This window comes from Camellia sinensis, chromosome 14 (genome assembly GCF_055761805.1).
Source record: "Camellia sinensis isolate YWXY chromosome 14, ASM5576180v1, whole genome shotgun sequence".
NCBI lineage: Eukaryota > Viridiplantae > Streptophyta > Magnoliopsida > Ericales > Theaceae > Camellia > Camellia sinensis.
Window position 1 is genome coordinate 89,587,890 of NC_138974.1, and position 72,089 is coordinate 89,659,978.

The 72,089-nt window shown below is 39.1% G+C and overlaps 3 protein-coding genes and 1 long non-coding RNA gene across 7 annotated transcripts in view; 2 read left to right on the top strand and 2 right to left on the bottom strand.

The window, feature by feature from the left end:
- The first annotated feature begins 25,452 nt into the window (after positions 1–25,452).
- On the top strand, positions 25,453–34,582 carry LOC114265360 (uncharacterized). 4 transcript variants are annotated; one of them, XR_014350683.1, is made up of 7 exons: positions 25,453–25,637; positions 28,941–30,660; positions 30,746–31,592; positions 31,993–32,199; positions 32,569–32,674; positions 32,768–33,111; positions 34,180–34,582. It is a non-coding gene; the product is annotated as an uncharacterized LOC114265360 (long non-coding RNA). The 4 variants fall into 4 exon arrangements; XR_014350681.1 differs by having other exon boundaries at positions 28,941–30,480; positions 30,586–31,592; XR_014350682.1 differs by having other exon boundaries at positions 28,941–31,592; positions 32,526–32,674.
- A 9,699-nt stretch (positions 34,583–44,281) lies between these two features.
- Positions 44,282–45,202, bottom strand: LOC145807164 (uncharacterized). Its single transcript, XM_082905102.1, has 2 exons — positions 44,815–45,202; positions 44,282–44,682 (listed from the first exon to the last, which is right to left on the bottom strand). The coding sequence occupies exons 1-2, from the start codon at positions 45,200–45,202 to the stop codon at positions 44,282–44,284; spliced, it is 789 nt and encodes a 262-aa protein (XP_082761228.1).
- Positions 45,203–45,867: 665 nt separating this feature from the next.
- On the bottom strand, positions 45,868–46,218 carry LOC145807165 (uncharacterized). The gene has a single exon (XM_082905103.1). The coding sequence runs from the start codon at positions 46,216–46,218 to the stop codon at positions 45,868–45,870; it is 351 nt and encodes a 116-aa protein (XP_082761229.1).
- A 24,085-nt stretch (positions 46,219–70,303) lies between these two features.
- The window catches only part of LOC114265441 (uncharacterized), a 2,441-nt gene continuing 655 nt past the window's right edge, over positions 70,304–72,089 (top strand). The window contains exons 1-2 of the mRNA XM_028206261.2: positions 70,304–71,116; positions 71,712–72,089. The exon at positions 71,712–72,089 is cut by the window's right edge and continues 655 nt beyond it. Coding sequence (XP_028062062.2) covers positions 70,381–71,116; positions 71,712–72,089 — 1,114 coding nt within the window. The 5' untranslated portion in view covers positions 70,304–70,380. The remainder of the gene's footprint in view (positions 71,117–71,711) is intronic.

Consider the following 72,089-nt stretch of genomic DNA (forward strand, 5'->3'; position numbering starts at 1 on the left):
AGCCTTGACAAAGTCACTATAAGATGAGTTAAGAGAGGGGAGGGAAAAAGGGACTGCTAGGTCAGGATAATCTGGTCCAATGGGGAATCCAATGGGAGATAATCCTAAAAGATGGCAAATGTCAAGCACAGTAGGGGCCATCATCCCACATCTGAATTGGAAGAAATTAAAAACATAATTCCAAAAGCACAGAGCAACATGAACTAAAAAGGGGTCCTTTGAAATGGTTAACCTGGATAGCCGAAGGGCGTCGAGGAGGCAGAGTTCTTGAAGGTCCAGGGTCTTACTAGGAACAACTCGATCATACCATTCTTGCCACTCCGGTCTCACCATGGGCCAGCATCAGTGGGAGCGATTTGTCTTTCAGTTACTCCAGTCAAGGCCACCTTCGTAAAGGAGACAATGGTCTTCCAGACGAGGGTATAGAGCTGGAAGCTCAATAGGAATCTCCTTGAATATGGGACCAAGCACATAGTCTTGTTGCACATGCCGATGAGGAATGAAGATGCGTCCGTCAATGGCACTTTTCTCCCCAGCTTTGTACTTTTCACATTCTGCATCAATAAGCCTTTTTAGGGCTACAGATGGGCTCGCACGCTCTACAACTGGCACTTTCAATGAAGAGGAAGCCATTGATAAAATGCTTTCTCAAAGGACGAAGCTGGAAAAGGGAGTAGAAAGAAGTGGGAGGCGATAGAGGCGAAGGGTTTTGTATGTTGAGCGAGCAAGTGATTTCAGAATGTGGAATAAAAGGATTTCAAAAGCCTTTATATCTGAAAGATACATCGCGTAAATTCGTTAAGTACTAAAAGTACGAATACGAAGAATTTCCTTCAATATTGATACTCTTGGAGGGAAAAAACACATATCTCAGATGTTGATACCAGCTTTGAAGTTGAATGTTTGGCTTCGAAGCCAGATTTTGGCGCCAAAAGTCAAATAACAACGGCTTCGAAACTAAGAAGCCAGCTTCGAAGCACATTACATGCTTAAGAATGTAAGAATACTCAAATATTCATTCACTTAGAAGGGGATTAAAGACCTGTTTTGGGCTTCTTAATTAAAACAATGACCTTCGAAGTGAAACTTGTGACCCCGTGAGGATGGAAATTGGTGTTCAAAACATAACACACTAGATTTCGGCGCCAAAAGACCAATAACAACGGCTTCGAAACTAAGAGCCGGCTTCGAAGCGCATTCCATACTCAATGGATACAAGAATGCTCAAGTATTCGTTTACTTCAAAAGGACTAAAGACCTATTTTAGGTTTCTCAATGACAGTGATGTTCTTCGAAGTAAAGTTAGAAATTCCTTGGGAAGGGAAATTGGCATTCGAAACATCGAAACCCATAGTTGGTTTATATATATATATATATATATTCAGAAAAGTTGACTTTTTGAACTAAAACAGTGCAGCCCTCAAAAGGAGCTCCCGTATTTTTGAAAATATGGACTGTTGTTCAAAACGAAAAAATCAATTTAGAACTGATTAATCTGCATTCCCTAAATTGGAAAAGTTCATGGTCGTGTTGTTAGTATTCATTTTAAACGATCGAATCCAGGTTCGAAGGAAAAGATTGTTCAATTCGAAGCTCTGAAATTGCTTTTAAAGACAAATAAAGACAAGATCAAACCATATCAAACAAAGAGAAGTCTTGTATTAAAGCAAAAGCAGTTACATCGAATGGCCCTATTTGGGCACAAACTCAAGCTCATAAAAATAAGGAATGGAATAAATAACAAGATCATGAATTTAGTCCAGCTATAATCAATGAATTTATGTTCTTTCTTTATTCTGTCCTCTATGTCTTCTAAAATTGGCTTCATGAGTTGATGAGCTCTCACTTCGTAAAAGAGTTCTTCAGCCTTTATTTCGAAAGCTGTTTCTCTCAATCCTTGTTCCAATTCGTCTATCTCTAAGTCATCCCAGTACGCAGAATCTTTGTTCTTAAAATCATCGAATTCTTCAATGAAGTTTTCTGCTTCGTACTGGGCGTGAATTCGAAGGGACGAAAATGGTCTAAAGATCGTGTAGTGGCCATAAAGGTCCGATGCCAGTGGAGAAGCAACGGAAGCTGGTCCAAAAACATGTAAAGTTCTGCTTGGGCAAGGGGATTGAGAACATGACCCTGAGTCAGAATATCACAAGCCCATCAAAGGTTCTTGAGAGGAACTTCGTCCTCAAGAACATTAAAGGGCAAATGAGCGAAAGCCGCGAGCAGAAGTAGAGCTTGTTTCCGTTTAGCAGGAGTGGGGGAAAGTGGAGGCTTGCAAGGTGGAAAGATCTTGTCTACAGAGAGGGCAAGCCTTAATTTCTCTATCCAACAAGGATTGGGCAGGGGAGAAGGTGTGGATGCTTCTATTTCAGGAGGTGGAACAAGGGTAGAAGGAACAAGGGCATTAATATAATCAAGCCAGTCAGAAGAACAAATCTTCACCTTCTGGGCTAAGACTGATGGATTGTACCCTTGTGCCTCTTCTAGGCGTCGGGTGGCGTGCACTATCTTTGTAGGCATGGAGGATGTATACCATGCCACAAGCAGATTCTCCTCCAAACTGCGTCGATGATCAATGGGCACATAAGGATAGACCACCGAGATTCGTGCATAAGAAGGGAACTCCAAAGGGTCAGTAAATTCGACAAAGTGCTGGTTAATTCGTTCCCTCAAATCACAAGACTCAGGTTTTGACCAACTTGTCCAGCCGGAAGCACCAGAAGAGGAAGAAGTCGTAGCCTTGTCCCATGCGGAGAATTGTAAAGAAGAATTTCCCATGTCCATATTTGCAACTTTCTGAATTAAAGGATTGAGCGCAATTTGTTCGTAGTCCAAGGGTGAGACAGAAGAAGAACCTCCCATGTCCATATTTGTGAGTTTCTAGATCAAAGGATTAAGGGCAATATGTTCGAAGTCCAAGGGTTGATAATTTGCAAAGGCATCCATGACTTGAATATAGAAAGGTAGGTAAAGGTGGGTAAAGGTGGCTAATAAATGCATGGGCGTTCTTTCGAGGAGGAATAGTATCGACATATGACTCTTCGTGTGCTCGATCGTTGGAGGAAAAAATTAATTCGACCATGAAATGTATCAGTCTGTTCGATGCTAAGACGGTGGAAGTGTTCAAAGGATTAAACGAGAGTTTAATACAGATGGTGAGTGACAGTTGCATTTCTGGGAAGATGCAAAACCCATGCACGTTCTAAGACGTAGGAAAAAGACCCTGCTCCACTAATATCACCAAGTCTTGGGTATATTAGTGCGGGGGGTAATGTTGGCTGCATATTTTGTACAAGCCAGTTACAATTTGACGCGTGGCAAAGTAAGGGTAATATGGGGAGACCATTCAAGTCTTCGATCCTGATCGTACACGTGGCAGTTGATATTGGTTGTTATGAGATCTGAGTAGTAGTGAATCAACAAAGAGATGTAAGGTGATGTGGCATCAGTGGTTATTCTTATTTAAATTCAAATTTAGGAGGGAAGCTAAACTGCAAATGATGGCATAATGGAGCTAATCTTTAGGCTACATAATCAGCGATCATGGGGGAGCAGTTCGACGGTTGGAAATACAGTTCGACTGTCATCTTTGAGCAATATAAATAGCAGAGAAGGCCCTGGAAAAAGCCCTCAGACTCAGATCCAAGAAACCAGTCTTACTTTACATATTTCGTTCCAGTTTTTATATTTCCTGTTCTTTACATTCCTGTACTTTAAATTCCTGCACTGTACTTCATTTATAAGAGTAGTTTCAAGTAGATTGTCACTGTAAACCTCTACGAGGCTGAGTTTGGATCATTGTAAGTTTTTCATACTAATGAAATGCTTCAATTGCTCTTTATTTAACTGTTCTTGTGCTTAAATTCTCCTAAATGAAGCTACCAGTAAAAGTCCTCTTCATTGAGGCTGAAAAAACTACAACACAATCGTCTGATAATTGGTTGGCAATCAAAATTCTGTAAGGACTGATTGATCCTTGTTGGCACGCTCATAATTACAAAAATAACCTTCGAAAGCCAAAAAGCCAACAATAACACAGAGTTGCTACAGGGTCTGAAATTTTCAAGCTCGAATTTGCCCCGAATTCACAACGACGTTATTTCGGATTATCTCACCGGTAAGAGAATTTTAATATATCTTACCGGTAAAAGAATTTTATTACATGTTACCGGTAAGAGAATCCAAAACAACGTCATTTTGAGTTTCGAGCTAAATGATTTTGAGCGCTCAAACAATAATCAATATCACTCCAAACTCTTTTTATCAAGGGCACACAAGTTAACAATCAATCCAATAGACATAGCAACTACAGATGAGTTTCACAAGACTGACCTAACACATCAACCTGTCCAAAACCTGAGACAACAGTAGATAAGACACAGAGACAACTGATCAGTTGCACCCATTAAAAGGTAGAATTCTTGCCTCATTTCCGTTCTCAAGATCAATAATCTCTCTCTCCATCTTCACCTCAAAATGACCCACAGAAAAAATCAGGGCAAATTACAAACACCTCCCTCGAGGTTTGATAAAAATACAAATTCCCCCTGAGGTTTGAGAAAATACAAATTGCCCCCTGATGGTCAAATTTTCATAACAAATTAGGAGAAATTAGGGAGGAATCTGTATGAAAATAAAAATCTCAGGAGGCAATTTGTTATGGAAATATAAAGCTCAGGGGGCGGGATGTAAAATCTCAAACCTCAGGGGGAAATCTGTATTTTCACCAAACCTCGAGGGGGTGTTTGTAATTTGCCCAAAAAATAATTAGAAACAAAAGACATTTCTTAGACCCCGTTTGATTAGAGAGTTAGAGAGGGATTGAGATTGGTAGTGAGGTGAGACCCACTAATATTGTGTTTGTTTTGAGAGATGGGGAGGGGATTGATAGTGAGCTCGCGATTAGGATAGGCCTCCCCAAAGGGATTCGGATAGGCCTCCAGGACTTGGTATTAGAAAAATAGTTCGGCGGACTAGAAATTTTTTATTTTTATTTATTTTTTATTTTATTTTTTACATGTCGAGCATTTTTTTTTTTAACATTAATGTTTAATTTTTTGTATTTTTTGTTAAGTAAAAATCATTATTTTATTTGTTTTATTTTTTTCTGGAAATTTTTTATTTTATTTTTATGTTTAAAATTTTTTTTACATGTTGGGCATTTTTTTTTAAAACATTAATGTTTAATGTTTTTGTATTTTTGTATTTTTATTTTATATAAAAATAATTTAACAATTCCTACACTAACAACTATCATCAAAACAAACACAATTTTACTTAATCCCCTCACTAACAATCCCCTCACTATTAATCCTCTCACTATCAATCCCCCACATTCTATCTCTGAAAATAAACGGGAACTTAAGGTCTTCATGCTTGAAAGCCATTCAAATATGAATTCATAGGCCCAAGATAATAAAGAGAAAAGGAAGCTGGGTTTGAGGAATATAGTAGAAAGAATTGGGATTAAAGTAAGAAAGAAAAACAAAGAGTGAAATATGCCATCAAGAAACATAGGCACCAAGCTTTGACATTTATTAAGCTTATTAGAATTGCCATTATTTTCTTTTCTTTATTTTTGGTAAGTAAGAATTTATTGAGAAACATTTAAAACGGGGATGCAACCTATCTAAGAAGTGTTTCTACTTTTTAAATAGGTTGCATTTGTCAGTAAATACAACGTTTAGAGAAACGAGAGTATTCTTGCATTAATTTCAGTTACCAATACAAGGTTGAACAGGGGCGTAGCTATGTGTGGTTCAGTGGGTTAAATTGAACTCACTGAACTTTCACAAAAATATTAGGATTATATAAGGGCGTTTTGGGAAAATGGTGAAATATTAGTTTTTGGTTTTTAACTAAATTTTTTGGCTTTTTTAAAAAAGTCATTTGAGAAGTTGATAAAAAATTATTTTTTAACTTTTTTTGGTTAATATTTGTTTATGATGTCATATCATAATCAAATGACTAAAATACCCCTACTCATTTTAGAAAATAACCACTTTTACCCATGTGACCAAGGTTTTAAAAAGCGACCACAACGGTTACGTAACACCGTCACGTAACGGTTGTGGTGGCTACCGCCACCCGTTACGGCCGCTTTTGCAGCGTGATTGAGATTTACAGATGTGTCGGCCGTAGCAGCTGCTGTAGCGATCGTAACGGTGCCGTAACAGTCGTAACGACTTGTTACCCACCGTTACATAACGGTTCTAAACTGGTTTTTTTCGAAAAAAACACACAAAACAAAGCTGAAAATGGAGGAAGAGGGATAGAGAGAAGTTGGAAGATAAAGAGAGAAGATGGAAGAGCATGAGATAGAGAAAGAAAAGAGGGAAGATGAAGAATATGTTATTGATTTGTTGAAGCTATAAGACCTTTGCTATTCTATTTAGCTGCTATCACTCAACCATTTTGTTTGTGTGTGTCTATCTATATATTGTTTGAAAATAATAATAATAATAAGTGTGGTCATTATCTATTTGGCTTGGTTAAAATATATATATATATATATATATATATATATATATATATTTAGGTTCTTATTTATTCTCTTACTTTTGTCATTGTTTATTTTATATATAATAGTTAGTGATTGATTTTTTGTATAATATAAAGTCATTAATTATTAAAATAAAATGTAAAAAACTCACTTTATAGTGATTTAAAAATATGAAATATATTGTATCATTCTTAAAAATTTACAAAAATCGAACAATATTTATTTTAAACCCAATAAATATGATCATGGGAAAAAAATTATGCGTATCAGTAAGTTTTTTTCAAATTGTGCGAAAAATAAAAAAATTCACGGTTCCAGTGACTGCAACCGTTACGCTACAACCTTTACACCCCGCAACCGCAACCGCGTCACCGCCACCGCCACCGCCACCGCCACCGCCATTGCCACCGTTACGATGACTGCAACTGCTTTTCAGAACTTTGCATGTGACTTATTTAAACAATATGAATGGTATAATTGTAATTTCACAAGTAACTTTTTTTTTCCTTTCCCAAATGAATGGTAAAAAGTCATTTTGGCTTTTTTGGTCAAATGACCAAAACACAGCTTTTTTTCAAAGTTCCCAAATGGCATGTAAATTTTCAAAAGGTTTTTATCAATTGACACCATTAAAATTGTTAAAAGTAAATAAGATGGTGTAAAAAATGATATGTAAACAAAAAAATTATATAAAAAATACATCCAAAATGAAGTATCAATGATGATTTTAAAATTATGAAGGTAATGGTGAGTGTTTTGATTAAAAATAGAAGGGCAATCAGAAGTTACATCATTCTACATAAAACTTTTTGTTTATATATCATTTATTTTTCTGTTTTTTTTTTTTTTTTTAAATAGCAGAATTTAGGTAAGAGTAAACCTTTTTTTTAAGCATGAAATTCTTAAGTGTTCACGATTTGTTCCCCCTCACTTGAAGCTTTATTTTGTCTTTTTTTCTTCTTTCCTCACTCTTGTTGGAATGTGTCTCACATTATTTGGAGTTGCCCACTTGTGCTAGTTACAAGGTGTAAGAGGGGTTAACTTAAGCCCACTAAATTAATTGGGCCCAATTGAAGCTTAATCGGAAAGCCCAAAAAATTGATGAGCTTGGAAAAATTATTGCCAAATGGCCCCAAATGAATTCTATTGAACAAGTACACAAGAAGGCCAACAAATTGGGCCGAGAAAGACCCATCAAACATATATCTCTAAAGAGAGTCCAACAAGCCTATCCGAGGAGGCTCAGATCATATAGGTGTCCGAGGAGATTAACTGTTGTTTTCAGAAGAGATAAAACTCTCGGAGGATATCCATTCTTCGAGGTATTGGCTTAGTCTTGAAAGGGTTCGGAACCACAAACCTAGAGACTTATTTAAGCTCGGACTTGAAAGGGTTCGGATCCACGAAGCTAGAGATCCAAAGCTCTTTGCTTCGAACGGATTTAAATGCAATTTAGAAGCCGCTTCATTAATGAGTCTCAGAACACTTGCGGCTCGGAGCTTTCCAATATCTATGCACCAGAACTATGGGCGTAACGGAGTTCAAACAAAGGACCCGATCTCAAGGACAATGAGTGGAGATAAATTCACTCTTCGGTTAAACTAACCTAGACCCGGGTCGAGGTGACATGATCTAAGGGGTCCTTGAGACTCGGCAATATTTGCAGCAGGGCGTTCTCTTGAACTACCCCTTACCCTTCTACAGTAGGGTGTCCTTTGGGACTACCCCTGACCCCTTGGGATGATTGGCAATCATTGGTTAGGTGTGGCTAAGAAGAAGGGTTTGCCGAGAGGTTGATCTCTTTTTTGGGGTTTTCCTTATCCTTAGAGAGGTCACCTCCTTGGACAAGGTAGTTAGAAAGAATATTCCTAATATGCCTTGCACATGGACTCCATTCTACATCATGAGGTGCCTATAAATAGCACTCACTCCATTCTGCATCATGAGGTCACCTCCTTGGACAAGGTAGTTTGAAAATAATGTAATTTGGTGAATATTTTCAAAACTACCTTTCTAGTTGAAAGTGATAAATCCTATTAAGGAAAATTATACAATAGTTTTGAAGTATCACGTGGTCATACTTGCTCACCAATCACCATTCGTTATGTCCCTTATATTTCTCAATCATCCAATATAATACATCACATACGTACCTTTTTCATCAATCATAATACCAAAGAGTACCACGTATCTATAGTCTGAGACTACTAACTATTTCAAAACTTATTTTTGAGTTATTTATGCATGAACAATCTTACAATTCCGACTTACTCGAATAATATGATGAAAATAATTTATGTAAGTAAGAAAATTGTGTAATTTATTTGTGCATTTAATTACTCTTTGAAATAGTATAATCCAAAATTAAAGGACAAAATAATCCTTCTTGTTTGGGTACTGTGAAATTGTGTGCAACAAATGCGTGCAATACATACTATCCTTAACTCGTTCAAAAAAAAAAAAAAAATGCACACTATCCTTAACGCTCAATGTGTAATTGGGTAATTTTACTTTTATTATTTTATTTTATGAAATGAGTGGTGAGATAAGAATGCATTTAAGAACTTCTAACTTTATAATGTGCTGTTATAATTTGTCTTATGCAGTTTAAGTCATTTCGAAAAGTAGGATTCCTATAATATGTGCAATAATGGATTGTGTTAATAAGTTGTAACTGCAACATTTGCAGATTGGTAATTACCTAGCATTTCTTAGTTGGCTTGAAATTATAATTAGGATTTCATACTTGTCTCAAAACATATATAATTCCAATTATTGAATAGACAGCTACTTATTTATTTCTTAATGATATTCGAGACCAAGACCATTTCCTATTGTTTTGTCTACAATGCTCTTCTTATCCCACTACAATACTCATGAAAGCTTTGTAAAAATATAGGATCTATATATTAGAAATCAAAACACTATGAATATAATTAGCTACTAAAATATAAACTTGGATACATACTGTTTGATTTCGTTATTGTCTTGAGTTTTGTTTTCTTTAGAAGAATATGGTATTCACAATCGGAAAACCTTAACACCAGCTCTTCCCCTCCTTCTCCTAATCTTTATGTTGTCTTTCAATGGGGCTGACAACCCTTTGATCTACATATATATAGATATATGTAAACCCTAATAAGGATAGGAGAGGGGACTGGGTTTAAATAAAATAATTATTGGGCCCTCCCATTAAGGAACCCAAATAACTTAAAACAGGCCTTATATCTCCATATCACATATCCACATATAAAATAATATATATACTAAGATGACCATGGCCCAAGCTTTATGGATCACAATAATAATTTTGGGCTCATACCAGCTAATCTATCTGAATCACGTTCAACCCATTTTTCACAAACCAAACAAAATATAGTCAATGACAGCCTAATTAAGAATAAATTCTTACATTTTCCCACTTAGGCAACATTGACTACTACTTTAAGAAAATATTTTGTTTAAGAAAAAATGACTCTCAGGTTAAACAACTTTAGTGGCCACATAAACATGATTCAGAATAGAAACATCTCAGTACAGAATCCTGTTCAATAAGAAATATTAATATCGAACTGTAGCGGTAATTATACTATTGAACAACATAACACCTTTCACAATTACAAACACTAATATCTCACCAACATGGATTCCTATATGTGATAAAGTGTAGTGTAGAATTTCAGCGTAATTGATCCAAAAATTATATAACATGCTAATTCCACATTCAGTCCTCTGTATGGTCTTGACAAGACCCTGCAAGGAATCTCATTCCTTTCTCCACTTCTAAAAGAAGCCTTTATACCTCTAAACCGAGGTGATTCATGCTTTAAACCAAGCATCAGACTTTATGGATCCATATACACTTCTAAACCGAAGCATAATACACTTCTAAGTTGTAGTATCAATCTTTATATCTCAAAATTTAAATATAACTGTAACAGTTCATAGAAGATGAATACATACATAACAGTTTCCATTTATGTGTACACACATAACTATAAACAAAATGTGAATAAACACATTAAACTTTGTTAACTGAAATATACCATAGATAATATCCATGGGTAAAAAAAATTTCTTTAACCAAGCACATAAAAAACTGTAAAGTACCCATATGCTCAATATATTTAGCAAACTAAAATTTGGCCTAAGCCCTATATTTAGAGGATCAACTAGTATGTATTCTATAACATGTGCTCATAAAGAATATCATCTTTAACAACTCTCTAATTCTGAAGTACTTTAAAATTATGCATTTAACACCATCAGAGTTTTTGTTATTCTTCATAGAGAAAATTAAAACCATATATTATAATACATCTTTATACGTTTGGATATGAAATTAACAATTCCAAGCTCTAAAATAAAATTCTTTAATTACATAACTCAAGTCGAACTCTAAAACATGTTTGTATAGTGAAAAATTATAAGAGATTTTATGGTACTCTTTCATGAAACAAGATCTCATGCAAACATAAAAAATATAACCAGTATAACAGACACTATATATCATCTGAGCAACTTCCAAAGTTGACATTATACAACCAATAATATTAACATGATTAATTCTTCTATAGCCAATTGTATAATCTTTAATTCTCTATAAATATCAGGACATTTTATGTCTTTCAACCCTATGGTCAAGGCTTAAATTAAAATAATAATTGTTTAACAAACTAATTACATATGCACCAAGTTTAATTCAAACTTCATAATTCATTAAACTCTCACAACACTAGCATACAAGACATTCCTCATGAACTTTTTTTCAAAATCATTTTATGAATACTGAATTTTATTTAATTAATCTCGATCATTAAGAAGAGCAACGTAAAGCTTTCAATTCTACATATTAAATTCAGCAAAAATGTGATCTAGGTATGCTCTTTGAGATGAGGCAAATAATCCTCTAAGTTATTTTTCAAGTATTTCAATACCAAACACATAAAATACTTTATCAAGATATTTTATATCAAAAATTTATTAACAATAATATCTTCACATCAAGTATTAATTCGAAATTATTACTAATAAGTAAAATTTCATCGGTATAAAGGATCAAGTAAAAATAAATTACTCCCACTGACCTTGAGATACATGCATAAATTAACAGTATTATCCATAAAGCCAAGCAATAATATTTGGTGAATCTTTAAATATCATTACTCATAAATTCGTTTAAAACCATAGATAAATTTGTTTAACTTACAAATCAAATTTATTTCGTTTGGCGAAGCAAAAGATAAAAATGTCACAATACCATTATAATCATTATAAACCTATATTTATGACATTGGTAAGAACAATACTCTTTTCAAATCACAACCTTTTGCAATAGCATTGTATTTATTTATTTATCTTTAAAAAAAAAATACTCATTAGATTTCAAACTTTTAAAAAGGTATAACATGATCTCATATCTAATTAATAATTTGTACCAATTCATTTACCATATTACAAATCGCCAATATCTTCATCATACGTAACAATCATCTCTCCAATCTCTTGATATTGCTCATTGAGAAAAATGATATAATCGCAAGGATCTTTTAATTGTATGAGAATGTCTAGAATGTTGCACGTGTTATACATGTTCAACTTTTATAATAGACTGAATAGACACTTTAGATTCTACTTGCACTATCACTTTCTCTATGTGAGAATGAACAGACCAATTTATTATAATAGGCACAAGTATATAGGAAGATTTATATATTTAAACTTTTCACCAATCTAATAACTTCACATTTTAAAAGCTTAAAAGATTCTTATGTCAGAACCAAGATAATAGAACCATTGACAATTTACAAAGTAAAAACAAATAGCTATAGGTCTCATTTTGATTTCAAAAATGTATCATAATTTTTTTTTTCTTCTTTACAATCCCAAACTCAAAAGTTATTCTAACTAAATTTTATATTAATTCGCAATTCAAAAGTGTTTTAAAAATATTTTTAACTTAGTACCATATGTAAAATATACACAAGTATACATAGCAATTAAAAATATTTTATCACAAAAATTTGTATAATTTAAACATGTTAACATACACCTCATCATTTTATTGGAGTCCAATTACGACGCTCAAGTACTCAACTTTCTTTCGAAGTTACAAGCATGATATATTTAAATTGATTCCACAATTTTATAAAAATTAATAAGAGGTTATGCACATTAACCAAAATTATCATGTTCACTATAATATCAATCTTTAGTTAATAATTTTAAAATCTTTATCAGTGTGTTTTTCAACATAAATGAGATTAGACAAATGCATAACATCAATACTCATTTATGAAATTAATAAAATAATTTCTCCCACTCACCTTATGATAAATGAAAATCTATTTCAATTATTATTATTTTTATTTTATTTATTACCAAAATTAAAAATAATAACGATGCTTATTTTGTTGACATTAAAGTTGAATTGTATCTCATGGATAATATAAAAATAACATTCTTTAAATAAGATCCATACTAGACTCTAACTTAAATAACTTGACCATAAAATAAAATTTTGATTAACACAAGCATTTTTTTTAAGCAATTTAAAAAACAAATAAGGAGATTCCAAAGGTGGGAACAGCATCATAGCTGACAAAAAATTATAAAGAAATTTTCTTGCTTGAGTTAATAATATGTAAAGAGATTTGCAGAATATTCTTAAAAGGAAAACATAAAACACTGAAAAGAAATAACGATTTGCAAAATTCGAAGGTATTATATAAATCATTGTAGAGTATAATTTAGATTGTCTTGTAACAATCACCTAGTGGATATTCTAAAACTCTGCTTTGTTAAATAGTTAACATTGAATATAATTTCAATCTTTCACACTATATCGAGGTCTTAATATAAATGGTTAAGAAGACACATTCTCGAGTATGTCAACATCTAAATTAGTTAGATTTAAAACTAAGTCAATATCCATTTACGGATTCACAATCAAAACTATTATGGAGTAAATTTGATTTTCATAAAAGTATCTCCCTTCATTGCTTTCAATTCAATATAATATCATTCAATTATATATGGACAATAATAATCTCATAATCACAATTAATATTCTCAAATATTTAAAATGTATCACTCTTAAACTGAATATAGAGAAAGTATGTTTACAGCTCCAACTTTCAATTATACATAGGCAATTAGTATAATCTCACAAGAATATGCTGCAAATAAACTTTGGCAATATTCTCAGATCCGCCAGAATGTATCACTATATAAACACCTTTGGGTTGAATATATAGAATACAATCAACATCTTTAAACTTCAATATAATCTTAATTAATTATACATGGGCAATAATTATAATCTCATAACAATGGGCTGCAAATAAACTTTAACAATCTTGTTAGATGTTTCAGAATGTATCATCATATAAATACCTTTGGGTTAAATATATGAGACACATTCTAACACCTATAAACAAGTCAACTAGCAAGAATGATTTATCAAGAAATTATCTCCTTTGGGTAGATAAATTCTTTCAAAATCAATAAAATTTCCCTTACTAACGGCTCACACTACCTCTAAAATTAATTCACACGATTAACTCCCTTTGGGAAGGTAATTGAGCAAAACAATTTCAGATTGAGTAAAACAATTTCAGAAGAGCTTCCCAGAATCTTTATTAAAAAACTTATAAATCTCAATAGATTAACCACTTTGGTAATATCACCCATATTGATTTAAAAATTCTCTAACTGAGACAATTTTAAAATAAATATTTTTCCATTAAAAATATCACTATTTATTATTTTAATATATTATAATCTTTGAGCCAGTATGTTATCAAATATGCTTCAAATCAATATTCAAAGCAATAAATCTCAACAATGAACAAGATGTATTCCGAAGCAATATTCACGGAACAATTTCAAATCAACACTCACGTTTTTTTTTTTTTTTTTTTAATGATTCTGAAGCAATTTCAACAATGAACAGTATGTACATATAAGTCACCCATCACGAGGCACATTGTTTTTTTATTTTTATTTTGTTTATTTATTTTATTTTATTCTTAAAAAAAAATTATTGAAATAATCTGTCATGATTTTGATTCCAGTATGAACTTGCTCTCATACCACATGTAAAAATATAGGAGCTATACACTAGAAATCAAAACACTATGAATATAATTAACTACTAAAATATAAACTTGGATACATACCGTTTGATTCCGTTATTGTCTTAGTTTTGCTTTCTTTAGAAGAATATGGCATTCACAATCGGAAAACCTTAACACCAGCTCTTCCCCTCCTTTTCCTAATCTTTATGTTGTCTTTCAATGGGACTGACAACCCTTTGATTTACATATATATAGATATATGTAAACCCTAATAAGGATAGGAGAGGGGACTGGGCCTAAATAAAACAATTACTGGGCCCTCCCATTAAGGAACCCAAATAACTTAAAACAGGCCTTACACCTCCATATCACATATCCACATATAAAATAATATATACACTAAGATAACCATGGCCCAAACTTTATGGATCATGATAATAATTTTGGGCTCATACCAGTCAATTTATCTAAATCACGTTCAACCCGTTTTTCGTAAACCAAACAAAATATAGTCAATGACAGCCTAATTAAAAATACATTCTTACAAGCTTTCTATGATGTTAGTAATTAAACTGTGTTTAAATTATAAATTTGTAGAGAAAGAGAAAAATAAAGAGAAAGGAGAAAAAAAAAAAAAAACTACTTCATTTATCTTTTCCATCTACAAATTCAAATCTAAACACGATTAAATTTTTGAAAAAAAAAAAATTATTTTGACCCCCTCAAACTTGTGTTATTTTTTTACTTTTTATTTTTTGGTGAAAAGAAGCTTGCGTTAAAATTTAAAAAGATACAACATTTTGGGGTATAAAACCCCTCGAGCATCATCAATACACGTGAGGATAGAGGAAAAAATTTGAAATTCTTCCTCAAATTAGTTATTTTAGAGACAATATCCACATACTTATTTGCTTCCCCCGTAAAAATTAATGGTTAATAGAGAGGTACCATAAGCGTTCTAGGAGGTGCTTTTTGTAAGCGTCCTAGGAGGTTCTAGGAGGTGCTTTTTGTAAGTAATCTTATCCATCATAAATAAGATTACTAATTTTGAAAAGTTGGTAAAAAGTTAATTTTTTGACTTTTTTAATTTATTTTATCATTTTGTAAATAAATTATATGAGAGGTGATATGACCAAAAATAAATAAAAAGCTAGAAATTAACTTTTTACCAACTTCTTAAAAAGACTCCACGTGGTAGGTTCTTGCATGACAAATTATTGAAACATAGTTGCATCTGTTTCAATTTCCAACCCGATAATTCCCAATGCCAAAAGCAAACTGCAGCTCATATCTAAGAACCCACAACTCTGTTGCTATTCTAGATGCAACACCCATGCGACAGCATAACCCTCCGATCCAACTTCCTAGATGGTCCCTAATGAGGCCACCATCATTGGCCTTACTAGGGTTACCTTTAAAGTAATATTAGGAATATCAAATTTTTTACTAAATAAATGACCAAATGTCTTATATGGATGTAAAATTTACAATATGAGACATTTGGTCATTTATTTAGTAGAAAATTTGAGGTTGAGGATTGCTGTTGTGTCTTATGACATAGTACCCCTACTGTGAGGGCCTATAGAGGTATTTACCAAGTGTATTTTCTGAATCATTCATATTGTAAAGTTTGTCGAGTATATCATGCATATAAAAATCAAATTAATCAGACATCTACAACCCCATGATTATATCCTAATTATTTATAAAAAATTATTAAAATCATGCTAACCGTTTATTTTTTGCAAAACAAATGGGCTATCATTATAAAGTTACAAATGTCCAAATTACTTGATATTTTGTATAGATGATCTACTCGACGAACCTTACAATATAAATGGTTCGAATCACTGAAAAAAACTCGATATATGCCCTTAATGAGCCTCACAGTAGCCTACTATGCCTTTTGACATTGCAAGAACCATAATTCTATTCACCCAAAAAAAAAGAACCATAATTCTAAAAATTTAAGGCGTATAGCATTTTTCTTACTTTTAACAACTCCGTCAATGGTTTGGGTAGTTTCAATTATGACGTTTTGATTGTGACAAATTGTATCTTATACTTCTTATTATTTAATTTCAATTTGATCTATATTCATTAACTCCTTTGAGGACAAAAAATCACATTTAATATTAAAAAAAAAAAAAATCCTTACAATTAACAGGACATCTTAAAGAGGAGTAATTAACCACAAAACCAAATTCATCCTAAAATAAAAGTTTGAGTATTTGAAAATGCTATACAAATAAACCTTTCTTAATAATTCCTTGCAATAACTAATATGGCATACAGTAAATAAATTTTTGTTTTTGCAACCAAACCCAATAATAAATAACATGGTAATAAGTGATTACATTAATTTGCATGTATTTGTGCAAAAAAATACAAAAATTATATATTTTGACTAAAACACAAGTTTTGGCTAAAACTAGGAGATTTTGGGTGGATTTCCAGGCGTCCCAAGGCAATAGTGTCTAAGTTGATGAAAATGTATGACGTCTGAAAAATGTGAGGCTGTGTGAGGTTCAAAGGGATAAAAAAATCTCCTCGTTCTTGTTTTGTCTTAATTAAGAGGATTTAAAATCTCTATGGAGTTTTGAATGTCAAAAGAGTAATGTTAGAGATTTCAAAATTTTTACTAAATGTCTTACATGGGTGTGGAACCCACACAATGTGGGCCTCATGTAGGTCCCACACCCTTGTGAGACATTTGGTAGAACTTTTAATAGAATTTTTGAGGTCTCTAACATTTTTTATGTCAAAAAGACAGGTAAATAAAGGAAAAATGAACACCAAAACACTTTTACAAATTCAACAAATTGAAAATTACAAAAGCATAAGAACAAGTTTGAAAATATGAAATTGAGTTACAAAATGGATGTAAACACAATCTAAGTATCAAAACAATGTCTAAGAACATAGATGTCATGATCTAAGACTAAATCTATGGCAAAAATATGGCAAAAATATCTTTCAAGTCAACGCTAAAGTTGAACTATGGCTAAACTAAGGATAAATAGTACTGATGCTATGCACTATAGATGCTGAAGCCGTTTGAAAATCACAAACAACCTCTTGGAAATCATCAACATCTTATTGAAAATCTCCATAAAATCCTGAAAGCGGGGTGCTAGACTGCCTCTTGGAGTGACACTTGTCCCAACTTCCTCCTTTTACTCAACGAGTGGTTGGTTTGTTCTTCAAAGATAGGGCTGACCAAATCCTCCTGAAAACATAAGCCGTTAGATGGTGGGTGGGAATCTTGGATGATTGCCACCTGCCCTGACTTAGTCAACACACACCTCTTTTACAGGAGCTATAGCACAGTTTTAAAATGAGACTGTTGGATGATTTGGAACCTTCTGGATTGCTACTACCTATTCTCTTGATGCATTATCTCAAAATATATATATATATAAATATATGACTACACCATTTACTGCTTACCATAAATCCCGAATTACCTATTTCAAAACCCTCATTAAACAGCTTACCCATCGTATTCACCGCCTCAAATTCGCTAGACCAACTACCAAATGCGCCCAGTATATCAATTACCAACAGATTCAAGCTCGCCGCAATTTACTTGCTCACAACTACAATTGTTTACATCATCACCAAGATTATTTAGATCTTCTTTCTGGTTGCTAATCACTGTTTATTATTTCACAGATGTCTCGTCCAAGGCCTCCTTCCAAGGCTTTGGTCCCATCTTCCAGTAAACCAAATCATCTTATTGTTCCACCTCCTTTGGAGTCCGTCACCCCTTCCTATTCACTTGATATGATTAACCGTTACCAAACCCTTGGTACTATTCATCGTCCTGATTATTCATCTGCATTGGCTTCTGATCCTTTTGTATCTAGCCAGTCAGTTTCAGTAACTCCATTCCCAGTTAACCCTGTTAAAACATCTAGATCTGAATACACCAATTCACATGTTACTAACCTGTTCTATAAAGAACCCAGTCACCCACGCAATCAAACCATTAATGACATTGCTAAATTCCATTTTGGCTCTGGATGCCATTTCACCTTGTCCCATCCAGAAAAAACCCTAGCCTACTACAAGGATATTCTAATTAATCACCATTCCATTTTGATCAAACCAATTCAGGACCGCACCTATGCCTATAAGGTCTTATACCATTCACTTTATATTCACAACATTGTTTCCATGGCTGAATGGGGCAATCCTAATCAGCTTCGTGATTTACCTGGCCATTCTATTCAATACAATTACCATGATTACGTTGATGCCTGGTTCAAGATTTTCTTGTACCAAAATGAAACCTTTTGTCATTCTTGGTTCATCTCCTTTGATCAGAAATTCAAATCTGAATTACCTACCTGGTTTCTGAGATGGTGGACTCATTATGGCGCCATTTCAGATATCCTCCCTGATGATCTCAGTCGCATAATTCAATATTTTGCCTCTGTTTACCCATTTTCTACTCACCAACAGCAATTTCCCTTATTACTCATATTTATTGCTAAATACAAGATTCCATGGATATTCAAATGGCATTATGGGATTGATGATAATATCATCATCCGCCAACACACAGTTAAATGGTGGGTTAAGTTCAATGTTCCCAGAATTCTTGAAATTGTTCAAGAAGAATTCCCACCTGATCAATGTGCTCCTACTCCTGCTCTTGCTAAAGCCCAGCAGAACCCAACTGCTGAAGTTACTCAAGGAAGTCAGCCTAGTCTTCCTCCAGTCAATCTTGGAAGCCCCTCATCTAGCGGCTCCAAGCCCAAACCATCCAAATCAAAGTCCAAAGCTGTTGCTGCTCAAACAGCCCATTCAAAGCCCAAATCAAAGTCTAAAGTCAAGGCAAAGCCTATTCCACCTCCTGCTCAGCCCAAGGTCCAGAATAAATCCAAGTCATCCAAAGAAGATATGATCCAGTTAGCCCATCAACTTTTGAATCAAGCTAAAGCCCAATCCACCAGTTCCGAAGATGGTTCAGAAGAGATCCATTCTTCTGAAGAATCAACTAATCAGTATTCAGGACCAGAATTCCAAGATGCTCAAGATCCATTTATCTGATCAACATTGGATTCCATATAAATACAAATTAGCTTCAATCAATACTCTTTTGAGAAAAGCTGCCAATTTGTATTAATATTGATTCCATTATTTACATGTTTCACCAAAAGAGATGAATAGTAAAAGTTACTGTTCACTTTTACTGTTCACAGTCACTATTCACTCAATCAACTTTTGCTAAAGACTGCTCAGCTGTGAAATCACTCCACCGAAAGCCACCGACAGCATCTACTTTTCGCATGCTCGGCCAGCTGCTTTCAGAAGTCACATGCTCACACTGTTTTGCTTTTATTTCCTTTATATTGTAATCAAATGTAAGCATTCGGACATTCGAAAATTTTCTTCTCCTTCATTGTTGTAAGAAAAAACAGAGTGTTTTGAGAGCCTTACCAGATTCCCCATTGTACTCAATTAAAGATCCTTGAAGTTCTTCGAATTGTAAGTTATTTTCCTTTATTAAAATGTTTTTAAATAATTTTAAAATCTAATTTATTGTGCTAATTCTTATTTTGATTTCGTAATCCACCTCCTTCATATATTATATGCTGCTTCCGCCTTTTTGGTATCAGAGCCAAGTTATGTCGTATCCTGTTTCTAACTGTTTAGCTACTTCTGTTCAATCGTCTTTGTTGTTTGTTTAATTAATCCTGTTTTCAGTTCATCTTAATCACCCACAAGATCAGTCTGTTCTATCCACCTAGTTTAAGTCACCCACTTCTTCCCAGTCTTGTGTAAGTCCTTCGGTTTAGGCAGAGTCAGACTTTGGGGTTTAAAGATAGGGTATGTATGTATACTAGGTATGTGATAAAATTGACAAGAATAGGGTATGTATTAAGATATCTGTAAAACTGGTTAATTACAACAAAACAATGAATCGATTATTTCGAAGTAACTCATCAGTCAGTTCTAGGTCAACAACTTTGCCCTCTATACCTGATCAAGGGATCGTCATTAATGAAGAAGATGTTGAAATACAAAATAATGATAACATTAATTTAAACTGGAATATACCCAAGTTACCTATTAAGGAAATTTATAAAACCACTTTTGTGCAAAATACTTTTCATATTAACTTACATGTTAAAACAATTGAACAAGTTTATGCTTTATCAAAACCCAGGGAAACCTGTCAATTATTTGATTCTAATTTAATCAAAAGACATTTAAAAAATGGTAAGAATTTTATTCATCTTGGATTAATTCAAGTTGGTGTTAAGCCATTAACTCCACAAGGAAAAGATGCATCGGTTTTATTATGTTTAAGAGATGCTCGTTTTATTGATTTTAATGATAGTTTAATGGGTATGATGGAAACTGGCTTGCACAAAGGACCAGTTCATTTTGATTGTTTTCCTGATTTTACACTTAGTTTAAGAGATCCACATATTTTGAAAGCATTAACCTTAAATATTCAATTAAATGGTTCATTTACAAATATGTTAGCAAAAGTTCATAACATTGCTTTAATATATCGTGTTCATTATAAATGCATGAAAGCAAATTTAAATGTGCAAGCCTTACACAAAAGTCCGAAAGATAAAACTTTGTTAATCCAAAGTAGTAATACTGAATCCCATATTAATGTTCCGCAAATGATTGAATGGAAAAACATTACTCTGCCTGATCAATGGATTACAACTAATGAAAATTACAAACATAATCAACAACAATCTTCAATTTCTGATGTTCAAGATATTCAACAATATAATGATGGTTCTGTTCGAATTAAATTCAATCGGAGTCAATCCTCTAGGCATAGTACATCTAGTGTCCCTTCTGAAATTACCACTGAAGATGAAATATTTAACACTCCGTTATTTAGAAAAAATAGCCAAATCCATCTTGGTCCAACTTCTAAAAATAAATTAAAAGGACTTGATAATTCTACAAATTCTCAAATCAGTAAACCTGTTTATACTACTACTTCACATTTTCATGAAGAAGAAATTGCTTCAAATAATTCCCCAACTCAAACTGATTTCGAAGAATTTATACCACCTGTCAATCCTCAACTAATGACAATCAAAAAAGATTTTACTCCTGATTTAGATAAATTACTTATTGACTTTAGATCCAAAGAAAATAGGACTAAAAGACATGCTTATCGTGCTAAATATGATTCTGCTCAACAATCTCGAATAACTAGAGAATGGTATAATTTTATGGTTCAATATGGTATTGAATTATCTTTCTTTGATTATATGGATCAATATTACAACAAGATTAATACAATCACCAAACATAAGTGGAAAACTTCTCCTAATACTTCTGTGAGCTCTAATCATCCTCCATTAGAAAATATAATTATTGATCACCAAGGTTCTGAAGTCCCAGCCTCTCCTTTTAAGTTACCTGGCACTGATCCTGAAATCAAAAAAGTTATTGAACAAAATAATTATACTAATCAATGTTTAAAAACAATTGGTCAACAATTAGATAAATTAGAAGTTCAAAGGGATAAAAAAATCTCCTCGTTCTTGTTTTGTCTTAATTAAGAGGATTTAAAATCTCTATGGAGTTTTGAATGTCAAAAGAGTAATGTTAGAGATTCCAAAACTTTTACTAAATGTCTTACATGGGTGTGGAACCCACACAATGTGGGCCTCATGTAGGTCCCACACCCTTGTGAGACATTTGGTAGAACTTTTAATAGAATTTTTGAGGTCTCTAACATTTTTTATGTCAAAAAGACAGGTAAATAAAGGAAAAATGAACACCAAAACACTTTTACAAATTCAACAAATTGAAAATTACAAAAGCATAAGAACAAGTTTGAAAATATGAAATTGAGTTACAAAATGGATGTAAACACAATCTAAGTATCAAAACAATGTCTAAGAACATAGATGTCATGATCTAAGACTAAATCTATGGCAAAAATATGGCAAAAAGATCTTTCAAGTCAACGCTAAAGTTGAACTATGGCTAAACTAAGGATAAATAGTACTGATGCTATGCACTATAGATGCTGAAGCCGTTTGAAAATCACAAACAACCTCTTGGAAATCATCAACATCTTATTGAAAATCTCCATAAAATCCTGAAAGCGGGGTGCTAGACTGCCTCCTGGAGTGACACTTGTCCCAACTTCCTCCTTTTACTCAACGAGTGGTTGGTTTGTTCTTCAAAGATAGGGCTGACCAAATCCTCCTGAAAACATAAGCCGTTAGATGGTGGGTGGGAATCTCGGATGATTGCCACCTGTCCTGACTTAGTCAACACACGCCTCTTTTACAGGAGCTATAGCACAGTTTTAAAATGAGACTGTTGGATGATTTGGAACCTTCTGGATTGCTACTACCTATTCTCTTGATGCATTATCTCAAAATATATATATATAAATATATGACTACACCATTTACTGCTTACCATAAATCCCGAATTACCTATTTCAAAACCCTCATTAAACAGCTTACCCATCGTATTCACCGCCTCAAATTCGCTAGACCAACTACCAAACGCGCCCAGTATATCAATTACCAACAGATTCAAGCTCGCCGCAATTTACTTGCTCACAACTACAATTATATATATATAATTAATATAATATATTTATATATATATATATATATATATAGGATGCGGGAAGTGATTGAGACCCCTTCCAATCACCAACCCCACACACATGTGAGGGCTGGTGATTGGAGGAGAGAGAAAAAAAAAAAAAAAAACTAGCTAATTAGAAAGAGAGAAGGTAGTGGGGATGCTCCTTTTGTAGGGGTTCAAGTCATTTTCCTATAGCATGCTGCATGCTCACGTGATCCCATCTTCTTGGGGATTTAACCAACTCAAATTAATGTTTTCTTCCATCCATCGATTCCAATCAATCTGTCACCAAAATAAATAGGCTGAAGGAGCCTACTTTAAGTCACCAAATCGACACGTGGTGACCCTTCATTGGGGCATCAAATCTGGTACAAACAGCATGATAGTTTTTTTTTTTTTTTTTTCCGAACTCAACAGCATGATAGTTTGAAAGAAATTAAAAAAAAAAAACATTTGTATAGCATTATCAATCTGAATTGAACTAAGTTGGGCTTACATTTTTCCTTAACCCAAACTCAAGTTGGAATCTCAAAAGTTGGCCTGTGTTTACAAGGGGGCCCCAAAAAGTGGCCCCATCGTTTTTATTTTTTATTTTTTATCAATAATGTTAGTATCTAAAAAATAAAACACAAAAAGTGCATAGAAAATATATTATGTGGTTGAGACTTATATTTTAAATGTAACCTACAATGCATCCACAATAAATTTTAAACACATAATGCACTTTCTATGTACTTTTCAGTTAAAATTGAAGTTTTGACCATAAATAAATAAAAATAGAAGAAAAACAGAAAGAAAGAAAAAGAGTTGAACTTTGGACGCACAACATTTTTCTATAAAAATTATTTTTTAAGATTTTTTTTTTGTAGAAAATATTTTTCTATATTTAATTACGGCATTGAAATTACTGTTGTGTTAATAGTTGTATTAATAGTGATGGTGCAAGGGGGATAGTGTGTTGAAATGTTGGTTGTAGCATGGTGGAGGTAGAAAGAAGATGGTGGCAATGGCAGTAGTGATAGTGGTGGTGGTATAATAGTTAGACGGCATTAGAAGCACATTAATTTGAAAAAATATTTTTCATTTTTTAAAAGTGAAAAATATTTTCTGATTAAATAAGTTCATTTTTTTTAACTACAAAAAAAAAAAAAAAAGTTATTTCATAAACGAAGTGTTAGTATAATATTGCTTGTAGATTACACGATTTATGACTTGTTTTTATTGTTAACTAGCAGTTGATCCAATACGATGTATGGGTTAATTTCTTTCAAAAATAATATTTTATGTTACAATATATGTGTTACAAAAGAATAATATTCATTTTAATTTAGAATTAAAGTGTGATTCTAATTATTTATTTTGATAATCTCAGCCCTATCGTTTTATAAAAATGTTACTTGAATTCTTATATATAATAACTTTAGTTAAATTATTTGTGGATTTTTATAACTTTAATTCTATCTTGCTATAAAAGCGTAATTATCATATAATAATTTTATATGTTATATATTAAATTATAAGATTGTAAAATAAACACAAAATTTGATATTAAAAATAAATTAGAAGGAGAGTTAGTAATATAAAATTAAAGTGATTCTAAATATTTAATTTTTTTTATATTTATTTGAAAAATAAAAATATGTAGAAATAGAAGTTATACAAAATTTATTTAAAATATTAAATATAAATATTTTATAATTGGATTAAGAAGAAAATACATAAATTAATATGTAGAGTATTGATTTTTTCTTTAATATTTTTTTTTTGAATTATTCATATGCATTGTATATATAGGTGTATAAAATTTAAATTAAATATAAATGTTCCGTAATAAATAATTTCATGTTAATAGCAAACTCAATATAAATTAATATTAAGATATTAGTAACATGGTAGACAAAAAAGTAAAAATATCTTTAATATTTAATTGATGAAAATTATTTCTTATTAATTCTATAGGTAGTTCAGACTAAGTAGAATTCTTTTACATAGATTTTATCACTAACACTATAAAAAATTAAAGTTTTAGAGACAAATTTTTAGGGACAAAAATAATTTGTCTACAAAAATTATACTTTTAAAGACAAAATAAAAGAATTTAAAAAATATATATATATATATATTTAATTATGTTATTACATTTTTTAGACAAATTTATTTGGCTGTAAAATGATCAATCACTTTTACATACAATTTTAGTTACATTATTTTATTTATATATTGATTTTCGAACTCGATAGTGGGGACTATCTAAAAACAAAAACAAAAAAAAGCATCCAGGTTCTATATTTTATCACTCTCTCTCTCTCTCTCTCTCTCAAATACCTAATTTCTTTTTCTCTCGCAAATGCAATGGTTCTTTTCTACGAATCTCGTTGATTGCTTCTGATCTCGGCAACAATTTCATCCCTAAGGAGTCTCATAACATCTCTCTCCACTGTGATTTCAGCATCCAGGTTCAATCGTTTAATCAATTCAGTCTCATAGATTTGGTTTTTGATCTATTTGTTCGTATTTATTCTTCGAAAATGCTTATTTCTTGGTGTAATGTTTGTGTTGATGATGCATTATCATAATATGATTCACTTTTAATTTGTGTTTGTGAGTGTTAGATTAGTTTAGGCCATGTTTGATTCACAAGACTAATAGTGAGATATTAATATTCCTATCAAATTAGTTTGGTATTCAGTATCCAATTGGATTAATAGGATAAATTATCTATTGAATTAATAATCCCACCCCTACCCTATTACTAATAATCTTACAAATTTGTTGGATTAATTATCTATTGGATTAATAATCTTAAACCAAAATGTTAAAACAAACATAAGATAATTGGGCCTACGGATTAATAATCACAATCTCATACTCTAATCCATTCAATCAAACATGCCCTTAGAATATTATCATAACGCTCTGTGATTTTGCTAGGCGGAACAAGCGAGGTAACAACTTTATTCTTTTTCATATCTTCTCCATCAGGTTCTAGCAATCTTCTATTTTTAGTTTGGTAGAGATCAATGACACTAGTAAAAATTTAAAGGCAATGAGAAGTAGCTGAATTTTTTGATTTTTTATTTGGACAAAGTATATGGAACTATTGTGTAAATTTGACTTTAACACGAGTCATTTAAGTAATTTTTCCTCTGTGTGTGTGTGTTTTTTTTTTCTTTTTTTAATGGATGTAAAAGTATGTTTGATTAGAGCATTTACATAACAAGCAGATGTCATAAGAAAAAAAATAAAATGAGTGATTACCAAACTTGGGATGATAAGTGAAGCCTTTTGTTCACCACAAAACAATGAATGATTTGGCTCTCATTGAAAGCATAATTGGAAATTGAATAAGAAACAGATAACGGCTTTTTGCTCCTATAAACTAGCCTTCCAAATTACCGTGGTCCATTAATTGGAGCACAAACAGATAGAAAGCATTGAATCACCACAGGTGAAACAAAGATTGCCAGTTCACTTGAGTCGTAGGCCTTTATTATGGTTAACAAACTTTCCCTTTCTTCTCCAGTTCTAATAGGGCGGTTGCAGTAGTAGAATATATGAATATTAATGCAAAAGGAAGACAAGAAAATGCTTTCCCTTTCTTGAGAAGTTTGATTTGGACATACCTACTCTATGATATTAGTCGTTGAGTTTCATGGCCAATCAATGGAAATATATGAATATTAATGCAGAAGGAAGACAAGAAAAAATCAACATGCTTTTCAAATTCATAATTGGGCAAAAATCTCAGTGAATATTATTTTTCGTGTTTGTATATAATAAGAATGTGTTTGTTTATGATATGAGACTTTGAAGAATCGAAAACAGTTTCGTTTTGATAACTAACAGTGAAAGTACTTTTTGTTTTAAGTATTTTAAAGGTTATTAGTTGAAGGTTATTATTATATAATTATATGTAATGCTTTAATGGAAGATTTTGTGTTCTTGTTTAAATTGTTAGGTTTTATTCTTGACAATCCCGTTTGACAAAACTCTTTTCAGTTGTATTTATTTTCGCACTTTTATTTCAGTGAGGCTATGAGTGTTTAGATGCGAATCCAACCCGAATTATGCCTTTCAGAGAAGTTTTTGATGATAAAGCTTTCAAGATTGCCACTTTGCTGATTATGACGGGGATCGAGCTGCCCGGTCAGCTCGCGGGGGTCGAGGGGGCAGCGCCCCTTGGCGGGTCTGGGGCAGCGCCACGGCGGGGTCGAGGGGCAGCGCCCCAGAAGCAAAATGCAAAAATGCATTCAAAGTTGCCTGTCCGCTCGAGCGGACATTACCCCGCTCGAGCAGAGAATTCCTGGTTCTAGAAGTTTTGGTCGCCTGTAAAAGTACTGAACTGTGTGATTTCGCGCTCGAGCGGACCTCTGTTATATCACGTGCATATTTTACTGAAGCCGCTCGAGCGGGCTGTTGGGCGCTCGAGTGGAGATCGCGGGACAGATTCTATAAATTCGCGTGTTGGGTCAGTTTTTAGGATAACTACTCCAGATCTTCTTTTTGGGTTCTAGGGTTTATATCTGGGGATACTTTGTGAGTTTTCTTTGATGTTTTGATTGAGTATTCAACTCATGTTTTAAAGAGTATACATCAAAGGTTTTGTTTGTTCTACAAAAGAGAGAGTTGTTCTTCGGTGGATTCTGAAGAATTCGAGCCTGAAGCTTTGGTGGATTCCGGGGTGGCTCATCGTAAAGACAATTCCGAGGTGAAGACGGGTTGGAAGAGGCACATAGAGGTTGGTTCAATTAGGCGTGGATTCGCTAGGTAATTGCGAGTATACCTGTGTAATTCCTTTAAATCTTCTTAGTGGATTGTTTTGTGGCTGTTGCCCGTGGTTTTTTAATCACAGTTAGAGGTGTCCAATTGTGGTTTTTTCCACGTTAAAATCGTTGTGTTGATTTGTCTTGATTGTTTGATTGGGATTGTTATATACTGCTTAAAATTGTTACATAATCACAAATCAATATCTAGGGGATTTCTAGATTTTTCATAAATGCTCTCTATTAATCATACTGGGTTCCTTTCCATGCATCTCTCTCTCTCTCTCTCTCTCTCTCTCTCTCTCTCTCTCTCTCATGTTAATTGGTTCATAGTTGATTCATTTAGTTTAATTGAGGCTTAAAAATCAATTTATTAACTTAAAATTTGAGTAATGTTACAATGATCATTTAGTTTTTTCGTGGTATTTTATCATTTGATGTGTTAATTCAATTTTGATCAAAAGAATTAATTTTATAGTTGATATGGTTGTGTTGATTAATATAGAATTTTATTTTGCTGTTGATAATTTAAAAAACCATTGTGAGAAAAAAGAAATTAAAATTGCAAAACTCATTTCTTGATACATCTCTTTTATATTTGAGTATAATACTACATGGTTTGGGTGTTTGTGCAAGGAAGTAGGAAGTAGCTTTTTGAGTTGACTTTTGTGTTCGGAAAAGCTGTGTATGAAGAATTCGTAGAATCCCTATATTGATGCTTAATTTGATGTTTCTTTTGCTTTGATGATATGGTCTGATCTAATCTTGATTTGTTTGATTTGATTATATTTGTGTTATTTGGAAATATAGATGCCAATTCGATTGATTGCATTGTTAAATTTATTTTGATTCGTTTGTTTTATTAGAGTCGAAAATTCTAGCATCATATTTCCTATTTTTAGTGAATTCTATTTTTTAAGCTTTTTCCTTCTTCCTTTTTTTTTTTCCTTTCTCCCTCTCTCTCTCTCTCTCTCTCTCTCTTTCTTTCTTCTTTAGTTCTTTTGCACCATGGATAGGAGTTGGATGCAACTTCATAATAGAAGGTCACCTCAGTACATTGATGGGGTGAGGGAATTTATCTTGTTTACTCGTGATCATATGAAACCAGGGGCAGATAAGATTGGTGTCCATGTTATAGATGCAACAACCATATTCAAAAAACCATGAGGAAGTTGAAATTCATTTGTATGCATACGGGGTGGTTACGAGTTATACAAATGCATCCTCATTTGTATCATGGGGAAGGTTTTCATTTGAATAACAATGATGACTCACAAAATGAAAAGGACGAATATCTTGTCCTTCATGTAATGAGGATACATTTCACCAATACTTTCATCATTGGAAGAAAACTTGTTACACAGGACATCGTCGTTTTTTGCCACATAATCATGTTTTACGAAAAAGCAAGGCATTCAATGGTGAGCCAGAGTGTACATTGGAACCCAAGTTGTTGTCTGGGGAGGAGGTTTTGGGACAATTGGAGCATCTTGACTCGACAGTATTTGGGAAGATAAATGAACGTGGAAAGAAGCGAAAATGTTCTCCTCAATATTTAAATTGGACAAGGAAAAGCATTTTCTTTGAGTTACTTTATTGGAAAACCCTTCTCCACAACCTCGATGTTATGCACATTGAAAATAATGTATGCAATAGTGTCATGGGAACATAGATAAACGTTGATGGAAAAACTAAGGACTCATACAAGGCTTGTCTTGATCTAGTGGCTATGGGTATAAGGCCTAAATTACACATAAGGCAAGTAGATGGAAAAACTTTCCTACCCGCTCCTTGCTTCACGCTCTCTCCAACTGAAAAAAGGAGTTTTTGTGAATTCTTGAGTACAGTTAAATTGTCAGATGGCTATGCATCAAACATATCACACTGTGTGAGCACTAGTGATTGTCGAATTACAAGGTTGAAAAGCCATGATTGCCATGTTATCTTGCAAAGATTGCTTCCTGTTGCCCTACGTAGATGCTTGAAAAAGGATGTGAGCAAGGCTTTAATTGAGCTTTGCTTGTTTTTAAGGAGTTATTGGCAAAAATATTGAGAGTTGATGTCTTAGAACAACTTGAGAAAGATATTGTTTTAATTTTGTGCAAGCTTGAGAAGATATTTCCACCATGTTTTATCGATATTATGATCCATTTATGCATACACTTATCACATGAAGCAATCCTTATAGGACCGGTGCAAACCGGTCGATGTATGCATTTGAGAGGTACATGCATATTCTTAAGGGCTATGTATGTAACAAAGCCCATCCAGAAGGCTCTATTGCTGAAGGTTACATTGATAATGAGGCTCTTACCTTTTGCTCTATGTACTTCAACGAAGGTGAGACAAAATTTAATAGACTAGAGTGGAATTATGATGGGCCTATTAAAACTACACAAGATGGAAATATTTTTGTATTTAAGCAAAAAGTACGTGGAATAGGAGCTGCAGTTAATGATGTGTTGAATTTAAAAGATTTGAAGAAAGCTCGATGGCATGTGTTGAATAATTGTGATAAAGTTTAACCGTATGTGAGGTAAGTAAACCACCATATGACTATATTCACTAGAAAAATTTTCTTTTTGAATTTTACTACCTTCACAACTATATGTGTCAAATAATGTTGTGTAATAATTTATAGGCAATACATGGATGAACTTGAGAGACAAGGTTTGAGGAATGTTCAAGAGAGGCTAGAATCAGAGTTCCATACATGGTTTCAAAAATGCGTAAGAGCTATAAATTTTTAACCTAATTTGTGCATTTAAATAATGTAGTTAAGTATATGCTATAAATTTTAGGTCACAAAGCAACAACTTGAAGGGACTATGGATGCTTCCAATCAACTTATGAACCTAGCCCGAGGTCCTGATAATCGAGTGACACGATACAGTGGTTGCATTATCAATGGGACCAAATTTCATACTCAAGATCGTGACATGAACCGAAAAACTCAAAATAGTGGTGTGGTTGTTAAGAATGACCATAAAGGAGAAGCTATTAATTTTTATGGAGTTGTTAGAGATATAGTCGAGTTAAAATATTAGGGAGAAATCGGGTGTTCCTCTTTAAATGTGATTGGTGGGATGCTGGCAATGAAAAAAATGGAATGAAATTTGATGATTATAAATATGTTGGTGTGAATGTTACAAGAACTTGGTACAAGGATGAACCGTTTGTGTTAGCATGCCAAGCTATACAAGTGTTTTATATGAAGGACATGAAATTGGGCAACAATTATCGAGTTGTACAAAGAATAGTACCTCGGGCAATATATGACATTCTAGTGAAAATGGATGAAGAGGAAGAAAAAGACGAAGACGAAGATGAACCATACCAAGAATTTGAATCATTTGGACTTGGAAATGCAGTGCACATGGATGATTAACCCACATAATTATGCAAAGAAGACATGGAAATGATATGTGTTGATATTGATGGCAAATTCCATGAGGAGAAACTTGAAGATGATGAAGTCAATGATGATATGATGATATGAGTCAATGTTGATATTGATATTAACATGATACTTTTTCATTGTTTCTAGTAGGCACATCCAAGGGTAAGAGAGGATGTGGGAAGTCACGAAGCCTCAAATTGGCCAATCTAAAAAATCAAGGGGTGTGACTGCCTATTCAGATTTGCAAGGTTAGTGGACGATCATATGGTGAAGTATTTGAAAAATTTACCAGTGAATTAGAGATTGTTACTAGGTAATTTTCCCCACAAAATGTGCCATCATGGGTCGATATTAACGAAGAGGATAAAGAAACATTGATTGCATACCTTCAAGTAAGTGGTACATTCTGCTGGAAGTTTCAATTTTTGTTTGTTATGGTTTAACAATGCATAATTTTGTAATCTTGGGCTCATTTTTTGTCAATATAACAGTGCCTTTTCAATATAACAATACATAACAGTGCATAATTTAACAATGCCTATTCAATATAACAGTTCATAACAGTGCATAATTTAACAGTGCCTATTCAATATAATAGTGCATAATTTAACAGTGCCTATTCAATTTTTGTTTGATATGGTATGACAGGAAGGCTTTAAGTTTACCAATGAACCCTATGCTATTGAATCTATCCTCAAATTGATGCACGATTGATATAAGAACTATTACCATGACCTACGGCAACGCTTTAGAAGTTTCCCTACAACAGAATCTGCCCTTGCGGATCCACTTGAAAATATGAAAAAAGAGGTGTGGAAGTTCTTGTGCGAAAAGTGGTCTCACATGGACTATAAGGTAACTTTGTAATCTTTGGCTCATTTTTGTCAATATAAAACCCTTCTAAATGCCAAACTACAATTATCTGAGTTGACTCTCCTCTTATAAAACTCACTCAAAGAACTTTCCTTACGTTGTGATAATCTGAATAGGCTTGAGAATTCCTTTACCTTGTACTGTGACTTATGGATTTAATAATAGGTGAGATGTGGCAAGAATAAGTTGAATCGAGAGAAGTTGAAAGTCCTCCACACTATTGGCTTAAAGGCCATCAGAAAAGTGCAATATGATGATGTATTAATTATAGAATCTATAATTTATGTTTTGCAATTGTAATTGAACAGTGTAATCTATATTGATGTTTAATATGTGCTATAAATGGCACAGCGAGACTGTGCCACTGAAGAGGAACTTGGACTTGTTGAGTTGTACAAAAAGACACATTTAGTGAGAAAAAAAGTCATGGATGCATGCTGATGCTGAGATTAGACATGTAAGTTATCAATCTTTATGTACTTTCGTTCCTTATATCCTTCATAAAATGTGGATGGATACTTAGTTTTATCTCAACTAATGAATATTGTAGGACAAGCTTAAAAAGCGGCAGGACAAAGCTATTGAAGATGGATCTGGCCCGCTATCCGATAAGCAACTTTCTATTGAGGTATTTGGACAAAAAGCTGGCTACAGACGAGGCTTAGGTCATTGTTGAAAACCAAGTACAACATTATCTGGAAAACGTACCCGTGCCCAACTCGAGAGGGATAATGAGATTGCTACAAGGGTGGCTGAAGAGCAATGAAGAATCAATGAGGAGCTAGTGGAAAGAATTCAAATCTTGGAGTCCGATTGCACGGAATACAATGCCAAAGTCGACTTCTTGATGCAGCAGATCAGTTGAAGAGGACCCTCTATTGATTCTTCTTCTTAGTAAGTCATCTTTTAAGATCTACATTCGATTTCCTTTGTGCGTTTCTATACTAGTTTCATGAGTATGCACTTTGTTGAGCATAAATTCATAGCTTAGCATCAATAATTGCAGTTTACTAGTGGACCATTAAGCCTTAATTGTAAGTACTCTGCATCTCTAAGGAAACAGAATTGAATGAATTTAGGGGGAAAAATTAAAGTAGTTGAGTTCTAAATTTGTTTTCTATTGCTAACTTGAAATGAAGTTCTCTGGCACTAGATCTTGTATCTGACTTCATAGATGCATGTTATGTGAATTAAAGCTATCCTTGATCACCATGTATTGGTTGTTACTATCTTGTTTTTGGAACAATGATTTTAAAAAAGAAAAAAGAAAAAAGAAAAAAAAAAGTAGGCAAATTAAACATGAAGTTATTGACAACAAGCATGACCAAAATCATTCCAGTGTCTGTTTCTCTGCACTTGTGTTGATCTATTTGTTTCTTGAATTTCTTTCCAAATGTGATTATCTGACACTTTTCTTGAATTTGACACTTTTCCTACCTCCAACTCCCTAGGTAGCACCCCTCTCCTTCTCTGCCTTCCCCTTAATTTAGGTTTTTTGTCTTTTTGTTTCCAAAATCTGAATAAATTTTCGTTATTGGGTGTAAAAGGTAAGAGCTTTGTCTGGATAACTTGTGAATATGAGTAACCCACTTTCCTCATTCATTATTTTCTTGTATGTAATTGAAAAAACTAGTATTTTTTAAATACGAATTATAGTTTGTTGTCTATGTGTTCTGATTTTAGTATTTAGAACCATTTAAATCAAATTTGGTTGTTGATATTTGATCAGATCATCTACAATTAGTTGTTTTTTTGTTTGGTACATGGTTTTACATTCACAATTTTTCTATGCATCTAATTTGGAATATGAGGAAAATCAATTTAATTTTTTCATTTTATATAACAATTTTGGGTTTCTGAGAATTTTTTTGTGCTCTTCAGATTGAGAACTAGAATGCGTAGCTTCACCAAGTATTAATTCTAAGTAAGTAAATGTAACCTCTTTTCTTCTTTGATTGGCAGGAATGGGAACACAAGTGCACCGTGAAAGCTACCTACTTGGATATTACTCTATGAGATGATTTGTAGAGATTCTGTTTCTTGGAATTCTCTGATAGCTGGTTATTCTGAGAATGGGATTCTAAGAATGGGATTTTTTGTGAGGCCATTGTAATGTTTTCACATATGCGTGATTTCTTGATACAACCTAATAAATATACTCTTGCTAGCATTTTTTTTGTTTATTTTTTGGTGGTGTTGAATTTTAATTTGGAGATGAACAAATGGTTTGTAATATATTTGATATTTTTTGTTTGGTTGTTGATTATATTTTGTTTGGTTGTTGAGCATGTCTAGTGATATGTTTGATATTTTCTGTTTGGTTGTTGAGAAATCAATAAAGGAATATAAGTTGATGTTCAAGCTAGTATTTTTAGAGTAATTGTTACAAAATAAAAAATAATAATAAAAAAAAAAATAAAAATTATCAAACTTTTAGAGACTAATTTTAGTTGTCTCAAAAAAATTATAGCCACCACTTTCATTTGTCCCCAAAACTAAGACTTTTAGAGACCATTTGTGTTCTATCTCCATAACTGCTTCGTTTTCCCTGGACTGTAATTAGACTTTTAGAGACAAATTTTGGTTGTCTCAAAATCAAAACTTTTTGCAACCACGTATTTTTATCTTTAAAAGTCTATATATAATAACAAATGTAAAATTTTGTCTCTAAAAGTCATTTTTTGTCTTTTTCGGACGGGCCATTTGGGACAAATTTCGCAACAGAGAAGATTAGTTAACTAAAGTTTTTCGCAACAAATATTATACTTTAGAGATGAAATAAATTTGTCTCTAAAAAGCTGATTTCTTGTTGTGTAATTAGGTATAAAGGGTATATTACCGTGACATTTTTAAAAAGTAGAAGAGAAAAGTGATGGATCATATAGGAGGGAAAAAAAGAAAAAGAAAAGAGAAATGTAACATAGAAAAAAAAAATTGAGAATAAAAACTATTTTTTTATAATATATATATCTATATAATATGGGAGAAATGTTTTTGAAAATATCCAAAAATGTGTTAGAGATACATTTGGTTTTAATGGTCTACATCTTTTTAAACAAAAAATTAACGGATTAGATTACTTTTTTTCCCGCCCATACACTTTCGACTTTTTCTCTCTCTCCTCAAAACTTTTTCCAAATCTGTTTGAAAAACATACCACGCGCCCCAAGCCCCCACTCACGCTCCTCTTTCTCTCTCAAAACAGAACCTACTCACGCTTCTCTCTCCTCTCTCTTCTCACTCATCTCTCTCCTCTCTCTTCTCACTCATCTCTCTTTTATCCTATCGCTGATGCCGACCACCGATTTCCCTCCCCAACCCTCTTCCTCCAAAGGCTACCTTTCCCAGTCGCCCTCTCTCCCCTTGGAGTGTAGACCATTCAAGTTGGTCGGCGATATAGCTTCGCACGAAGAACGACTTTTGGATTTAAAAAACGAAAGAGCATCGGAGATTATTCTCAGTCCGTTGCTATTCATCACCTCTCGCCATCACCTCTTGCCATCGCCGTTACAACCCAGCCATCCAGATCTGGAATTGTGGAGTAACTGAGGAAAAAAAGAATTTTCTTTTTGCTCCGGGGCTCTTTTGTAATCGACCAATACAACAACAACATTGGCTTTGGATGTTAGTGAATTGAGATGGTTATATAGCTGAGAGGGAAGGCGGTTTCGACGCAGAAGATAAGCCTTATAGATAAGCCAGTCTCTGGATCGATTACAATGTCTTTGGATTGGACACCAGTGTTAGAATTGGTTGAGGGAGGGACTGTATTGGTGCCTATTAATCTTTCTACTCTGCCATCTCTATATACTTGAATGAAGTGTGGAAATTCATAAACTATTTCTTCATCTTTGGTTGAAGACATGGTGAAGAAACATAGTAAGAAATGCAAAAAATAATCAATCTTTATGTATATTATTATGTATTTTATATATTCAATCATTATTTATTTTATATAATCAAATTGTGTTGATATATTATTATTTTTTTCAACAGGAATGCAAAAAATAATGTGGAAAACAGAGCCTGCAAAGGATTGAGTGGCCACTTCTTTCCACCGACAAATCGCTTGGGCTGCTAATGGTATTTATTATTTATTTTTTAGTATCAAATGCATCTCAGATTGTTTATTTTTAATTTTTTAATCTTTATATAAATTCTATAATTATTTACGAAAAAAACAAAGAAAAACTTATGGGACATCTCATCTGCTTCTGACTGTACGTATTTTATGAATGTTTTGTTTACTTTTAACTATTCCAAATAGTATTTTATTTATTTAGGAGCAAAGTTGTGTAGAGTTTTGTACGGGGAGGAAATATTCGTCGCTGTCCGTACTCCTTGCGTCCAAGCTCTGTTTCTATCCAATTAACCTGCAAATACAACAGCGGTGAGCTACCCGGCGGTGTGTTGCTGGAAAACCCTTCCGACGGTCAAGTTAGCACATACTCAGAGAGAGAGAGAGAGAGAGAGAGAGAGAGAAGCAGGTTGAGCGCTAGAATTTCTCTCACCAATTGATTTTCCATGCGCAGCATGGAGGACGCAGTCATACTAATATACTTTTTGCGCTCACCTCTACATCCATTCGCTTATTGACACATGGAACTGCTTTTCTATCTGTCAGCGCAAATTCAGTTAAACACCACCTAATCAAACCGCCACTCGACATTGGCAAGAACAGGCAGCCCGGCAGAATCATCCCGGCCTCCTTCGACTGAGCTATTTAACGAGTCCCACAGTGCCACTCGCCGAGCTCCACCACAACCGACCTTAGTAGCATTCCAGCACGACCGAGCTCCAGACAGGTTAGGCTAGTCTGAGGGAGACCTTTTCGTCGAGCTACATGCACGAACAATAAGCCCGGGTTGACAGACGATCATCCCAGCCGAATGGGCCCTGGACCTCAACCGAGCAAACCCACTTTGGATTAGCCCAAGTTAGCTCGACCCAAATGCGCTCAGACCTCTTTTCTGTCCGGCCTCTACCACGGCCCAAAGCCAGATTATGAATCCCCCTCTCAATTGGCCCTTAATTTCGTCCGCGCTAGCGTGACTGGGATTACATGATCCGACTGAGGTCGATTCTACGCCCGACCCTACTCCGTAGGACAACAACCGCGCTAATCTCCTTGCTTGGTCTCTTGTCTTGCTCGGTCGGCGCCTCTACTCCCCAACCCGTCTTTTCAGTACTGACACCGCCGTCATTTCAGACACGTGTCAATCATCCATTGGCCTCGAGCCACCAACCCCACGGTCTCTTCATATTCAAATTTTTGGTGCTTTTTTCTCTCTTTCTTATATGCACACCACTTGCCCTTTCGCATTTCTCTCTTGTTCAGTTCACCTTCTTCTTCCAAAACCATCCTGCGATTGAAAGCTCTCGCCCTCACTCTTCACTTTTGAGATTAGAGCATCCACGCAAGCAAGTCCCCTTCCATTGTCGTCGCTGAGGGCCTCAATTCCACCACTTAGAGCTACCGTCAGTGCTCTAGCCTGTAAGTTCTAAATCCTTAATTGTTCTTCATTCGTTACTCGTCTCTTTCTTTTTCTTATATGCCTCTGATTGCCATAGTTGAGCTTAGGGCACGTTAGCGGTGGGCTTTAGGACGCAGCTCCCAAAAATCACCTCTGTCCCTTCTCCTTCTACTGTTCGTCATCTTCTGTGATGAACACGCAAGGATCTGGGGCGGACCGGGCTTCGGGTCTTCTTTTGATCCCAAAAAAAAAAATACCAAAACCGAGCAAGTTGCAAGTTTGCAAAACTCATGTAGGAACTGAGGTAACAGAATGTTGGACCGCTCGACCGAGCTAATATCTGATCCGCTTGAGCGGCCGAGCTTCTGGGTATACCTCTATGGCCAAGATGGTCTGGCATTCCATCTGATCGAGCTAAAGTCGTGCTCGTTTTGCGCGACCGCGCTTCCACTTCCACTTACTTTTACTGCAGAGTCCTAGGGGACCAAGTACCAACACCAAGGCTCTCAAAAGGCCGAGTTGCCTTCGCATGAAACTTTGCCAACCAAAACTGCCGCGCTGAGATAGGCCCGCTTCACATAGGGCGTTACCGTTTCCTTGTTGACATGCCAGTTGCACTAGCCACGTTCTAGGAAGAATATGGTGTCCCTGCAGACGTACATCTCAAGCTCGGTGCCGAGGACACCAACCCATAGGGCCGACTGGACCAATGCCCCTTCACCGTGTTTTCCATAATCGAAGGTGGCCTTCGCTTCCCGGTTCAGCCTCTAATGTGCGAGTTCCTGAGGCGCACCGGGCTAGCGCTAACACAAGTTTCAACCAACACCTTCAGAATAATAAACGAGGTAGCCGAGCTGAACAACCGGCTGGGCCTGAACCTAAAATTAGCCGAGATTCTACGCCAGTACACCCTCGGGCATACAGACGATAGGCTTAACTACTACTTAAATATTAGGCGGGGCAAGGAGAAGCTTGTAATCGGCACCCCAAATAAAGATATGCACGACGATGACTTTTTCTAGGTGTCCAGAAATTATGAAACAGTCGACGTGCCCGGCTGGTATATTAGCAAGAACTTCGGTTCGACATGTAAGCCGTGCTCACTGTTCGGTCAACCCACTTTCCTTCACTGTTCAGCACTAATGCCTTTTCTTCTTTTTTTTTTTGTAGCTATCGAAGGCTTGCAAGCAAACTACTTCAACCCCAACGAGGCTGCCATCAGAACCGTGCTGCGGTATCGTAACTGGGATTGCCACAAACTTCTCGGCTATGTACCGAGCTATAGATACACAGCTCCCCGCCGGTGTAGGGTTATAGACTTTCTCCGAGCACCGTCTCCACCACCCGATCCAACACTACCGGATGTGCCCCTAATCCGGTTGACCGAGGAAGAAGAAATGGCCAAACGGAGCCGTATCAAAAATCCCATCACTACGACATCCACCGAGCTGCCGAGCATCCCTCCTCGTGTCCCGACTGCCGGTCAAACATTTGGGACAGTGATAGCGCTGGCTTCAACTGCTGCGACGCAAATCAGCAAAGAGAGTCGCCGAGCAGGAAAAAGGCCTCGGTCTGTAGATCCGTCAGTCGAGCTTGTTGCGGAATTGAGCACCGAGCAACCAGCTGAAGCCTCGAAGCCAACTCCCCCATGGCAGCCACAGTTCAAGCACCGGGGTAAGGAGATCCTGGCGACAAAGAACATCTCCTGGCTTTCGACCTAACAAAGGCTCTACTCCTACCGAGCGACGTGACCGACAGCGACCACGTGCCGGACACCCGGCTCGTGAAGTGCTCGGTCAAGTCTATGACCCGGGTACGAATTTCGCTTGTTTTATTCAAATTCGTTCAAGTGTTTGCACGGTTACTCTCATTTTCTGAACTCTTAACGTGTCCTCTTGTAGGCCATCCAGAAGCAACATCTTGTGATGGACTGGATTCATAAACTCCGGCAAAAGGTGACTGACGCCACCAGTCAGGTCAAGAACCTAGAAGCCGAGCTGGGGCGATCAAAAGCTTCCTTGGAGATTGCTAACGCGGACAACTCCAAATTGCTCGGCCGACTTGGGTCCACCGAGATAGAAAGAGACGCTCTCCGAGCCGAGCTAGAAGCGCTAAAGCGATCAAGAAAAAACGAAGTGAACGCTGCAAACAATCTCGGTTTCAAGGAGGCTGAGGATAACTACACCAAGCAGGTTGAGGCCACCAAGGACATATTCTTTAAGTCTGGTTAGAAGGCTGCCTGTGAACATCTCGGCCAAGGATCTGGAACTGAGGTGTTTGCCTCTCCACCTGCTGCCTTTCTCCCGACCTACATGGTGCCATATGCGAACGAAGTCTTTAAACCTCTGCAAGAGGAGGCCGAGGAAGAGGTAGGACAAGACGCGGACGTCGAGGAAGCGGGCCGCCCAAAAGAGGCCGGCCAGGTTGGTTCCAATGCCCATGAAACTACCTCCACAGTTGGCCTGGAGGCTGCTGCAGAGGGCACCAGGGATGACTTCGCTGACCTTTCCCCCTTGGATTAGTCTATTTTTTTTTGTGTGTCTTTTTTGAATTGGGAAATGTAACTGAGCTGCCTTCTTGCCCCACCATATGTACTACAGTTTATCATCAATGAAAAGTTCTCATTTCGTTTACTGTTGCACTGCTTGTTGTACTACATTTTATCATCTGGGCAGGAACCTTTGAGTTAGGCAAATCACCAACCCTTTTAGCCGTGGTAGGTTATCACGGCTAGAACCTTTTGAGTTGGACACATCACCAAGTCTTCTAGCTGGGGTAGGTCATCTCGGCTAGAACTTTTGAGTTGAGAAAAACATCAACTCCATTAGCCAGGGTAAAGCATCTCAGCTAGGGCCTTGAGTTGAGCAAAACATCAACTTCATTAGCCGGGGTAAAGCATCTCGGCTAGAGCCTTGAGTTGAACGAAACATCAACTCCATTGGCCAGGCCAAAGCATCTCGGCTAGAGCCTTGAGTTGAGCAAAACATTAACTCCATTCGCCGGGATAAAGCATCTCGGCTAGAGCCTTGAGTTGAGCAAAACATCAACTCCATTAGTCGGGTAAAGCATCTCGGCTAGAGCCTTGATTTGAGCAAAACATCAACTCCATTAGCCGGGGTAAAGCATCTCGGCTAGAGCCTTGAGTTGAGCAAAACATCAACTCTATTAGCCGGGGTAAATCATCTCGGCTAAAACATGAGAGTATGCCCCTCAATCGCTACATTACCTCGAACACAACAAACTTCTTCAGCAAAGATAATTTACTTCTATTACACTTGGCAAAAAGAGTATTACATTCAAAAGTATAAGGAAACTAAGTCCTTCCACAAAAAATTGCATAAAAAAGACAAATACTAGAAATAATACAGTTTGAGGTTAGTCGCATTCCATGGCCAGGGTATGCCTTTGCCATCCAAGTCCTCTAAGTGGTATGCCCCCTTGCCCGCCAGACCGATTATCTTATAAGGCCCTTCCCAGTTTGGCCCTAGCTTGCCTTCGCCCCACACTAGTGTGTTGCCCATCACCTTTCTCAAAACCCAGTCTCCAACTTTAAATGATCTGGGGTGCACCGTTTTGTTGTATTTTCTGGATAATTCCTGTTGGTATGCGGCCACATGGATTAAAGCCTTTTCTCGACGTTCGTCAGCTAGGTCCAATTCCAGGGTAATGGCTTCAGAGTTCAACTCAGGCTCAAAATTTTCCCTGCGGATGGTAGGCATGTCGATTTCCAATGGGATGACCGCCTCCATGCCATATGCCAGGGCAAAAGAAGTTTTCCCGGTCGAGCGTCTCGGGGTCGTTCAATATGCCCAGAGGACACTCGGGAGTTCCTCGGCCCATTTTCCTTTGGCTTTCTTTAGTCTTTTCTTCAACCCATCAAGAATGGTCTTGTTCGATGCTTCGGCTTGGCCGTTGGACTGCGGGTAAGCTGGGGTGGAGTTATAGAATTCTATCTTCAATTCCTCACAAAATCCTCTGAATAGGCGCCCATCAAATTGGGTACCATTATCAGAAATCAGAACCTTGGGGACGCCAAACCGCGTTATCACGTTCTGCCAAACAAACCGTTTGACATCTTTCTCTTTGATAGTCGCTAAAGGCTCAGCTTCAACCCATTTGGTGAAGTAGTCCGTAGCCGCGATGAAGAACTTCTGGTTGTCTAGTGCCGTTGGGAGTGGTCCCACTATGTCCAGCCCCCACATTGCAAAAGGCCAAGGGCTTATGAAGGGAAGAAGTTCTCTGGCCAGCTTATGAATTTGGTGGTGAACTTCTGGCACTTTTCACATTTTCTAACATATTTCTAAGCATCCGCTTGCATGCATGGCCACCAGTATCCTTGTGAGATAGCTCGGTAGGCCAAAGATCTCCCTCCGATGTGACTTCCGCACATACCCTCATGGATCTTGTACAGGGAAGCTTCCACGCTGTTTGGATGAACACACTTGAGGTACGGACTTGTGAATGACTTCTTATATAAAGTACCAGATGGAAAGAGCCAAAACCGCTCTGATTTCACCCGGACTTTATGTGTTTCCTTCTTGTCGGTCGGAAGAATTCGTTCTTTTAGGAAAAAGGATGATAGGATCCATCTAAGAGGGGCCAAGCTCGGTGTAGAGTACTTCCGTTTGCGTGGAGTCCTCGATACTAGGCCTTGGGAGAAACTCGATTAGGAGAGGATTGGGAGTTGAATTGTCGAACATGGAAGCCAGACCGACCAACTCGTCTGCTCAGCCGTTCTTTTCACGGCCAATTTGTTGGACCCTAATTGCCTGGAATTCCTTGATGTGTTCTCTCACTAGAGCTTGGTACTTGGCCATTCTTTCATCTTTGGCTTCGTAGATCCCAGACACTTGGTTGACGACAAGTTGGGAATCGTTGTATACCATCAGCTCGGATGCGCGTAATTGGAGGGCATTTCTAAGTCCGGCCAGCAGTGCTTCGTATTCAGCCTTGTTGTTTGACGCTGGGAATCCGAGTGCAATAGAGTGTTCGATGGTTAGACCAGCGGGCGAGATCAAAACAATGCCCAGTTTCGCGCCGTGCTGGTTCGAGGCACTATCTACGAAAAGTTTCCACATTTTGCCAACAAAAAGCTTTCAACTTTCTGCGGGATCCAGGGAGGCCTGCAGGTTGACGACATCATGGTCGCTTGGCTGCTCGGCTATGTCTGTTGCAAACTCGCCGTTGATGGTTTCCACAGATATGTTTTCATCCTTCCTTGGCGATGCGGCTCCAGACCTAACAGGTTAGTCAATTATTCCCATGTCCATCATCACATTGCCAGGCTGGGGTACAATTCCGACTGAAGTTTCTATGGATGGGCGCGTAAGCTCCGCGTCGCCAACATCACTCTGTTGTGCTATTTCTGTTGAGCCTTCATTCGTTATCTCGGCTACCACGGTAAGATCCACCGGGCATACCTAGTGAGTTCCAGGCAAGAATTTCGCAACGAACTCTGCTAAGGCTTGGGCTTTGATGGCAGTTCGGGGTTGAAACTTGATGTCGAATTGCCCCAATTTGACTGCCCACTACAGAATTCTACCGGAGAAATCTGCCCGCTCAAACAAGGCCTTTAGAGGAAATTCAGTCAACACTACGATTGTGTGAGCATGGAAGTAGTCCGCCAATTTTCGAGAAGCCATCATTCGCGCCAAAGTAAGTTTTTCCAGTGGCAAATACCTCGACTCTGCCGGTAGCAAGGTTTTGCTCACGTAAAAGATAGGGAGATGCTGGATGCCCTCCGACCGGACAAGCTTCGCACTAACTGCATGTTGAGAAACTGCCAGATAAAGGTAGAGTTCTTCGCCAGGCTTGGGTGTCACCAATAGTGGGGCAGAAGATAAATATGTCTTGAGCTCGGCCAAAGCCCTATCACATTCCTCGTCCCAAGAAAACTTAGACTTCAAGGCTCTAAAGAAAGGACGGCAACGATCTGATGACCGACTTATGAATCGCTTAAGCGCGGCCGCCATACCGGCAAGATGTTGCACGTCCTTCGCTGAGTTGGGCTACTTCAATTCTAGTTTGGCTTTGATTTGTGAGGGGTCTGCTTCGATGCCTCGATTTGTGACTAGGAAGCCCAGGAATTTCCCGGATCCCACGCCGAAGGCACACTTTGACGCATTCAGGCGAAGCTTGTGCTGTTTAAGAATGGCGAACACCTCAGCTAAGTCAGGTAAGTGGTCGGCCTCCTGCCTGCTTTTGACCACCATATCGTTGATGTAAGCCTCCATCGTCCGGCCTAGCAGGGGAGCGAACATTTTGATCACCATTCTTTGGAAAGTCACCCCAACGTTCTTCAAACCAAAAGGCGTGACTCGATAGCAGAACAGTCCCCTTGGGGTCGTGAAAGAGGTTATCTCGCGGTCGGGAGCATGCATGGCGATCTGGTGATAACCACGATAGGCATCCAAGAAACTGAGCTTGTTATTCCCAGCCGTAAGATCCACTAGCTGGTCTATTCTGGGTAGAGGAAAGCTGTCTTTAGGGAAAGCTCGGTTGACCGTCTTGTAATCAACGCAAGCTCGCCACTTTCCATTCTTCTTGGGCACTACGACCGTGTTTGAAACCCACCGAGGGTAGTGCACTTCCTAGATGGCCCTTGCTTCTAGCAAGTTCCTCACTTCCTTCGCGACTACCTCGGCCTGATGAAGGGTCGATCTCCTCGTTCTTTGAATGAGGGGACGTGCATCCGGGAAAACATTGAGTTGCTGGCAGATAAAGCTTGGATCAATGCCAGGCATGCTGTATGGCGTCCATGCGAAGACTTCGATATTTGCCATCAAGAACTCTACCATCTCAGTCCTTTCTTGGGCGGTCAGGCTTGACCCTAGCAAAAAGAACTTGTTAGGATTTTCTGTGTCTATCCGCACTTCTACCAATTCTTCAACAGCCTTTTCCTCGGCCCTGGTGCCCACGTTTTCAAGGACACTTTGGCCTTCCAGACCTTCGATCATTTGCACGAAGCCTTTGGCAGCTCGACTCCCATTCACTGTCACGAAACATTGCTCCGAAATGACTTGATTGCCCCAAATATCCTCAACTTCCCCCATAGCCGAGGGGAACCTCATAACCTGGTGGTAGGTTGACGCTACCGCCTGCATAGCGTGAAGCCATCCCCTACCTAAGATTAGATTGTATGTGGACAGCACCTTCAATACCCAGAACTCTACCTGCTTGACCACGGATCCAGCTTTGACTGGTAAAATTATCTTTCCCATCGGCCACTCCGGTTGTGAGTTGAAACCAACTAATGGCGAAGTTGCCGGAACCAAATCTGTATCCCGAAGTTTAAGCTGCTTAAAAGCGTCATAGTACATGATCTCAACCGAGCTTCCTTGGTCAATCAAGATGCGCTTAACATCGAAGTCTCTGACGCGGAGGGTGACCACTAGGGCGTCGTTGTGAGGCGTTTGAATGCGCTCAAGGTCCCTAGTTGAGAAACTAATCACATCTTTCTCCTCGGTCTTGCCCCTTTTGATTGCGGGCTGAACTGACAAAACTTCCCTCATATGTTCTGCCTTTTTTTATCATCCCTTAGAGCTTGCATTCCCGCGCTGGCTCCACAATACCGTGAATCACATTGACCACTCCTTGAGGGGGGGACCTCTAGGTCATCCGAACCACTTGGATCAGCTGGGGTATGGTGCGCGGCTTTAACGCCCCCATCGATATAAAGGTCTAAGTGGCAGGCTGCGACCAGCTCCTCCAAGTGTTGCTTTAGGGGCAAACAGTCCTTCATTCGGTGCCCTCGCTCTCTATGGAATGTGCAGCGGTACCGCGGATTGAAACCCTTTTGCGCATCACCTAACTTGGCAGGAAACCGGACGTAATCCTTGTCGCGGATTTCACTAAGTATGCGATAAATTGGAATCTTAAAAACCGTGGTGATTTCCGTTCGAGCATTCAGCTTTCTGTTTGCATCTGCCGCGTCATCGCGGGGGTATTCTGTTGGGTCACTGCGGTGACCTTGACCCTGGTTTCTACGGTCAGGTCCACAGTCTGACTCTCTTGCGTGGTCATTCAGACGGTTTGTCTCTTATCCGACCACATGCACTTTTCCAGCCGCCCTCTTGTCCGTTGCCATAGGATTTGCCTTCACGGTGGATGCTGCTGCATCATCCTCTACTCGGATGTGCTCATTGATGCGTTGCATCAATTGCCCCATGGAAGTCGGCTAGTTCATTGTAAGCGATTCCCTCAGTCTATGTCCGACTGGGAGACCACGCTTATATTGGGTGATTGCTAGGTTGGTCAGGCAATCCAAGATCTCGTTGAAGATTTCCCAGTATCTAGCGTTGTATGCTTTGAGGGTGTCGCTTGAATCCATCTTGACGCTGAGGAGGTGGTCCACTTCTTTTGGGGTTTTGGTGTTAGTTTTGAATCGAGTCACGAATGCTTCTGCCAACTGCTGCCACTTTTCGATGCTTTCCTCCGGGAGGCTCTCAAACCATTTCAAGCCCAACTTGCCCAAACTCGATGGGAAAATTAGGCACATGAGAGCATCGTTACGCCTGTGTCCTTCCATGACCTACTAGAAGTGGCTCACATGCATGTATAGATCGCTTTTTCCGTCATAAAGCGTAAACTTGGGCTGGTGAAAGCCTGTTGAGAGCGGCGTGGTCTCTATCTCAAGGGAGAAGGGGAAGGCGTTCAACCTCGCCAAATCTGTGTCCAAAGGGACTGGCACGGCCGAATAGGGCGGCGGCATCATAAACACCTCACTATGGTGACCTCTGTAGGATAACCGCCGGAGCGCCGGCACCCTTTGAGCCTCCCGCCGGCGTGCTCACTCCTTCCCTTAAGTCCTCTGAACGAACGGAATAGGAATATCTCGACGTCGTCGACGGACGTGAGGAATGGTATGTACTATCTTGCGCGCTAGACTTTTCTGCAGGCGCGTCTGAGTCTCCAACCCTATAGCTTCTGGTGATGGAAAGGGAGGGGGTGTGCCGTTGGCTCTGGCTGCCTGAGCGGCGGGGTTGGGTGCGGTGCGCTCATTGTGGTCTCCCACTCCAGCAACACCCTTCCCTTTGACCTGCTGTTTGAGAGCTTCCATCTCTGCTGCCATTCTCTGGATGACGGCGTCTTGGTCCCTTAACTTGTGCTCCAGGCGTTGAGCGTGCGACTCTCTTCGCCGCCGATGTCCGTCCGGGCTCCGTGAGTGACCAAAGCTTCTGGCGCGCTTATCTCGTGCATCTCTTGGAAGTCCTCCTGGGGAAGTCTCCAAGTCCGCCATGTTCGGAATGGCGGGGAGTCCGTCTCTCCGTCTGGCTAACTCTGGGGTAATACCGTCAATGGCAGATAATGGGATTTCGTCGTTGTTTGCCATGGAAGACGATCCGATGAGCTTGGAGGACAAGGTTGTGTTTGCAAAGTTTTCCACAGACGACGCCAATTGTACGGGGAGGAAATATTTGTCGCTGTCCGTACTCCTTGCGTCCAAGCTCTGTTTCTATCCGATTAACCTACAAATACAACGGCGATGAGCTACCTGGCGGTGTGTTGCCGGAAAACCCCTTCGACGGTCAAGTTAGCACACACTTAGAGAGAGAGAGAGAGGAGCAGGTTGAGTGCTAGAATTTCTCTCACCAATTGATTTCCCATGCCCAGCATGGGGGAGCGCAGTTGTAGACGTCCCCGAACGCCCCGGGAGGGTGAGTCCCGTTCTGTTCATTTGGGGTTACTACAGCTCGGACTCTCGAATTTGTCACGGTTCTTAATCTTGAACCAAAGAGTCCAAATCCGGCAAATCGTTTTGAGAAAACAGATTTTTTTGAAAAGAAGTGCCAAACATGGACTGGTTTGCCAGATACAGAGTCGCCACCTAAATATTTTTTACGGGGGAATTTAGGAAACCCTGACTCGGCGCCGAAGGCCACATGTCCGTCATCACCGGAGTTGTCTCGGCTCGGGAGCTAGGGTACAATTGGGGAAGGTCAGCTATGAGCACCCCCTCTCGCCCGATTCGAAGATCGGCCTCTACTAACCGTGATATCCGTTTTTGAAAACGTTATGTGTTCTTATTCCAGTTATTAGCCTAGAATTACTATATTATGCGCACAGCAAACAAGTATAGACTAGATTGCCTAATTTGGAAATAAGCATTGCATATCCGTTTGTTTTGGAAAAATGTTTTGGAATTTGCTACTCGTAAGTAGGCTAAAATATGGATTTCAACGAGTTTTCCCAACTCAAACAATCCAACATTCACCCACAGGCATTCAAACAGTTTATAACACATAAGCATCTAGCCACATGGCAAGCATACTGTCATGGCAACACTCACACGCATACGGGATGCTAAAGCATAAATACTTACATCGTACTCCGTGCCAAAATAATAAACTAGTTAGCCAACATGCATGGTCCTAGTTCATGTCAAATTGCCTAATGTAACACATACAGGATGCAATCAAAGTAGGCTCGGCTAACCTAAGCATGGCATAAGAAATGCGATCAATTGATGCACATATTCAATTTGGAATCGAAGTACAAATGCAGTTAGCGTGATGTACCGAGCCTGATGCACGCAATACGAATGCATGAATGCACGCATGCATTGCATAAGGTATGCTAATTTCAAAGATGCCCTAGTCTACCATCAAAAGCGGGTAAATAAAAGGGAAGAAAGAAGTGGGGATTGGAAGACATACACACCACTCACACACACTTATTATAGATTTGTCGTCGCCCAGAGGGACCAAATAAATAATACAAATTAATTAACTACGCAAGCTAATTAAATATTACAAATTGCCTAATCAGTTAGCAAACTAATTTAAACTAGGAAAAGCAGTAAACCGCCTCGGGAGGAGAGCCAGATGCGGCGCATGCTCGGGTCCTGCTCGGAAGTGCACGGCCATGCATAGTCTGCCTCTGTTTTCCCTGCTCTGCCTCTCTGAAGACTGCCAAAGTCTCAAGGATGCTTCTCTGGATATTGGGAATCACCACCGGCTGAGTAGAATTACCACCGGCAGTGAATTGTGGTCACCGGCACAAAATGAATCCATCAGCTGGTGATTTACTGCCGGTCGACAATGTATACTGCCGGTCGGCAAAGAATGCTTGCAGAACCTGTAACTCACAGCAGCAGAGGACAGAACTTGCATGTCACTACAATTCAAGCAATGTATGCACCAATCATGTCCCCCTATCATGTTTGTGACTCAAAAGGGCATGTGTCTCGATTCTCGGACCACCAATCACGCATTTCCATGCATGATGGTCCAAAGAATCAAGTGTGCAACTTTCATGTCAAATGAAATGCAAACTAAACAAATGAACCAAGGCCCAATTCCTATCACCAAGTCAAGGAACAAGGCATGCATGCAAGATGCAATGCAACCTAGGCATGCAAGCTAAGGATGCAACATGGCATGGCAAGACACTTATGCAAGCATACAAGCAAACATGAGGCAATGCAAACTGATGAAAAGGTGGACTTAGACCTGATTTAGGCAACTCTAAATAGGCCTAAAACAGTGGCCAAAAAAACCAAGGAATTGGGATCAAACATACATACACACATGCAAGTAAGTTGGACCAACACTTAGGTATTAAAAAAGAAACTCTAAGGCATACTTGAAAAGGGATATCATGGACAATTAGCATGCAACATAAGCTCTGAATATCATGTTAAAACATGGTGCCAAACCAAGCAACAAGATAGACTAAGCATGCAATAAATGGCCCAAGTACTTGAAGCAAGTCAAAGGGACTTGAACCATGACTAAGTCAACCAAGCCTCACAAGGCTAAGAGGACTTAAAATAGGTTCAAGACAGACGTAGACCATGCAAAGGGGGCCCCCTAGATGGCATCTAAGTGGGTTAAATTCGAAGGCATATACAATGGCCAAAACATGGAACATGCTACACAAGCTTTCAAAGCATTAAAGAGGTGTCCAGGGCAAGCATACAAGCATGCAAAGGGGACTGAAATGACATGGTGGATAGTTCCAAATCACTAAATCAATGCAAAAATGTCATGCTATACATTCACACACTTAGGGCCAACAAGCCGGAATGCAAAGGGGCTATACTAAACATGCCAAATCCGACCCAAACAACCTAGGACAGACCTTAAACATGGCAAAATATGCACAAAAGCTTCATAAGACTAAGCCTAAAACATGCTAGAATAAGGGTTTACAACCTAAGGCATGTTAAGGCCTAAACATGGCATTACAAGGTAGGTATGCTAAGCATGCATGGTGTACCAAAACCAAGTAAAAACAGAAGCATATTATGACATATTAAGCACAAAAAACAACTAAGGCATGGTCAACATGAAGCTTAGCTAGGTGCTCCCTCAAGAGGCCAAAAATGGTCTTTTTCAAGGACAACAAGGAGAGGGGGTGGCCCTCTCCTCCCTAGGACCTCAAGGCACCATCCTCACCTCTGAAATCCCTCAAGATTTCAGTGGTGAGGAGGCCCAAACACCAAGGTCTCGGAGCTCACTCAAAATAGCACAAAATGGAGCCTTACAAGGCTTAGGAGGGGTCAAACAACCTCAAACAATAAAACACCCTAAATAAACTATTTAGAGGGCCTAAAAATAGAAATGTTTTGTATTATATGCAAAGCCAAAAAACAATTTCAAGATAGGTAAAAATACAATGCAAAAATGGGGTAAAATAGGACTAGTTTCTTACCCTTGTTGACTTTCTTCAAAGATGAAGATCCAACAGCTTCTTTGAGCTCAAAACAGCTCAAGAACCTCAAGAACAACCCTCAAGAGGTCTCAGCTCCAAGGGATGGTGTAATGGTGGGTGCTTGTGAGCAAAAGTGAGACAAAACACACACACTAAGGCTAAGTGAGAGAGAGATATAGAGATAGGATATATATCAAACCCTAAACCTAAAACCAGAGCTCTCACAATGTTTTCTCTCCAAAATTTTCTAACCCAAGAGCCAAAACGGGAGGGCTCCTCTTATAGAGGAGCTAATCTTGTAAAGCTTACAAGGTAAGCTAACAAGGAGTGCATCCCTCCATACATGTGTATGGAGGGGAACAAAATGACATACAGCTGTCTTAAAATATCTGCAAAAGCAGATGAACAGTAATCGGCTGCTCAAAATTGTCATTTTGTCAAAAAGGAGTGCCGACCGGCAACAAAAAGTGCCGACCGACAATATATATTGCCGATGGCAACAAAATACCAGCCGGTGGCCCATGGCCATGGCCGGTGATGTGTGGGGATGCCTCACAAGGCATTCCTTGCCCTTCCAAGGCAAAACACAAGTGTTTGGTGCAAAACCAGACACTAAACAGTCGAGTTCGGAGATCCTGAGGCAAGGCGCATAGCCGAGACCTCCGGGAACTCCAAACGAACACAAACATGGATGATCACCGGGTGTTCAGACGGTGACGTCCAAGTTTTGAGGACGGTCAAAAATGGGGTGTCTACAGTTGCCCCTCTTTGACAGAACTCGAAAGTCATAACAATGACGGGAGTGAATGTCAAAGCCCAGAGACGACCCATTTTTGACAAGGCCGAACACTTAGACAAACATGCAAGACAAGCAAGATATGCGCCCGAAGGCAGGGGGCAAAATGCAAGACAATGCACGAAGCCGAGCATAACTTATGATCATGCAAAGAAAGCTGTAACGAAGCATAACATGCGACAGTTTTAAGCTAGCATACACCAAACTACACTACAATGCAGAAAGGATGTAAGAGAATTATGTAATTCTCAATACGTCTCACTCGGAGGATACAATACCTGTCCGGTTCGTCTGGTTGTACCAACCTCAAATGAACCGTACATACAATATCGTGCCTGAAAAGAAAGCAAACTTAACAGGTACAATATTGTTAGCAACATGCATGACAATGCAAAATGGATGCAAAATGATATGCAATATATACAAAACAATGTATAAACAATGCAAATGAAGATGCAATGTAATTGAAACAATGCAAACTATATGCAAAACAAATGAATCATGATCCAATCATGAGCGGTTCAAAACCACACCTATGTCAAATAGATTGATAGAGGTAACAAGTCTATCTACCATAGAACGGTCAACTGAACTATGAGTAATGTAGACAGACGCAAGAACAAGTATTGGGGGGGATTGACACAAGTGGGGAAACGACCCGCTGGGGAAAGGACTATGATCCTAATGCCGGATGCAAAACTTACACTACAATGTAATATATATGGAAATGCTGGGAAAATGGCAATGGATATGGCACGCGGGCCAAACCAAATCTTGCCTAGGAAAGGCATGTACGCATACAAGCCATGTTTAACATAGAACGGTCTACTGAATTATGCTTCGACACGAGAAGTATGGGCACATACCAGACCAAGCTCAACATGGAAAGACGCAAGCCATAGATGGAAGGTGATGCAATGCATGCAATCTAAAATGTAATGGAAATGGCACGCGGGCCAAACCAAATCTTGCCTAGGAAAGGCATGTACACAAACAAGCCGAACTGAATGTAAAAAATGGCACCGGGTGAGACGCAAATGCATGATGATGTATGATTTTGAAGTGCGCGACAACGCGCGGCTTTTGATATGCATGACAATGCAAGCGAACTGTGCACATCAATGTGCCGAAGGTCTTGCACCTCCCAAGGATTTAAGGTCTCCTAGACCGTGCGTATTTAAGGTCTCGCCAGACCATACAATATCTGTGCGGTTCGTCTGGTTGCACCAGCCTCAAATGAACCGTACATACAATATCGTGCCTGAAAAGAAAACAAACTTAACAGGTACAACGCATATTGATGTATCTGAAAATGCGTGACAACGCAAAGTAAGTGGGAAGTTATAACAGTGTTGTGAAAGCACAAACATGTAAGTGGAGCGCGCGGTCTACGCAGGCAACAAAATTGATCATAAACATGCGGTCTACGCAAGCAAAGAAATGGATCATAAGCAAGCGGTCTACGCAAGCAATGAAATTAAACATAAGCATGCGGTCTACACAAGTAGAACACGCGGTCTACGCAAGTATATCATGCGGTCTACGCAAGTAATAAAATTGGTTTCAAGCATGCGGTCTACGCAAGCGAAATATGCGGTCTACGCAAGGAATGAGTTCGAACAATCATGCGGTCTACGCAAGCAAAACATGCGGTCTACGCAGGTAATGAAATGATTACGAACATGCGGTCTATGCAAGCAAAACATGCGGTCTACGCAGGTAATGAAATTGAACAATCAAGCGGTCTACGCAAGCAAAACATGTGGTCTACGCAAGTAATGGAATGATTACGAACATGCGGTTTACGCAAGCAAAACATGCGGTCTACGCAGGTAATGAAATTGAACAATCATGCGGTCTACGCAAGCAAAACATGCGGTCTACGCAAGTAATGGAATGATTACGAACATGCGGTTTACGCGAGCAAAACATGCGGTCTACGCAGGTAATGAAATTGAACAATCATGCGGTCTACGCAAGCAAAACATGTGGTCTACGCAGGTAATGAAATTGAACAATCATGCGGTCTACGCAAGTAATGGAATGACTACGAATATGCGGTCTACGTAAGCAAAACATGCGGTCTACGCAGGTAATGAAATTGAACAATCATGCGGTCTGCGCAAGCCAAACATGCGGTCTACGTAGGTAATGAAATTGAACAATCATGCGGTCTATGCAAGTAATGGAATGACTACGAATATGCGGTCTACGCAAGCAAAACATGCGGTCTACGCAGGTAATGAAATTGAACAATCATGCGGTCTACGCAAGCAAAACATGCGGTCTACGCAGGTAATGAAATTGAACAATCATGCGGTCTACGCAAGCAAAACATGCGGTCTACGCAGGTAATGAAATTTGAATAAATATGTGGTCTACGCGGGCAAAACATGCTGTCTACGCAGGTAATGAAATTGAACAATTATGCAAAATGCAATGAGATGCGCAAAACCGCGCGATGGAATGCAATGCACAAAACAGTGCGATACGCTAAACAGCGCGATCGATATGCAATGCACAAAACAGTGCGATGGATTTTGAAATGTACAAAACAGTGCGATTGATTTAAAATGCACAAAACAGTGCGATTGATTTGAAATGCACAAAACAGTGCGATAATATGTGATGCACAAGACAGTGCGATAATATGAAATGCACAAAACAGTGCGATAATATGTGATGAACAAGTCAGTGCGATAATTTGAAATGCACAAAACAGTGCGATTGATATGCGATATGCATGGGGCAACTTTTGAATTTCGTAAAAGCCAAAAGGATACGAAAAGGCTACACCTTGCGCGAATTCGAGCGCCACGCACAGAAGACACAACCCGAGGTCAAAACGGAGGCCGGCTGAGCGTCGGAAGCTCACTGTTTTGCACTGTTTTGAGCACTAAAGGCCCTGGACCCCACATATAACTCAAACAATGGTGTAGGAGGCTCCAAAATCACTGTAGGAGGTCACCGGATGCCCACCGGCCATCAAAATGTATCACCGGCCGTCCACCGGCCATCATTCAATTCCATCGGCACTATATTCTGCCGGCCGGCACAAAATGTTGCCGACCGGCAAAAAGTTCCTGAGTCGGGGCAGATTCGACATTTCACCATGGGTGTTTTAAAATAGGGTTTCTAAACCCTATTTCTCACTTCCTCCTTCGCCGAAATTCCACACCCTCTCTTTCTAGAGTGTTTTCCTCTCCTCTTTTCTCCGTTTCTTCGCGTTCTACGCCCGTTTCGTCGTCGGATTTGCGATTTTCTTCGCGTTTCGGACATTTTCAACCGAACAAATCTTTGTTTCGGTGCCTCTTTTGCCGTTCCCACCTTTTTGGGGTTTGTTCCCCTCGCTTTCCTCTTGATTTCCGTACCCTTTTCACATCCCGGCCTTTTCGGCCATTTTCGACCTTCTCGGGGGTTGACTTTTCGGTTTACTTTCCATATTCTAGCCCGGTTTTCCTTCCTCCGGCTATTTTCTCATCATTCTTAACATGGCGGACGACATTCCACGCGGTGGGACTCCCCCGGATCACGAGATGGATCCCGGGGTCGAGCTCCTACCTTTGAGCGAGCGTCCGTTCGACCCGGCGACCTACCGGTCGGCGATTCATGTTCTGCGCCCTGGCGGACTTCGCCAGTTTCGGAGCTTCGAGAGGCACGTGCCACCCGAGCTATTACTGCGTGAGCCTACCTCCCACCTGTCCTTCGGCGCTTCCGAGGTAACTCTCTTTTCTCTGCTTTACTTTCTGCAATGTAGGACACAAAACTGTCGTAGCTATTTGTGCTCTTTAACTGCTTTAGCTCAGATACCCTGTATACTGTAGTTGGTTGTAAACATTCGTACAACAGATATCTGCTTGAGACTGACACATGCACACACACTGCACTAGCCCTAAATCACCCGAACACACGGCGCTCACTGTATTTCACTGCATACCCACTGGTACCCAATATTTACTTGAGTCTAAAAATATGCACACATGCTATACTGTACTGAACCACCCGAACACACTGACGCATCACACGTTGTAGTTCACTGTAAGCACACCGGCACCCGGTATTTGTTTAAATATGAAGATATGCACACATGCTACATCTGCTCTGAACCACCCAAACACGCTGACGCATCACACGCTGTAGTTCACTGTAAGCACACCGGCACCCGGTATTTGCTTGAATCTGAAGATATGCACACATGCTACATACCTATATGCTTCTTAGAATTGCATTTTGAATGTTGCCTTGCAATTGTTGTTTTTTTTGTTTACAGGGGGATTCCCATACCATTCGTGGGTATGGGAACACCGGCGCTCGGGACTGGTACGCCAAGCTTCCCGATGCGGTCCGTCGCATCATGGACCAGGCGGGCTTCGGCGCTTTCTGCAGGGGACTATCCAGGCTCACGACTTGCAGGCCCTTGCTCGCCGCTCTAGTGGAGAGGTGGTGGGACACCACCGACTCGTTCCATTTGTCTACGACGGGAGACATGACGATAACTCCCTATGATTTCTCGATGCTCACAGGCATCGGGGTAGGGGGTGATCCGATCCCCTTTGATACTGACATGGACGAGTGGACTGCCGCTCAGATCTATCTGCTTGGTGAGGTGCCACCTCTCGTTCGTCCAGGCTACGTCCGATATTCCTGGTTCGAGGTGCAGTTCAGGGTCCAGCCCACCCTTGTTGATGTAGCCCCGATGACTCCGGAGGCCATGGAGAGGTATGCGCGCAGCTTCCTCATGTTCTTGTTTAGGACGACCATTTTCGCCGACCGGGCGAACACCGTGCCTCTCTGCCTGCTCAGCGCACTGGTGGACGTTAGAGACATCTTGCATTACGACTGGGGTGGCGCCGCTCTGGCCACTCTCTACGGCTATATGAGCTCAGCTTCCCACGGCAGCGGACAGTTGCTCGGAGGCTACTGGCGTGCTTGGGAGGTACATTTCTTTTTTTGCCTTTCATTCCTGTCCTATATTTTCTGTACTCTGTACACTGCACACACTGTAGTCTGCTTTATACTTGCTGTATACTGTACACACGGCACACACATACTCTGCTTTACACTGACTGTACACTGCTCACATTGCACACTCTGCACAATACACTGCACAACACATGGCTCTACTATTTCTGCTTTTACTCTATATTCTGCTTTATCTGATAAATGCACTGGTATTTACCTTGCAGTTGTGGGTTTATGCCTACTTTCCTAGGCTCGCTCCCGTACCGGAGACGGAGACTCCTCTGGTCGTCCCTTTTTCGCGTCGCTTTGACGGAAGATGCACCCGGAGGCCACGAGAGACATTTAGCTTCTTCCGCCGCTTCTTCGACACCATCACCCCTGCCGAGGTATGTTTTATTTCAGAATTTATCTAAGCTTTGCTTTTCACTGCATACTTCAATAGCGATAGATAACAAACTGTATGTCACTTTCAGATCACTTGGCAACCTTGGGCTCCGTTGCCGGCGACGATTCGAGACCGATATGCCGGTGCTGAGGAGACCTCGCATTTTCGGATCTTACTGGAGGGCCCGGTCTGTCGGGCTTGGTACCTGGGTGAGCGTTTCCTACGCCAGACCCTAGGGTTACTAGAGTAGATAGTCCCGGTTCACCCTCTTGAGGACATGAGGGAGACCGAGTGGCTCACCACCGAGCAGATGGCCGATTATACTATCGGCTGGGAGGCGACCCGCTTCAGAGGCATCGGCGACTACAGAGAGTACGTGCAGACGTACATTATGCGGTCTCTGAGCGGCAGCCGTCGAGCTGAGGGAGCCAGGCCTATGGCGCCAGCAGTTAGGGCGGGAGTGGGAGCTGGAGCAGGAGCTTCGAGGAGGCCTCGAGTCCGTGGCAGGGGCGGGGTTCAGGGAGGACGGGGGACCGGTTGGCCTGTTCTGCCCACTTCATTGACTTTCCGAGGGCAGGGTGGGGCGACCTATCAGATCCCCTTCGCCCCTCCGCCGGCTGATCACGAGTTTGTCGGTGTCCCCGACTTGCCTCCGGTATGTATTACTGCATTTTTGTACAGTCATTTCATTTCAGTTTATTTTGATATTCCACAGAATATTGATGTATCTGATACTTTTGCAGGCTTCTTCTGAGTACACCCGGCAGTCATTGGAGATGAATGCCTCTATGATGGGGATGCTACAGCGGACCTTTGATCTCCTGGCCCTCTACAGCATTCCGGTATGTTCTTCTGATCACGGCCTCAAATCACTCACAAGCTGATTCACGTAATCTGATGCACTGCATACACTGCATTTATACACTACATTCTGCACTGGTAAACTGCTCATGGCATTCATACACTGTACTTATACACCGCATTTATACACTGCGCTCTGCACTGATAAACTGCCCACGACATCCTCACACTGTATACTGCATTCTGCACTGATAAACTGCTCACGGCATTCTCACACTGTACTCATACACTGCATTCTGCACTGATAAATTGCTCGCGGCATTCTCACACTGTACTCATACACTGCATTCTGCACTGATAAACTGCCCACAGTATACTGATGCATTTGCCTTCTATACACTTTTTCAGCCTCCCTTCCAGATTCCTGTTGTAGGAGGTATTCCAGCCGGACCTTCCATCCCTGCCCGAGGGAGAGATGAGGAGGGCAGAGCATTCCCCCGCACCAAGGCGGGGCGCACTCATGTCGGGAGTAGTTCACGAGCTCCAGTCCCTGATGATGACGATGATGATGATGACGAGTCGGAGGCGGAGGCAGAGTCGGAGGCGGAGTCATCGGAGGAGGAGACCGGAGGCGGTTCTAGCTCGGGCTCTGATGACGATACTGATGATGCTCCTGGACCTTCGTCCAGGAAGAGGACTAGGACAGACCGATAGCCCTCGGAGTCGCTTGACATGGATACAGATTTTTGTTGTTTTTTCCTCTTTCTTGTACTTTTCTCTTTTTGTTGGTAGTTAGGATACTTTGTACTGCCGCAGGCAGGTTTTTGTTTTCCTCGAAACTTTGTACTTAAAAAGATTATGAAATGAACAAACTTTTTTGCTTAAAAAGTGTTACATTTACATATCTCATGCATTGCATCGCATCACACCATATTACACCTCGATGTGAATGGAATTGACCTATTGTCTGAAAAATTGAGCACTTGCACGGTAATAATCAGATAACTAAATAGCCAACAGCAAGATAACCCAAGCAACCCACTGCCTGATTCTAGACACACAACCCTTACTCTACTGGGGATTAATCTACATACAGCCCGTAACACAGCATTTGGTTCATTTTGCACACAGCAAATCCTAAACAAACAGCCCAATTTGACAAGACGGACTACGGAGGTGAAACCAGCTGGAGTTGAAACATGCTCAGATGCCCCAAATTTTCCCTTCCTTCTTTTGGTTCGCCCAGATGTAGAGAATGGCACAGCATTCTGAGCATAAACGATTTTTGCACTTAAATAAGGGTTTTCAACCAGGGTATCGAGCCTACAACTGAACACAGTGGGGAGGACTCAAACAAAAGGGTACACGACCTAAAACACAATGAGACACGCTCGGGAGAAACCTAGGACAAAGGTTGAGGTAAACAAAACAAAAAACACAACATACAGACGCGTTAACGAAGACGGGGGACCTCGGATCACGAGGAGCCAGTTTCTCTGGGTATAGTTTCCCACCCTTTTCTCATTTGTGATTCTTACATCACTCTGGCACTTAAGCTCTGTTTTTCTCTCAAAACCCTTTGGCTCGCTTTTTCTCTCAACTTACACCTCTCTATTCTTTATTCTCTCATTTTTCGTCCCTCCCCAAGGGGATTAATGAATGAATAGGAAGTTGCGGGTTCATGTCCGATGCCGTTAGCTCACAGCTATTTCTTCTAGTGCGTAGAGTGCCCTCCTGGCAAGTATGTTGACGACGGGGGAAAGATAGAACGCCTAACTCAACTGTGCCCCTAGTTCATAATTTTGACCATTTTTTGTTTTGGTTTTCTACTAAAACAGTTTTGATCAAAATGAGAGTCGGATTAACGTATTTGTTCGACTTTTGATTTGAAAGCCATGCAAGTCAGGCTGTGAGCACTGAAAATTTTCCTTTTTGGGTCCAAGAAAATGGTCCAGTTTTGGAAAACAGGATAGTTTTCGCGAAAATAGTCAACTTCAGTAAAAATTTTCAAAAACTATTTTGCAAACAGTCAATGCTCACCGAGCATGGACTTACTCTTTGAGATGCGCAACCTCGGATCGGAGGCGATGGAAAATTGCCCCTGGCTTGAAGGACGCTGCACGGCAATGGAAAGTTGCCCCTGGTTTGAACGGCGACTCACAGCAACGGAAAGTTGCTCCTTGTTTGGATGACGCCGCAGCAGTCTGCAAACAGTCTTCATTGGTGATGGTCGAACTCTTGGACACAGAGATGACAAAGACGGTTATAACAGATATATGGACACAATCACCTTGGAAGGTGTTGGCGACTAGACTTTGGGATGAAGTCGAAACCATTGCATGGACCGAGACACTATGAAAGCGTTGGGGGCTGGACTTCATGATGAAGTTGCCTACGTATCCCAAACATGGGAATCAAGCCTTACGTAGTTCTAGTTAAGGTACACTCGGGTATTTTAACCTTCACTTTTCAGGCTCTAACTTTTGCCAAGGCGCCCGATGCGGGTTTTCGACCTTGCGAGCTTCTTTTCAATTTTTTTCTTTTCTTTTTCTTTTTTTTTTTTTTTTTTTTTGCATTTTTGCTCTTCTTTTTTTTTTGTCTCTTTTTTTTTGCTTTTCTTTTTTGTATTTTTCTCTTACTCTAACTTTTGTCTGGGTCGCCCTTCCGGGTTTTCGGCCCAGCGAGCCTCTCAAAGGGTAAAAGTGTAACAAGTCCATGCCAAATGGTTTTTGGGATTGAAGCCTCTCTGTGTCTAGGAGAACGACTGTTGCAATGGTTTGTAGAAGAATCCATCCCGGTTGCTCCACGAGCTTCTTCCAGCGAGATCTACTCCTTCTGATTCGGCTTTGGTGCCTCTTGCTCGAGGGCTGTTTCAAAACTGGCCATACGGGCCTCACATGGCGGTTGACCGTTGAACTTTCTGAACGGGTTCAAGGTTCGAAACGGACGGGTTGAATCTCGAGGCTGAGAGCGATCCTAGGCTGCACAATCTCAAGAGCGATTCCACACAAGTCTTCGCAGGGCCGCGCAAAACATTTGTTTTTTAAAGTTTTTAAGAAAGCGACAAATCGCTCGCGCCGAAGATAGTGTGGAACCAATCTGGATCAAGCCAGGGTCCTTCTCAGTACTCACGTTGACAAGCATGATTTCATTCATTAAGAGCTTAGCGCGTCTCTCTTTCTCTTAAAATGATCAAAATTTCGCAAAATCCGAGGAATTCCTTCCTCTTCGTTTTTATCACCGCAGTGTTCAAAAGGGGTTTTTGAAAAACTTAGGTTAATGCAATGAGCTTGGCGCGCAGGAGAGCAGGCGAGACGTACTGTCAGCCCATTCAAATCCTCTGGCACTTATACTGAAAGCAAGCACGAAAGTGAGATAGCAACAGCTGTTTCATTCAGATTTGTTGGTGTAACTGGCCCCTCGGCAGAAACAGACTCAAAAACAAAAACAGGTAATTACAAGACAAAACGGTGTTCGGGACAACAACCCCAGAATCACCTGGTATTCTATACAAAGGGGACTGACTCGATACAACAAGACAGACCCTTAAGCAAAAAGACTGACTCAAGACAAAGAGACAGACTCAAAACAAAAGACTGACTCGATACCCAAGCCAGAATTTACAAAGCTAGCATTCACAGATGCTCTAAAATGCGTGCCAGACGCCACATCCAAAATATACCGAATGCCGCCCGCAGGTGGTTCACTTTCTGATTACATACTTGCAGTATCTGTGTCCTCAAAATCCAATAACTGGGTGGTAACGGACTTGGCTGAGGTGGGCGGGAGGATAACCTCGTTGTCAATCAAATCTTGCACCTCATGACAGAGGCGGAAGCAATTGTCGGTAGCATGGCCTGTCTGCTGGTGGTACGCGCAGTACTGAGCGGCATCATGCGTGGCAGGGAGATTCTTCGGGAGAGGCCGAGGCTCCAAGGATTTAAGGTGTCCCCTCTCGTCAAGGATCTGAAGTGCCTTAGACAGCGGCATGTAGAGAGCATGAAAGACCCTGCGCCCTCGGGGCAGGTACTTTGAAGTCTGAGCGTTCTTACCGGACGCACAAGCGAAAGGGTCAGCAGGCGTCACCTTGGCTTTCTGATCTTTCCCGGGTGCAGGGCTGGGAATAGGAGGAACTGTTCTGGCATGACGGGGCTTATCCCGATTTTCTGACTGACTTGAACTCCCCTCAGGTGGAGTGGGGAAAGCATCCTCCACAGTTTTTGCCACAACTGCGGATATCTGTTGCTTACTCATCTCCCCGGCTTTCAAAGCCTCGACTGCCCACAGCAGTTGTTCAATAGGATCGGCATCTGCCTTCACTTTGCCTTTTCCTCTGGCCTCAGCCTGATCGAGGGTTTGGGTTGATGTTGGTATGTCGTTACCATAGCTGGAGGCCATCTCTGGTTGGCTAAGTTCAATCACAATTCGCCCCAACAGCGGGGGCTCCTGGGGTACAAAACTCCCGGCATATGGTGCGGCTGGAGGTGAAGCTGACATTCCGTAGGCGAGATCCGCCACAGACCTCTGGAGATCATCTATCATCCCCATTAGTTCAAATGTAGTAGGCTCACGAGCCTGATACAGCTGGGGGGCCCAGACTGGGTGCGCAACAGGCGACCTGGGTGGATGTGACATATCAATGTTGGCCTCACTTTGCAGGGTGATCCCTTGATCTAATGCAGCTGTCATAACCATGATCTCTTCTGAATTCTGCGTCATCATAAGTCCACTGTACTGAATGATGACTGACGGGTCAAATATCTGTCTTGCCTCAGCAAGGGGGAATACTATCCACTCTGTATCAACTCTCCGACCCTCTGAACTAAAAGGAAAAACAAACAACATTTCAGCCCAAACAGACCATCCACAGGTGTAGTCGAATAACTGCACTCTACTGCTGATAACTGTTCCCCAGAATCACTGTCCCCAAAACTGAACCCTGATACCCGCAGATAACTGATTCTCAACAACACTGATACTGGTGCCCTTGGGCCCGATACTCAAACTTGGAAACTGGTATGTACTTTCCTGTAGAGATACACTCTAAAAGCACATAGCAAGTAAAGAGAGCTAAAACACCCCTATATTGGGGTAGGGTTTCCCTGTCCTATTTTGTCAGGAGCTAGGGTTTCACTATGCAAGCAGGAGTTTTCAAACAACCTAACATCGAGTAAGCAACCTGTCCTAGCTTGGAATGGTCACTATGGATCCGAATATGCACTAGGTCGAATGGTCAAAAAGGGTGCCCCGGAAAAATCGGGGTTTGTGTTCCCATACTGTCAGAGCCCATAACCGGTCAGTCTTATGGTCATGCCTTGACAAGACAAGCCTCCGGCAAACCGTTCAGGAATGGCAGATGGCAAACACGGTGTTCCTAGGCGCACCAAGGCACATGCAATGCAAAGAGACACATAAGTGTAATCAAAACAAGATATCACGAGTTCGAGTCAAGCTCTCTAAAGTTCCCAGCAGAGTCGCTAGAAACTGTAGACGTCCCCGAACGCCCCGGGAGGGTGAGTCCCGTTCTGTTCATTTGGGGTTACTACAGCTCGGACTCTCGAATTTGTTACGGTTCTTAATCTTGAACCAAAGAGTCCAAATCCGGCAAATCGTTTTGAGAAAACAGATTTTTTTGAAAAGAAGTGCCAAACATGGATTGCTTCGCCAGATACAGAGTCGCCACCTAAATATTTTTTACGGGGGAATTTAGGAAACCCTGACTCGGCGCCGAAGGCCACATGTCCGTCATCACCGGAGTTGTCTCGGCTCGGGAGCTAGGGTACGATTGGGGAAGGTCAGCTATGAGCACCCCCTCTCGCCCGATCCGAAGATCGGTCTCTACTAACCGTGATATCCGTTTTTGAAAACGTTATGTGTTCTTATTCCAGTTATTAGCCTAGAATTACTATATTATGCGCACAGCAAACAAGTATAGACTAGATTGCCTAATTTGGAAATAAGCATTGCATATCCGTTTGTTTTGGAAAAATGTTTTGGAATTTGCTACTCGTAAGTAGGCTAAAATATGGATTTCAACAAGTTTTCCCAACTCAAACAATCCAACCTTCACCCACAGGCATTCAAACAGTTTATAACACATAAGCATCTAGCCACATGGCAAGCATACTGTCATGGCAACACTCACACGCATGCGGGATGCTAAAACATAAATACTTACATCGTACTCCGTGCCAAAACAATAAACTAGTTAGCCAACATGCATGGTCCTAGTTCATGTCAAATTGCCTAATGTAACACATACAGGATGCAATCAAAGTAGGCTCGGCTAACCTAAGCATGGCATAAGAAATGCGATCAATTGATGCACGTATTCAATTTGGAATCGAAGTACAAATGCAGTTAACGTGATGTACCGAGCCTGATGCACGCAATACGAATGCATGAATGCACGCATGCATTGCATAAGGTATGCTAATTTCAAAGATGCCCTAGTCTACCATCAAAAGCGGGTAAATAAAAGGGAAGAAAGAAGTGGGGATTGGAAGACATACACACCACTCACACACACTTGTTACAGATTTGCCCTCGCCCAGAGGGACCAAATAAATAATACAAATTAATTAACTACGCAAGCTAATTAAATATTACAAATTGCCTAATCAGTTAGCAAACTAATTTAAACTAGGAAAAGCAGTAAACCGCCTCGGGAGGAGAGCCAGATGCGGCGCATGCTCGGGTCCTGCTCGGAAGTGCACGGCCATGCATAGTCTGCCTCTATTTTCCCTGCTCTGCCTCTCTGAAGACTGCCAAAGTCTCAAGGATGCTTCTCTGGATATTGGGAATCACCATCGGCTGAGTAGAATTACCACCGGCAGTGAATTGTGGTCACCGGCACAAAATGAATCCATCAGCTGGTGATTTACTGCCGGTCGACAATGTATACTGCCGGTCGGCAAAGAATGCTTGCAGAACCTGCAACTCACAGCAGCAGAGGACAGAACTTGCATGTCACTACAATTCAAGCAATGTATGCACCAATCATGTCCCCCTATCATGTTTGTGACTCAAAAGGGCATGTGTCTCGATTCTCGGACCACCAATCACGCATTTCCATGCATGATGGTCCAAAGAATCAAGTGTGCAACTTTCATGTCAAATGAAATGCAAACCAAACAAACGAACCAAGGCCCAATTCCTATCACCAAGTCAAGGAACAAGGCATGCATGCAAGATGCAATGCAACCTAGGCATGCAAGCTAAGGATGCAACATGGCATGGCAAGACACTTATGCAAGCATACAAGCAAACATGAGGCAATGCAAATTGATGAAAAGGTGGACTTAGATGTGATTTAGGCAACTCTAAATAGGCCTAAAACAGTGGCAAAAAAAACCAAGGAATTGGGATCAAACATACATACACACATGCAAGTAAGTTGGACCAACACTTAGGTATTAAATAAGCAACTCTAAGGCATACTTGAAAAGGGATATCATGGACAATTAGCATGCAACATAAGCTCTGAATATCATGTTAAAACATGGTGCCAAACCAAGCAACAAGATAGACTAAGCATGCAATAAATGGCCCAAGTACTTGAAGCAAGTCAAAGGGACGTGAACCATGACTAAGTCAACCAAGCCTCACAAGGCTAAGAGGACTTAAAATAGGTTCAAGACAGACGTAGACCATGCAAAGGGGGCCCCCTAGATGGCATCTAAGTGGGTCAAATTCGAAGGCATATACAATGGCCAAAACATGGAACATGCTACACAAGCTTTCAAAGCATTAAAGAGGTGTCCAAGGCAAGCATACAAGCATGCAAAGGGGACTGAAATGACATGGTGGATAGTTCCAAATCACTAAATCAATGCAAAAATGTCATGCTATACATTCACACACTTAGGGCCAACAAGCCGGAATGCAAAGGGGCTATACTAAACATGCCAAATCCGACCCAAACAACCTAGGACAGACCTTAAACATGGCAAAATATGCACAAAAGCTTCATAAGACTAAGCCTAAAACATGCTAGAATAAGGGTTTACAACCTAAGGCATGTTAAGGCCTAAACATGGCATTACAAGGTAGGTATGCTAAGCATGCATGGTGTACCAAAACCAAGTAAAAACAGAAGCATATTATGACATATTAAGCACAAAAAACAACTAAGGCATGGTCAACATGAAGCTTAGCTAGGTGCTCCCTCAAGAAGCCAAAAATGGTCCTTTTCAAGGACAACAAGGAGAGGGGGTGGCCCTCTCCTCCCTAGGACCTCAAGGCACCATCCTCACCTCTGAAATCCCTCAAGATTTCAGTGGTGAGGAGGCCCAAACACCAAGGTCCCGGAGCTCACTCAAAATAGCACAAAATGGAGCCTTACAAGGCTTAGGAGGGGTCAAACAACCTCAAACAATAAAACACCCTAAATAAACTATTTAGAGGGCCTAAAAATAGAAATTTTTTGTATTATATGCAAAGCCAAAAAACAATTTCAAGATAGGTAAAAATACAATGCAAAAATGGGGTAAAATAGGACTAGTTTCTTACCCTTGTTGACTTTCTTCAAAGATGAAGATCCAACAGCTTCTTTGAGCTCAAAACAGCTCAAGAACCTCAAGAACAACCCTCAAGAGGTCTCAGCTCCAAGGGATGGTGTAATGGTGGGTGCTTGTGAGCAAAAGTGAGACAAAACACACACACTAAGGCTAAGTGAGAGAGAGATATAGAGATAGGATATATATCAAACCCTAAACCTAAAACCAGAGCTCTCACAATGTTTTCTCTCCAAAATTTTCTAACCCAAGAGCCAAAAGGGGAGGGCTCCTCTTATAGAGGAGCCAATCTTGTAAAGCTTACAAGGTAAGCTAACGAGGAGTGCATCCCTCCATACATGTGCATGGAGGGGAACAAAATGACATACAGCTGTCTTAAAATATCTGCAAAAGCAGATGAACAGTAATTGGCTGCTCAAAATTGCCATTTTGTCAAAAAGGAGTGCCGACCGGCAATATATATAGCCGATGGAAACAAAATACCAGCCGGTGGCCCATGGCCATAGCCAGTGATGTGTGGGGATGCCTCACAAGGCATTCCCTGCCCTTCCAAGGCAAAACACAAGTGTTTGGTGCAAAACCAGACACCAAACAGTCGAGTTCGGAGATCCTGAGGCAAGGCGCGTAGTCGAGACCTCCGAGAACTCCAAATGAACACAAACATAGATGATCACCGGGTGTTCAGACGGTGACGTCCAAGTCTTGAGGACGGTCAAAAATGGGGTGTCTACAGCAGTCATACTTATATACTTTCTGCGCTCACCTCTGCATCTATTCGCTTATTGATACGTGGAGCTGCTTTCCTATCTGTCAGCGCAAATTCAGCTAAACACCATCTAATCAAACCGCCACTCGGCATTGGTGGAAACGGGCAGGCCTGCTTTCCACTCGTCGAGCTCCATCACAACCGAGCTTAGTAGCATTCCAGCACGGCCGAGCTCCAAACAGGTTAGGCTGGTCCAAAGGAGACCTTTCCGCCGAGCTACATGCGCGAACAATAAGCCCGGGTTGAGAGACGATCATCCCGGCCGAATGGGCCCTGGACCTCAACCGAGCAAACCCACTTTGGATTAACCCAAGTTAGCTTGGCCCAAACGCGCTCGAACCTCTTTTCTGTTCGGCCTCTACCACGGTCCAAAGCCAGATTATGAATCCCTCTCTCAAGTTTCCTATTATCCATAAAAAAAGTTTGATAATCATTACAGTTACTGAATTGAGCGATCAATAGGAAAATATAGTGGTCGACTATGGGTTGTCATGAAATCATGCTATTTTCTTTTTTAAACCATCATTTGGTTGATAATTGTTTAACTAAAGAAATTGAAATCATGCCATTTTTTTTTAAACCATCATTTGGTTGATAATTGTTTAATTAAAGAAATTAGGGGTATCTAAACAAGTCTTTTGGAGTTGCAAATGTAATGGCTTTACATTTTCTCTCTTTACATATTTCTCTCTACATTGATGGATTGCAATATGTCTATGATGAAATCAAAATACCTATAATTATAATGGGTTTTGATTTTGGTTTCAATTTCATCTTTATAAAATTGGAGTCAGTGGGGAAACAGAAGGGTCCAAACTTGGACAGTTGCTGTGCTCTGATTTCTAATACCATTAATATTCTTCATGTTGCTAAGGCTGGTTTTAATATTTAATTTTCTCATTTTAAATATTTCTTTTTTCCTTAGAAAGGATTTTAATGTGATTGCTAAAGTACATCTATTGTAAACAATGAAATGAAGATTAAAAAAAATTGTTGTAAACATTGGGTTGACTTTTTTTTTTTTTTTTTAGCTGTTTATGTTGTTATTTCTTCTCCTCTTGACTAAACAAATCTATTAGATGTTTATATTTTTATTTTTTCTCCTCTTGATTGGATTTTATTATCCCATTTGATACCAAGTGATTTGAAAAAAACATTTGACTATCATATATGGTTGTTAATTTTTTTAAGGTTGCATGAAAATTCTCAAGAATATACAAGTGATTTAATACTATTAATTTTTTTGTTTCTTGGTGTCTAAATTTATATAACCAAACAATTTTAGGTTGAAATACAACAGTTATGGACAATATCATTATTTTTTGTCAAAATTTTTTTTTTCTTATAAATTTAAGTACGTCACTTATAATGTAAGGCCTATTTTTTATTTTTTATTTTTTAATATATTCTACACATATTTCCGTATAATGTATTTATGCCCGTAATACGCTAGGACATTACGGGCATACATACAATTTTCATATAAGTATATAAGCAAAAACATTATTATATGTATGCCCGTGAAAATTGTATATATGCCAGACACATCTTTTGATCTAGCTATATATTGTAAACGCAAAAATGAGTTTTCGTGAAGAATTTTATGAGAATTCCAAAATTTTATAATAAATTTGTGAATTTATCAAATTAAAAAATAAATTTAAATAGTTTTGAGATTACAATTATATTTTAATCCTAACATTATTTATACCGTACCTTTAGGTACGGGCATACGCTAATATATATATATATATATATATATATGATGCGGATCATGGAATTCATTAACTCCTTTCTTAAATTTCACTCTTGTATGACTTAGAAAGACAACCTATTTAGGCTGGCCCAAAACACCCCTCAATTAAATTTATTGTGCAAACTTGGCCAATAAAAAATAAAAAAATAAAATTATGGGCTAATCCTATTGACTAAATTTTTTACCTACAAATCTTGTTAGTTTTTTAATTATTAATATCTCTAAAAAGTGTAGGGTGAAATGAGCATTTTAGGACTTATTGTTGCAATAAAAAAGTGTACTAAACTTACAAGTTTTTAAATCTATTACATAAGACTAGACGGAAATTTACCCCAAATAAATAAATAAATAAATTTGAGAACACATCTGTGTTCTCAAATTTATGTTTTTTTTTTTTTTTTTTTTTTTTTTCAAAGACTAGCATTTGGGTGTATTTTTGCAACAATATTGAGACAATAATAATAAAAATATTGTGACATTGGCATTATGAAATACCCAATCCAAAATCCTATTAGTTCCCTTTTATCCATTGTTTATGCAATATTGGTTCTAAAAGCTTCAATTAGGTGTGTTTGTTTGAAGACTTGAAAATATTATTGAAGATTTAATGTTGATGTAGTAGATTTAGCAGTGGCGAGCATAGGAATTTTGCCAAGAGAAGTGTAGAGGGTAAAATGCTAATTTATTGTATAAATACTTAAAATAGTTTTAAGACTGTAGAATTTTATGAAGTTTGGAAGAGTCGTGGATCCTGCTAGCCGAGCAAGGATCCTCTAGAGTTTTTTTTTCCTAAAGTTTCCTAGAGTGGTGCATTGTGTGGTTGAGATTTAATGACAAGTCACATCAATTTTTCAGTATTAAATCTCAACCACACAATACACTACTTTAGGAAACTTTAGGAAAAAAATACTCTAGAGGATCCTTGGTGCTGCTAGCCACCCCTTACATCTGTCACTGTTCAACAGGGATCTTCTGTCTAAATCTTTTTTGCTTCTCTACTTCAAAATCTCTACAATACGATCAAACTAAAAAAGTTTACTTCAGAAAAAAGAAGTTACTTTGACGGAGAAACATGAGAAAATTCAAATAAAAAATTTGTTCCACATGCTCAATTTTCGCAGAAGTATATGGTAAACTTATGAGCATATTTGGTAATTTTGGAGTAATACTACACATCGTTCATCACATGACACTTGTCCTCGTCTCAAAAAAAAAAAAAAAAACTACACCAAAGTACAAGCCCTACTATTTTAACAAAAAAAAAATCACGATGGACATTTTTTGAATATTTTTCTGAATAAATATTTTGAGTTTCTAACATTTGAATTTTCAAACTTCACACCTATGGAATGTTTCACAAACAAGAGTTATTGTCAAGCATTAATATGTGTCAGATATATGTATATATATATATACATAATCACAGTTGTAAAGGACTAGAACGATTGAGTACCAAAGAAAATATCCTTTTGAATGGCCACCTTTATAAGAATTATTAAAATTTCTTGGAGTAAATGATTCAACTTGACCCCCAAAAAGAAAAGAGCACTCTTCATTGCTAGGCTGCAAATTGAGCAGGCTTTATCCGAGTACTTGCAAGCAAGTTAAAACCTTTCATGTTTTTAGTTTTATCAAGGATTTTCGAGTAATTATCACATATCCAATAAAGTGTATTTCATGTGAGGCAATTTTTTCATTGTAATTGGTTTAGACAAAGGAAATTCATTACATTTATATCAGTATTTGTGAGCTGACAATTTGATAAAAATATTACATAACAATAATACATGGTACTCTATTCGTACTCAATAATTTTATAAAATTTTATTTATTCATATGTATTTTGTGTTTAATAATTTTTATACTTGTAAAAGAATTGTTAACTTAAACATCAAGCACTATTAAGGTTGACCTTTTGGAACTTTTGAATTACCTAAGCAACACTTCGCTTGGAATTTGGAAAGATGAGAGCAAGTGGACAACTAATATATGCTAGATTTAAGGGCACATTTGCCTTCCCTAATTTAGAACATCTATAAAAACCAGAATTACTATGAATCCAAATGCACACAGACTCCCAACAATTCTAATTGCACCAAAGATCAAAATGGCTCAACCTATGGTGCCCCTTTGTGTGTGTCTTGTACTCCTTATAGTGGTGGTGGCTGACGGAGCACCAAAAGCACCTAAACCTAAACATGTCAAGTGTAAAGACAAGAATTTCCCTATTTGTCGGCAAAACAAGAATCTCCATTGCCCTTTGGATTGCCCTCGCAATTGCACTGTAGATTGTGTTACTTGTCAAGCCGTGTGTACGGCGCCGCCACCACCACCGCCGCCACCGCCACCACCATCACCTCCGCCACCACCACCGCCATCGCCTCCACCACCACCAAAACAGAAAAAGCCACATTCACCACCTCCTCCTCATAGTCCACCGCCACCAAAACACAAAACGCCACATTCACCACCTCCTTCTCGTACACCGTCACCACCATCTCCTATTTCCACTCCACCGCCACCTCCTACTGAGGTTCCTACACTGCCACCTCCTCCTAGTGTTCCTACATCATCACCACCACCTCCTCCTTCCAATGTGCCCACATCCCCTCCTACTCCTATTTCTACTCCACCGTTGCCACCTTCAACTCCGCCACCTTCGACTAATCCCAAGAAAGCCAGATGCATGAATAAGGCTCATGAAACGTGCTACCGGAGAGAGTTTACATGTCCCATTGCTTGTCCTGAGCAATGTGAGGTTGATTGTGCCATATGCAGTCCTGTTTGCAGTAAGTTTCTCTCTCTCTCTCTCTCTCTCTCTGGCCCCTCTTTTAAATGAAAAATATTTTGTATAAATCAATTTTTTTATCCAATTCTTTAGAATAAGTCTACAAAAACAAAATTGTCACAAAATTAGATATGACATGTATATCAACGGATAATAGATATTTTAAAAGTGATCCATCCCACTAATACATCTCGTAAATCTTATATATTTATATGTATTTTTTGTGTGACTGTATAAATATCCCATAATTAATTTTGAGGAGACCCCCTCTAATCACCACCCTCACAATCCCCCACAGACACGTGGCGGGTGGTGATTGGAGGAGCAGGAAAAAAAGAAAATGTAACCTAACCAATGTGAGAGAGAGGGGGTCAAAGGGAGTGGGGGAAAAGGGGGCATGAAACATTTTTGATTAATTTTTAATCATGTTATCAAGATAATTAGGAGCTTATTTTCCGTATAATTTATAATTTAAAAACAAATTCTAAAAATATGTCTCCCATGTCAATTTTTTAAAATTATTTTTCTTACCATTAAAAAAACTACTATACTAAAAAATTACATATTTAAGCTTTTGAAATTGATTACCCGCGCAGACTGCAATCGGCCGGGAGCAGTTTGCCAGGACCCACGCTTCGTTGGCGCGGACGGAATAGCGTTCTACTTCCATGGCAAAAAGGACCAAGACTTCTGCATAGTCACCGATTCCAATCTCCACATCAACGCTCACTTCATCGGCAAACGCAACTCCAACATGAAGAGAGACTTCACATGGATCCAATCTCTCGGAATCCTCTTCGACTCTCACAAACTCTCCATCGCTGCCCAAAAAACCGCAATCTGGGACGACTCTGTCGACCGACTATCCCTCTCCTTCGACGGCGAACCGGTCCTCCTCTCCGCCGTCTCCGGCGACACCTGGCAGCCCTCCGCAGTCTCCGGCGTCTCCATTACCAGATCTCGCGATGCCAATT

Excerpts from the sequence above, each read along its gene's own strand:
- LOC145807165 (XM_082905103.1), bottom strand. The coding sequence starts at position 46,218 with ATGGAAGGACACAGGCGTAACGATGCTCTCATGTGCCTAATTTTCCCA.
- LOC145807164 (XM_082905102.1), bottom strand. The coding sequence starts at position 45,202 with ATGAGGGAAGTTTTGTCAGTTCAGCCCGCAATCAAAAGGGGCAAGACC. Across the intron at positions 44,683-44,814 it reads CACATACAATCTAATCTTAG|TGAATGGGAGTCGAGCTGCC; the intron begins GTAGGGGATGGC and ends GTTTCGTGACAG.